General features: G+C 37.1%; 1 protein-coding gene and 1 pseudogene across 1 annotated transcript; one reads left to right on the plus strand and one right to left on the minus strand.

Moving 5' to 3' along the window:
* Positions 1 to 34,549: 34,549 nt before the first annotated feature.
* LOC140809331 (protein STRUBBELIG-RECEPTOR FAMILY 6-like) lies at positions 34,550 to 42,457 on the minus strand. The gene is made up of 15 exons (XM_073166921.1): positions 42,031 to 42,457; positions 41,117 to 41,249; positions 40,950 to 41,021; positions 40,801 to 40,866; positions 40,655 to 40,726; positions 40,487 to 40,558; positions 40,223 to 40,294; positions 40,079 to 40,144; positions 39,896 to 39,958; positions 39,206 to 39,806; positions 38,805 to 39,070; positions 38,597 to 38,732; positions 35,341 to 35,459; positions 35,064 to 35,220; positions 34,550 to 34,968 (listed from the first exon to the last, which is right to left on the minus strand). The coding sequence occupies exons 1-15, from the start codon at positions 42,131 to 42,133 to the stop codon at positions 34,837 to 34,839; spliced, it is 2,130 nt and encodes a 709-aa protein (XP_073023022.1). The 5' UTR covers positions 42,134 to 42,457; the 3' UTR covers positions 34,550 to 34,836.
* Positions 42,458 to 42,709: 252 nt separating this feature from the next.
* Positions 42,710 to 45,290, plus strand: LOC140809792 (uncharacterized; annotated as a pseudogene).
* The last annotated feature ends 26,799 nt before the right edge of the window (positions 45,291 to 72,089 follow it).

Below are 72,089 nucleotides of genomic sequence, written 5' to 3' on the forward strand. Positions count from 1 at the left end.
TTGACTGTTTTTAGCAGTCATGCTCTCAAAATTTCTATAAGCTTTTATAAACTTTATTTATAAGTTTATTGATTGATCATATCCAAATTATTTCTTATAAATTCAACTCATTGAATTTATTATTCAGCTTATTGAATTTATTATCTCAATGGGAACAAGTAAGCCAGTGCTTGTGTGACCCTCAATGGTTCAAAGATACAGCTAGCCTTGGGTTCACAACTCTTTGTGATTCATGACATAATTCTTTATTCGGGCTTACCCTAATTTGCCCAATTCTATGTATCAACTATTGATCATGAAAATGCCAGAAATCATATTTCTGATTAAACCCATCGAATCATGGTAAGAGCGTCTAGTAGCATCGCCGCATGATTCCCTAGGTTTCACTGATAGTGCCTGCAAGAACCAGTCGGTAATGATTAACGTATAATACGGTTCCTTCATCTCATATATTTCGATCGAATGTGTAATCATTAATTCATCGAGGGTTGCATAATAATTCGATAACTAACTTTGAGAATAAATGTTGGCATCGCATGTACAATTGAACAATTCTTTCTCTAACGTACATCTCATACTCAGACCAGAGATTCTATGCATTATTATTTCATCATATCACATAGGGTATCCAGACCCGTAGGCGAGCGGTGAATTCCCGACTACAATGCACTTGCTCCTACATGTGTCGCAATTGTACCCAATCTCCCCACCTGAGGACTCTGCTGGAGCCGGTAAAATAGTTAAAGCACAGCCCTAACATATAGAGTATCGGTGTTATCCCAGGTCATAAGGACTAATGGTGCACACTCATAACCACAGACTTATCCTCTCGATGAATGATAACCACTTGGAATGTCCGAGGGAAGGTTGTTCGGTATAATCATCATATGGACTACCCATCGGTATGTTTGGACATCTCTATGCCTTTACCAAGAAACGCGGTACACAACATCACAGATGCTAGTCTCGAGCTCAAGCGACCTTTATCCATGTTTTAGGCGGCTGAATCGACTAGGAACGAATTTAGATTATACAGTGTTTACAAATGAGTTTCAATATCGAATTACGATTCATTTGTCTTAAAGTATAATCAATGACTTTATCTATGCTGATTGCATGTGTATATAGATAAAGTAAAACAAGACCATAAAAAGTTAAATTATATTAAAATAAAGATTGTTTATTACACTTGAGTCAATAAATTCTCTAGCTAACTGTTGGCTTGCAAGGCATCTGCTCTAACAGTTTGACATGTTATGGGTCTTGGCAAAATGAGAAACAATAAATTCAAGCAAATGAACATACAAAGTTTGGGGCGAAACCAAAATTATGTGGTAGTAAGAATTAAAATATAAATCAAATAATTTTTACCGAATTTATCGATGTTAAGATTAATAACAAATCTTATTTCATAATATATAAAATTTCAACCTTATAAATGAAATAAATCAAACATATATGAAATATATAATATTTCATTTCAAATAGAATCAAGTATTTATTGTAATTGTGTTTTATTTTATAAAAATTCTTATCAAACTCAGTAATTGTTGATTTAACATCTATTAAATCAGCAAACTAAATAGCGTGTCAATCAAATTAATTGAGTAACTACATATTCTTGAATTTTTTAATTAGTTTTATCTTGATAATTTGTTTCATTTTGTATTTTAAATCATAAGACACTGTTACTATAACTAAATACACGAACTTTTTTTTTTAAAAAAATGTTCATAAGGAGTTAATCATTGACTCATAGGGGAAAACAATTATCAACATATTATATTGAATACATTCTAATTAATTCAGCATATATACTGAAAATTTTCTAATTAATTAAGAAAAATTCATTTAAAATAATCATATTTAATCCTTTTGGATTAACACCATTTGTTTTATAAGATATTCATCACAATTATTTATTAATATGTTAATATTTAAATCTGAATTATTATGTAAATTTTTTTTCTAAGAGTTCTTTAATATTGATTCAATACATTTATTTTACACTTTAATATTAATATTTTAAAATATATTAATTTTATATGTATATTGTATGCATATAACACTTCTAATCCTGATTATAAAAATTCTAAAATGAATTAAGTAGGACATAAAAAAATTACATAATTAAACAAAAGACATAAAATAAAAACTAAATAATTGTCTATTACATATACATTACTAATATCGACTTCTAAAGATTGAAGTTGGTGAGAGTGGATGCCATTGTTTACTAAAATATCAAAAGCTAATATTTAATGAATCACACTAGTTAACTACCATACTGCAAAGTTAGTGAAGTAAAAATGAAGGACAAAGTGAGTTGATAAAAATATAATAATTGGCTAAGCTGAATGAAAATCATATATATAAGTATATCATTTGGTATAAGTAGTTAACTCACCTTATGTTTTGTCACTTATGTAATGCCCGGAAATGTTAAAAATGTGAAGGGTACAATGTTGGAACAGATTCAGTGGCGCCCGAGCGGTAGAAAAGTCCCGCCCGAGCGCCATTGTTCAACAATGTTATGCTTTGGACAGAACCTTCCGCGCCCGAGCGGTACATTTTGACCGCTCGAGCGCCAAAGTGTCATTCGAAAAGTGTTGGACAGAGACTGTCGCGCCCGAGCGGTACATTCTTACCGCCCGAGCGCCGCCTGAAATGTGTAAAATTTTAAAGAAGACACGTATGAGATTACATGCAATATATATAATGTGTTGTCTTCACTTTCCTTCATTCAGACAACAAGAACCGAGAGCAAGCCTTGTTCCTTCAAGCTTTTTCATTTTAGATTTGAGATTGTGCAAGATTTGTTCATCTGATTTTAATTCCGAGCCCGGATTTGTGATCCTTGCAACAAGAACTAGCAAAGGATGTAAGTATTATTCATTTTCAGCATGTTTCGAAATATATGTGTTGGAGAAATTATGATTTTGTTGAAAAGATGTGTTCTTGACATGTTGAGTTTGATATATTCGTTACCGGTTTGATTTTCGGATACCGTACGTGGTTATTTCGAAATTCCAGCATGTATATTGAATTGGTTGGGAAGAATTGAGCATGTCACATTGGGTTTTGATGAGAGATTATTATTGTTTGAGTTAGCGGTATCGCGAGACTACGCCGTTATGCCGTCAAGTTATATCAAAACCGAGTATTGATTTGTATATGAGTTGCTTGAATTGTATATTGATAGAATGTATGTCTACATTGCCTTTCAGAGTTATTATTGTCAGACTCGACATTCCGATTTCAAGATCTCGACAGACATTGTGCGACGAAAGGTATAATTCATGTGGTCACGGGATTGCACAACTCGCTTCATATTTGATACGAGTTTCCCTAAATCACATACTAGATTGTTATTACATTTCATTATGTAATGCTTTGTTTATTGATTTATAGTCGAGTCCTGAGATAGGAGATATTGGCAGACTGGCCAAAACTAGACGTTTCGGTGTATAGACGCATAGGAGTAGATTTGCTCTATGTGTAGACCCTCGATACAGAGCTGACCGAAGTCTAGGAATAAGACGTACCGTCGCCCCGATTGGTTGAGTAGGTGACAGACCGTCTTATTCACACCGGGATCCCTAGATTAGAAATGTGTCGAGTCAAGATTTAAATGTTGAATACAGATTGGTATTCTTTTACATGTCTTAGATTATCATTCATGTTAATTGATATATGCTATGCTTTTGTACATGATTTATGACATTGCATGCATCCATGTTTTATACTGGGATATGTTCTCACCAGAGTTATCTGGCTGTTGTCGTGTCTGTATGTGTTCATGGCAACAGGTGGGGCAGGATCTGGGTCACGAGGAAGATGAGAGATTGTTGATAGAGTGGTGATCTCGGGCGTTGCAGCTACTATTTGTTTGTACTAGACTTGTACCGAAACTTTTAAACACTGGTGTATGGTTGTCCTAGACAGACATGTATGTACATTATGTTGTTTATTTCAGTTAAAGACATGATATGCTTTAGTTATACATTTGAATTAATATTAAAAGTAAATTTTTGACCCACATTTTCGGGCAAAGATCCAATTAAATCCCAAAAGAATTGAGTTAGAGCCCGGGTCCCCACAACAGGTGGTATCAGAGCAGTAGGTTCTGTAGACTGAGATAGAATCGAATGAGCGGGGTAGATCGAGTCATCTTACTTGCTTTTGAGATGCTAGCATGATTATTGCTTTCCCTATTATATGTTGTGTTGTATTATCTGAATTGATTTACAGCATTTCAAGCCTGAATCAGAACCGATTCTCGATCAGAGTCTATGATCAGAGGAGGGCTGAGACAGATGATATTGATTGTGTACTAATCAGTTTGATAATCAGATCTATGCCGCCTAGACGTATACCACAGCCAGAGCAGGGTAGCACATCAGGTGCACAGATGGATGTCACCGCTACACCGATGGAGACCTTATTGAAGAGATTTCAGTCTTTCCATCCGCCTACCTTGAAGGGCACAGAGAATGCAGTAGAGTGCGAGAGCTGGCTCGATGATATCGAGATGTTGTTTGAGTCTTTGGCATATACTGATGAGCGACGTGTGAAACTGATAGGGCATCAGATGCAAGAGGTTGCCAAGAGCTGGTGGTTGACTACGAAGAGAGCCTTGGAGCACCGAGGCATTGATATCACATGGAAAGTCTTTAAAGATGAGTTCTATCAGCGCTTCTTCCCCGTTTCCTACTGAAAAGATAAAGGAGCTGAATTTGCGAATTTGAAGCAGGGACAGTGGAACATCGAGGAGTATGTGGCTAAATTTTCTGCATTGTTACGATTTGCACCGCATGTGGCCGGGAACGACGAGGCAGTGGCCGATCAGTTCATCAACGGGCTGAACCCCGATGTCTTTACCTTGGTGAACACGGGCCGGCCTAGTAATTTTTCAGAGGCATTGAACCGAGCGAAGGGAGCAGAGGCTGGCTTGATCAGGCAGCGAGGGGCTTCCTACGGTGTTCAGGGGCAGAGACCGCCACAGCCTACTACCGTACAGTTTCCACCACCTGCTCCTCGTTTCGATAGTGGATCTAGTGGTAGTGGCAAGAAGGAATTTTTGAAAGCTAAGGGTAAACAGTTTAAGAAGTCCGGGAGTAGCTCATCGAGTTCGAGTGGATCTCGACAGAGAGGTCAGGGTTCAGATTACAGTGGCGTATATTGTAGCTCGTGTGGAGGACGACATGCGACGGAGCAGTGTCAAGGAGTTATGGGACGCTGCAACATCTGTAGGCAACAGGGACACTTCGCTAGAGTTTGTCCCCAGAGAGGTGCACCACGATTCCAGAGTGCAGGGTCATCAGCACCAGTGCCACAGATGGAGAGACAGGCATCCTCTGTACACTCCTTCCAGCCACCCTCCACACAGACCCAGCAGAGACCAGGAGGTAGTCAGACGGTGAGTCAGCCTCCCAGACAGCAGGCACGTGTTTTTGCCCTGACAGAGGAGCAGGCGCAGGAGGCGCCAGATGACGTCATTGCAGTAACTGTTTTCTTTGCGGTTATCCTGCCTATGTGTTGATAGACACAGGAGCATCTCATACATTCATATCTGAACATTTTGCATTAAGACATTCATTGCCTGTTGAGTCGATGTCTACGGTAGTGTCTATAGCTTCTCCGTTGGGAAGTGGTTTGATATCTTTGACTACTGTTAGACACTGTATGCTTCAGTTTGAGGGGCATGAGATCGATCTTGATTGTGTAGTACTTGGTTTAGCTGATTTTGATTGTATAGTTGGTATAGACATGTTGACCAAGTACAGGGCCACTGTAGATTGTTTCCACAAGATTGTCAGATTCAGACCCGAAATGACAGATGAGTGGAAATTCTACGGCAAGGGTTCCAGATCTCGGATTCCCTTAGTATCTGCTCTGACTATGAGTAGATTGCTTTAGAGAGGAGCAGAGGGCTTTCTTGTATATTCAGTAGACCTACTGAAGTCGAGCCCAGCATTGGCAGATCTGCCAGTGGTTTGCGAGTTTGCAGATGTTTTTCCTGATGAGATTCCAGGGTTGCCTCCGGTTCGAGAGGTAGATTTTAGCATAGATCTTGTGCCAGGCAGTGTTCCTATTTCGAGAGCTCCGTATAGGATGGCGCCTGTTGAATTGAAAGAGTTGAAAGCACAGTTGGAAGATCTTCTATCCAAGGGGTACATTAGACCGAGTGTATCACCTTGGGGTGCTCCGGTGCTATTCGTTCGAAAGAAAGATGGTTCGATGCGACTGTGTATTGATTATAGGCAGTTGAACAAGGCAACAGTGAAGAACAAGTATCATTTGCCTCGCATCGACGACTTGTTTGATCAGTTACAGGGATCGTCTGTATACTCGAAGATTGATTTGAGATCAGGGTATCATCAGCTCAGAGTTAGAGACATTGATATTCCGAAGACTGCATTCCGAACCAGGTATGGACATTACGAGTTTGTTGTTATGCCTTTCGGTTTGACAAATGCACCAGCGGTATTTATGAGTTTGATGAACCGCATTTTTCAGAGATATTTAGATGATTTTGTGATTGTGTTCATTGATGATATTTTGGTATATTCAAAGAGTTTGACTGAGCATGCAGATCATCTGAGAATTGTATTGAAGACTTTGAGAAAAGAGCAGTTGTATGCTAAACTGTCCAAGTGCGAATTTTGGCTGAGACATGTTGTCTTCTTGGGGAATATTATATCTGGAGAGGGTATTGCGGTAGATCCGAGTAAAGTTGAGGCTGTGATCAGTTGGCCGAGACCGATTTCTGTGCCGGAGATACGCAGTTTCATGGGTCTAGCCGGGTATTATCGTCGTTTTATCCGAGATTTCTCCAGTATAGCGAAGCCTATCACCCAGTTGACACAGAAGAACATGCCATTTGTGTGGTCCGAAGATTGTGAAGCCAGTTTTGTAGAGTTGAAAAAGAGGCTGACTAGTGCACCTGTCTTGACGATTCCTTCAGGTACAGGTGAGTTTGTTGTATACTGTGACGCATCTCACAGAGGGTTAGGGTGTGTTCTTATGCAGCGAGGGCACGTGATAGCGTACGCTTCTAGACAGCTGAAGCCGCACGAGACCCGTTATTCGATTCATGATCTTGAATTGGCGGCGATTGTATTTGCACTTAAGATCTGGCGTCATTATCTGTATGGCGAGAAATTTGAGATCTATTCCGATCATAAGAGCCTGAAGTACCTCTTTTCTCAGTCAGAGTTGAACATGAGGCAGCGACGATGGCTTGATCTGCTGAAAGATTTTGATTGCGAGATCAAGTACTATCCAGGGAAGTCGAATGCAGCGGCAGACGCATTGAGTCGAAAGGTATGTGCTCTTTCCTTATCGACAGTAGGTGTATCGAATTTAGTAGATGATTGTTGCTTGTCTGGGTTGACATTTGATATAGATAGTAGACCGTTGCGACTTGCTGTGATTCAGATTGAGCCAGATCTGATTTTGGGGATCAAAGAAGCGCAGATAATCGATCCGAGCGTTCAGAAATCTATTGATATGGTCAGAACTGGTCATATATCAGAGTATCAGGTTAGAGATTCTATTCTGTATGTGAATAACCGCTTAGTAGTGCCAGATGTTTCAGATTTGAGACGACAGATCATGTCAGAGGCACACTGTAGTCGGTTTAGCATTCATCCTGGTGGCAGGAAGATGTACAATGACTTGAAGACACAATTCTGGTGGAAACAGATGAAGACAGATATTGCAGAATTTGTGTCTAGATGTCTGAATTGCCAGCAGGTGAAGGCAGAAAGAAAGAAGCCCGGGGGTTTACTTCAGAGTTTGTCTATTCCTGAATGGAAATGGGATCACATTTCCATGGATTTCGTGACGAGGCTACCTCGATCTTCGAAGGGCTGTGATTCGATTTGGGTTGTCATTGACAGACTGACCAAATCTGCCTGTTTCATCCCGTACAGAATGACATATCGACATGATCAGATGGCAGAGTTATATGTCAGAGAGGTCGTCAGATTGCACGGTGTGCCGAAGTCGATCGTATCAGATCGTGATCCACGATTCACTTCTCACTTTTGGCACAGCCTGCAGCATGCTCTAGGTACGAATTTACACCTGAGCACTGCTTATCATCCTCAGACGGACGGACAGTCAGAGCGGACTATCCAGACTTTAGAGGACATGCTGAGAGCTGTAGTACTAGATTTTGGTACTAGTTGGCAAGATTCATTGCCCTTGTGTGAGTTTTCATACAACAACAGCTATCAGACTAGCATTGAGATGGCACCGTTCGAAGTTGGGATGATATCTTTGAGGTACCAGAGTTGGGGCCTGATATGATTCGTGAGATGACCGAGAAAGTGAAGATCATTCAGAAGCGAATGAAGACAGCGCAGGATAGGCAAGCGAAGTACGCCAATGTCAGACGCCGACCGTTGGTAATTGAGCAGGGAGACAGAGTATTTTTGAAGATTTCACCTTTCAGAGGCGTTGTCAGATTTGGCAAGCGAGGAAAGTTGTCTCCTAGATACGTCGGTCCGTATGAAATCCTTGAGAAGATTGGCGATCGAGCTTACAGACTTGCTCTTCCTCCTTCATTATCTGGTATTCATGATGTATTTCATGTCTCGATGTTGCGTAGATATATGCCAGATAGTTCTCAAGTCATTCAGCCTGACGAAGCCGAACTAGATCAGACTCTGAGCTATGTTGAAAGACCGATACAGATCCTTGATCGGAAAGAGAAACAACTTAGAACCAAGACCATTTCGCTTGTGAAAGTTCAATGGAGTCGGCATGGTATCGAGGAAGCAACTTGGGAGACAGAGTCTGATATGAGACAGAGATATCCTGAGTTATTCACATGATGTAAGTATTTATTCAGCTTTTGTTTACACTGCTGTTTATATACGCCCTGAGTTGATGCTTGCAAGTTCGAGGACGAACTTATATCTAAGAGGGGGAGAAATGTAATGCCCGGAAATGTTAAAAATGTGAAGGGTACAATGTTGGAACAGATTCAGTGGCGCCCGAGCGGTAGAAAAGTCCCGCCCGAGCGCCATTGTTCAACAATGTTATGCTTTGGACAGAACCTTCCGCGCCCGAGCGGTACATTTTGACCGCTCGAGCGCCAAAGTGTCATTCGAAAAGTGTTGGACAGAGACTGTCGCGCCCGAGCGGTACATTCTTACCGCCCGAGCGCCGCCTGAAATGTGTAAAATTTTAAAGAAGACACGTATGAGATTACATGCAATATATATAATGTGTTGTCTTCACTTTCCTTCATTCAGACAACAAGAACCGAGAGCAAGCCTTGTTCCTTCAAGCCTTTTCATTTTAGATTTGAGATTGTGCAAGATTTGTTCATCTGATTTTAATTCCGAGCCCGGATTTGTGATCCTTGCAACAAGAACTAGTAAAGGATGTAAGTATTATTCATTTGCAGCATGTTTCGAAATATATGTGTTGGAGAAATTATGATTGTGTTGAAAAGATGTGTTCTTGACATGTTGAGTTTGATATATTCGTTACCGGTTTGATTTTCGGATACCGTACGTGGTTATTTCGAAATTCCAGCATGTATATTGAATTGGTTGGGAAGAATTGAGCATGTCACATTGGGTTTTGATGAGAGATTATTATTGTTTGAGTTAGCGGTATCGCGAGACTACGCCGTTATGCCGTCAAGTTATATCAAAACCGAGTATTGATTTGTATATGAGTTGCTTGAATTGTATATTGATAGAATGTATGTCTACATTGCCTTTCAGAGTTATTATTGTCAGACTCGACATTCCGATTTCAAGATCTCGACAGACATTGTGCGACGAAAGGTATAATTCATGTGGTCACGGGATTGCACAACTCGATTCAGATTTGATACGAGTTTCCCTAAATCACATACTAGATTGTTATTACATTTCATTATGTAATGCTTTGTTTATTGATTTATAGTCGAGTCCTGAGATAGGAGATATTGGCAGACTGGCCAAAACTAGACGTTTCGGTGTATCGACGCATAGGAGTAGATTTGCTCTATGTGTAGACCCTCGATACAGAGCTGACCGAAGTCTAGGAATAAGACGTACCGTCGCCCCGATTGGTTGAGTAGGTGACAGACCGTCTTATTCACACCGGGATCCCTAGATTAGAAATGAGTCGAGTCAAGATTTAAATGTTGAATACAGATTGGTATTCTTTTACATGTCTTAGATTATCATTCATGTTAATTGATATGTGCTATGCTTTTGTACATGATTTATGACATTGCATGCATCCATGTTTTATACTGGGATATGTTCTCACCGGAGTTATCCGGCTGTTGTCGTGTCTGTATGTGTGCATGGCAACAGGTGGGGCAGGATCTGGGTTACGAGGAAGATGAGAGATTGTTGATAGAGTGGTGATCTCGGGCGTTGCAGCTACTATTTGTTTGTACTAGACTTGTACCGAAACTTTTAAACACTGGTGTATGGTTGTACTAGACAGACATGTATGTACATTATGTTGTTTATTTCAGTTAAAGACATGATATGCTTTAGTTATACATTTGAATTAATATTAAAAGCAAATTTTTGACCCGCATTTTCGAGCAAAGATCCAATTAAATCCCAAAAGAATTGAGTTAGAGCCCGGGTCCCCACAACTTCACAAAATGAAAGTTCATGCATTGTAATGTTCTATATTTTCTTAATTTTTCGCTTGATTTAAAATTTAATTTCATCATCTATTGGTCTTTAAATATTTCTTAGATTTTTTTAAGTACATAATCTTAAATGTGATCAATTAACCAAATAATTGTTATACTTTGTATACAACAATAAATATATTAATACATTTGAAGATAAAAAAAGTATTGTATTGACAACAATAAAGAAGAATGTTAGAATTAACACAATGACAAACAAACTGCTCACTCTCAAGCTTCTGAAGAGGCGGTAGCACCTTCTGTAGTTGCAATTCCCCAGATATCTTAGATGTGCCCCTCCCGAGGATTTTATCTATCTCTGCGTCAATACAACCTCTCGTTTTTTAGGAGGGAGCTTCTCTTGAGCAAATGGGGACTTCGAAGGTGGCGAAGCCTTCTCCAGTTCTGGAGGTTCGAGCTATTGTGTCCGCAGAGTCTACTCCCGAAAAGGAGCAACAATACCACTTTCGAATAATCACTTCCTCGTCTGTTCCATCTATATAGATCTATCTATCTTTCTAGGTTATCTAATGTCAAGATTAAATTTAACATCCTACATTCGAAATGTGTTTATTTCGATAAAGACTATGATGATAAAATAAAAATAAAAATTTATTTATCGTTATAACGTAATAATAATGTGATCAAAGTTAGAATAAAAAACTATTGTACTTCGAATTTTTCATTCAATTGTATAAACAATTCTCTCAAATTTTTAGTTGGATAAACATGTTAAATATAATAAAATTAAATAGTAGAATTTAATAATGAGAAGGAATGTATTAATTCAACTTTCAATTTGAATTTTCAGATTTTTTCAACATGCTATGTATTTTTTATTTTTTATTTAAAAATATACATTATCAAATAAATGAAAATAATTTTTTTCTCTACTACAGATGTGGAATATCATATATATATACTCTACTCAAATGTCTTATAAATTCATATGATAAAGTAAAAGGTTATTTACATAAAATTATTTGTTGGGTACAATAATTGATCATGTTGGATAAAGCAATTGAAATGTTGCGCTTGAGCTGCTGCACTATTTAAAATATTTGAGTTGCACAGTTACTATCATCTATATCTTTTGGTAAAACAGTAAACACTCGTTCCTACAATTGATATCAGAGTCAAGGTCATGAGTTTGATTTTCATTGATTAGTGAAATTATGAGGAGATTGTTGGGTATAATAATTGTTTATGCTGAGTAGGTGATTGAGCTGCCGTATGGTTTAAAAGATTTGACTTGCATAGTTACTATCAGCTATAGTAATTGGTAACGCAACAAATGCTCGGTCCTACATTATTCAATTGTAAAACTAGAAGAAACAACTTGCATCAACTTTTAGTTTTAAATTATTCCCTTAAATGTTACTCGATTTTTAAAGTTAGAACAATTCTCCAATTTTCAGATATTGTTGTAAATTGAATTATAATTTATTCTTTTCAAATTAAAGAAATATATAATAAAACTTATTAAGAAAAACAGTTAAATGAAATATTGGATTTGTCGATCATCAAATAAGAAATAAACAAATTTTATCCTTGATTGAGAAATGAGATATTTAAAGAAATTTATAATCGTCATATTAAAATAGTACACCTACATGTATTTATCACTGTATTTGCAACTAAAATGTCAAAAAAATTTCCACCTATTATTTTTATATCACATTTAAAATAATTATGAATCCAAATTTTTATTATTTTGAGTTGTTCTTTATTGTGAATAATCATTTTGAATAAATTGAAGTTGAACAAAATATATAGACAAGAAAACAATAAATAAAAATATTTTTCTAGACATGAATATTTTTTTATTTTTATAAATTTTTACGGTGAGACGAGTTAATATGAAATATTAAAATAGGTATCATAAGAGTCAGTAAAAAGATGATTTATTATCAAAAATATTATTATTATTATTATAAATTGCAAATAAATGACAACATTCACTCAATATTTCTTTATCAGTACATCAATATTTTTTTGTGATGATAAATTGTTATAATAAATTGCAGTTTATATGTTATCAAATATATGTGTCTAATAAATAAATGTTACTAGGAAAGTAGAAACACAACATTGTAAATAAAGAATAAGCAGATAATTGATTGTCCAAAAATTCTAAAAATTAAAGATTATTATTAAATATATGCATTTGTTGAGTATTAATATGACAAAGAACAAAACAAAGATATGATAAAAAATATAAAAAAAAATTTGAGTAATTTTTTAAAAATTAAACAAATATTTTTTCCAAATTAGTTTCATACACGTAATGATGCGAACATGGACGTCCCAAGGAAAGCATGGGATCCTTTGCAGTTGCCGGAGGGACCAATCACGAGGGGTCGACTAAAGAGATTAAAGGAGGCACTACAAGGAGTCATGAGCAAGCCTGAAGGGGTCGTGATGCATGGGAGTACGTTTGGAGGCCAACGGAATATCATTCAAGCATTGATGTAGCAGACCGAGTCTGGACGGACCTGCACACGGACTTGCACACGGGGTCCGTGTCCTGTACTTCATGAGATGAGTTATTCCAGTAGCTCCACGGACCTGAAGACGGACCCAGGCACGGGGTCCGTGCCCTATGTATTTGGCAAAGACAGTGCCTACACGGACCCGTACACGGAGGTGAGCACGGGGTCCGTGTCCCTTGTTTCCGATTGAAGATTATTTACAGTATGTACACGGACCCGGACACGGAGGTCTGCACGGGGTCCGTGTCTAGTGTTTTCTGCGCGATTTTATTTCCTTCTTTAGAGTTTTACTTTGTTAGGAAACTAGATTCTAGTAATCCTTTTTGATATGTAAACATCTTGGACGAAATTTTAACACACAATACACATATTATTTTGAGTTTATCAAATTTGTGAGATTTTTCTCTCAACTTTTCAAGGCTTTAGCTTTGTTAAATCAAATCAAACTTATCAAAGTTTATAACTTTGTGGCGTTTGTCGATCGTTCTTGTGCGGATTGTCGTAGGCATCGTTCTTCGAAGGTTCGTTCTAATTTTCAATTGTTAGTCCGTGTTTATTTGTTGCTAGACTTTCGTAGTTTAGAGGTGAATAACACAACAATACTTGATTCAAAAGATCGGGAAACATACGAATCTTATTATCGTAATTGAATAGAGGGTGCGATTTATTTTTAATCGTGTTTGCTATTTATTCGTGTCAAGATTCATATCATTTGGTATCAGAGCCAGGTTTATTGAATTCAAGTATCTTGTTATTAAATTTCAGATCTGTGATATTCTTTAATTCCGCTTTCAGATCTGTTTGTTCTATCGTCTTCGTAAAATTTTTCGTGAATCTGTGATTCTCGAAATTTGTTGGTGTCTTTTTTTTTGGGGATTTTCGAGTAGTACTCAGGCAAAAAAAAAAAAAAAATACAAAATTTCGAAAATTTACCTACACAATTGTTTTGGTATATTGTTCTATTCCCTTGAGAGAGTCATATTCAATTGTCTCTCACAGTCAAAAATATATCTATATATATATATATTCCCTATATTCGAATTTCTTGTCTACACAGTCCAAGTGAGTCGGTCGCATTTGTTCACAAGTTTGAACCTTGATTGTTTGATATACCCAGAATACAAAGCTTGAGCACTTCCAAGAGAGCTCTCAAAATTTGAGTGATACAATTGAGTGCGAGTGACTTTTCTTTGGAGTGAACGGTGAGTATTTGTTGTGAGCAAACAAAATTGTGAGAAAAGACGAGTGAATTTCTTTGGAGTGACCGTGAGCATTTGGGTGAGGGTTATTTTATTTCTACTAACCTTTTCTTGCAGGTACAAATTGACATTAAATGGAGAGGGAGGTAGGAGATAGTTCGAATTCGGGGTTGTCCAAGGCCCAACTAGATGCGTTGTTTGGGGATTTTAGTAGGATGATGACGACCTAAATGGAGTCGTTGCATGAGAGGTTGGGTAAACTTGAGGTTAGTGTTAGTGGGGGTAAACCTAAGCCTAGGGATTTGGGTGGAGATGGTGAGGAGTATGATCTGGGAGGAGGCGATGAGAGTCAAAATGAGAATTGGGGTAGGAATGGAAGAGATAGAGGATTTGGGAGAGGAAAAAGGGAAGCCATGCGGGGTAGATATGAGGAGACTAGGGAAGATGGTCACATGGGTAGCATTAAGATGAAGATTCCCTCGTTCCATGGGAAATTTGACCCGGAGGCATACCTAGAGTGGGAAAAGACGGTAGAGTTTGTATTTGAATGTCACCACTACTCCGAACAAAAGAAGGTGAGGTTGGCGGTGGTTGAATTCTTAGACTATGCTCTCATTTGGTGGGATCAATTAGTGACCACTAAAAGGAAGTATAATGAGAGACCCATTGAGTCTTGAGATGAGATGAAGAGGGTAATGAGGAAGAGGTTTGTGCCTAACCACTATTATAGGGAGATGTTTAAGAGGTTACAAACTTTGAGGCAAGGGTTGAAGAGTGTTGAGGACTACTATAAGGAGATGGAAGTAGTCATGATTAGGGCAAATATTGAGGAGGATAGTGAGGCAACTATGGCTCGTTTTCTTTGTGATTTGAACAGAGAGATCCAAGATCAAGTGGAGCTTCGGCACTACTTAGATCTAGACGAAATGGTGCAAATGGCCATAAAGGTGGAACAACAACTCAAAAGGCGTGGAGTTGGCCGCACCAACCAAACTGGAGGTACGGCTTCTTCTTGGCGACCAAATGTAGCAAAGCGTGATGATAGCAAAGTGGTGACCAAGCCTAAGATTGAGACAAAGCAAGAGGCACCTAGACACGGAGTGCAATGTAAAACTGAAATTCCTTCTACTCGTTCTAGAGATACTAAATGTTTTAGATGTCAAGGGTTGGGTCATATTGCTAGTGAGTGTCCTAATAAGAGGGTAATGTTTTTGAATGATTATGGTGATTATGAATCTCAAAGTGAGGGAGATGGCGAGGGTAGTGATGATGATATGCCTGCGTTGGAGGATCCCGATGAGGGATATGGAGCGGTTATAGGAGAAGCGCTAGTGACTAGGCGAATCATGAGTGCCCAAGTCAAGGATGAGGAGGCTAGCCAAAGAGAGAATTTGTTCCACACTAGTTGTTTTGTGAATGGTAGGGTTTGCAATGTAATCATAGATGGGGGAAGTTGCACTAATGTAGCTAGTGTTGAGATGGTGGAAAAATTGGGATTGCCTACAATAAAACACCCTCAACCATATAGGCTTCAATGGTTGAATGATTGTGCGGAGGTGAAAGTAAATAGGCAAGTTCTAGTGTCCTTTTCTATTGGGAAGTATGTGGATGAGGTTTTGTGTGACATGGTGCCAATGCATGCTTGCCATATTTTGTTGGGTAGGCCTTGGCAATTTGATAGGCATGTTACTCATGATGGGTTCAAAAATCGTTATTCATTTGTTTTAAAGAAAGAATCCATTGTATTGCTTCCTTTGTCCCCAAAGCAAGTATTGGAGGACCAATTGAAAAAGAAAAAGAGAGATGAGGCCGAAAAAAAGAGTGAATTAAAAAGTGAGATGGCCTTTGAAACAAAAATGAAGTGGCTGAAAAAAAGAGTGATCAAAAGAGTGAGATAGCCATAAAAACAAAAAAAAGAGGAAAGAAAACGAGGGAAAAGAAAAAGAGAGGAAAGAGGCCAAAAAGAAATCATACATGGCCCAAAAAGGTGAGTTGAAACAATTGTTGCACACACATGAACCACTTGTGTTAATTCTTTACAAGGTGATCCTCCTTAACACAAGTGATATAGCCGGATCCCTTCCGAGCGTTATTGTTTCACTATTGCAGGAATTTGACGATGTATTTCCGGAGGATCTACCTCAAGGCTTACCACCATTGAGGGGGATTGAGCACCAAATTGATTTGGTGCCCGGGAGTGCCTTGCCAAACTGGCCAGCTTATAGGAGCAATCCGGAGGAGACTAAGGAGCTGCAACGACAGGTAAGTGAGCTATTAGATAAAGGGTTTGTGCGTGAGTCCATGTCACCTTGTGCGGTGCCCGTTTTACTAGTCCCTAAGAAAGATGGCTCATGGCGTATGTGTGTGGATTGTAGGGCAATCAATAACATAACCATTAAGTATAGGCATCCCATACCTAGACTAGATGATATGTTAGATGAATTGCATGGGTCTTGCATTTTTAGTAAAATTGATTTGAGAAGTGGGTATCACCAAATTAGGATGAGAGAATGTGATGAGTGGAAAACTGCTTTTAAAACTAAATATGGGTTGTATGAATGGATGGTTATGCCTGTTGGCTTAACTAATGCACCTAGCACTTTTATGAGGTTGATGAATCATGTTTTGCGTGCACACATAGGAAAATTTGTTGTGGTCTACTTTGATGATATCCTAGTGTATAGAAAAAATCTAGAAGAGCGTGTTAACCACTTGAAACTTGTGCTAATCACATTAAGGGCTGAAAATCTATACACTAACTTGAAGAAATGTGATTTTTGTACTAGCAAACTTGTCTTCCTTGGTTTTGTGGTAAGTTCACAGGGTATACAAGTTGATGAAGACAAGGTAAGTGCTATTCGAGATTGGCCAACGCCTACTAATGTTGGTCAAGTTCGAAGTTTTCATGGTCTTGCAAGCTTCTATAGGAGGTTTGTCAAAGATTTTAGCACATTGGCGGCACCGATGACGGCAGTGATCAAGAAAAACGTTCCATTCTATTGGGGCGAGGAGTAAGAGAAGTCTTTTAATCTCATTAAGCAAAAGTTGATTAATGCTCCTTTACTTGTGTTACCTGATTTTGCTAATACATTTGAAATTGAATGTGATGCTTCAGGTGTAGGTATTGGTGGCGTGTTGATGCAAGGAGGGAGGCCGGTGGCATACTTTAGTGAGAAGCTCAATGGGGCAGCGCTGAACTATCCCACGTATGACAAGGAGTTCTATGCACTTGTGAGGGCTCTTGAGACGTGGCAGCACTACTTGAGGCCTAAAGAGTTTGTGATTAATACGGATCATGAATCTTTAAAGCACCTCAAGGGGCAACAAAAGCTGAACAAGCGGCATGCTAAGTGGGTGGTCTTCATAGAGACATTCCCCTACATGATCAAGTATAAGCAAGGTAAGGAAAACATAGTGGCCGACGCACTATCACGGAGGTATGTACTTTTCTCTACTTTGGAATCTAAAATCTTGGGGTTTGAGCTTGTTAAAGAATTGTATGTGCTAGATGAGGATTTTAAGGATGTGTTTGAAACTTGTATGCATGGTCTACATGATAAATTCTACTTGCATAAGGGTTTCTTGTTTAGAGAAAATAGATTGTGCATCCCTAGATCATCTATTCGTGAATTACTTGTTAGGGAGGCACATGGGGGTGGCTTAATGGGACATTTTGGTGTGGCAAAAACTCTGAATGCTTTGCATGAACATTTCTATTGGCCACACATGAAACGTGATGTTGAGCGTATTTGTGAGAGGTGCGTAACTTGTAGACAAGCTAAGTCTAGGACACTACCACATGGATTATATACACCACTTCCCGTCCCTAGTGAACCTTGGGTTGATATCTCTATGGACTTTGTTTTGGGGTTACCTAGGACAAAGAAGGGGAGGGACTCTATATTTGTTGTTGTGGATAGGTTTTCTAAAATGGCACACTTTATTGCTTGTCACAAGACTGATGATGCATCTAACATTGCGGACTTGTTCTTTAGAGAAGTCGTTAGGCTGCATGGCATGCCTAGGACTATTGTGTCGGACCGTGATGTTAAATTCCTAAGTTACTTTTGGAAAACACTGTGGGCTAAACTTGGCACTAAATTACTGTTTTCTACGACCTGTCATCCTCAAACTGATGGTCAAACTGAGGTAGTTAATAGGACGTTAGGAACTTTATTACGTGCTATTCTCAAGAAGAACTTAAAGAATTGGGAGAATTGCTTGCCATTTGTTGAGTTTGCTTATAATCGTTGTGTGCATTCTACTACTAGCTATTCGCCATTTGAAATTGTATACGGTTTTAATCCTTTGACTCCGTTGGATTTGATGTCTTTACCTGTGAGTGAAAGGTTAAACATGGATGGTAAAAAGAAGGCTGAATTTGTTAAGGGGTTGCATGAAACGGCCAAAGCCAATATTGAAAAGAGAAATGAGCAATATGCCAAGCAAGCTAAAAAGGGGAAAAAGAAGGTGGTATTCGAGAAGGGTGATTGGGTGTGGCTACACTTGAGGAAGGAGAGGTTTCCGGAGAAGCGACGCTCAAAGCTATTACCTAGGGGCGATGGACCATTCCAAGTTCTTATGAGGATCAATGACAACGCCTACAAACTCGACTTGCCAGGTGAATACAACGTAAGTTCTACATTTAATATTAGTGATTTGTCGTTGTTTGATGTAGGTGATGAGCAAGATTTGAGGACAAATCCTTTTCAAGAAGGGGAGGATGATGCGAACATGGACGTCCCAAGGAAAGCATGGGATCCTTTGCAGTTGCCGGAGGGACCAATCACGAGGGGTCGACTAAAGAGATTCAAGGAGGCACTACAAGGAGTCATGAGCAAGCCTGAAGGGGTCGTGATGCATGGGATTATGTTTGGAGGCCAACGGAATATCATTCAAGCATTGATGGAGCAGACCGAGTCTGGACGGACCTGCACACGGGGTCCGTGTCCTGTACTTCATGAGATGAGTTATTCCAGTAGCTCCACGGACCTGAAGACGGACCCAGGCACGGGGTCCGTGCCCTATGTATTTGGCGAAGACAGTGCCTACACGGACCCGTACACGGAGGTGAGCACGGGGTCCGTGTCCCTTGTTTCCGATTGAAGATTATTTACAGTATGTACACGGACCCGGACACGGAGGTCTGCACGGGGTCCGTGTCTAGTGTTTTCTGCGCGATTTTATTTCCTTCTTTAGAGTTTTACTTTATTAGGAAACTAGATTCTAGTAATCCTTTTTGATATGTAAACATCTTGGACGAAATTTTAACACACAATACACATATTATTTTGAGTTTATCAAATTTGTGAGATTTTTTTCTCAACTTTTCAAGGCTTTAGCTTTGTTAAATCAAATCAAACTTATCAAAGTTTATAACTTTGTGACGTTTGTCGATCGTTCTTGTGCGGATTGTCGTAGGCATCGTTCTTCGAAGGTTCGTTCTAATTTTCGATTGTTAGTCCGTGTTTATTTGTTGCTACACTTTCGTAGTTTAGAGGTGAATAACACAACAATACTTGATTCAAAAGATCGGGAAACATACGAATCTTATTATCGTAATTGAATAGAGGGTGCGATTTATTTTTAATCGTGTTTGCTATTTATTCGTGTCAAGATTCATATCACGTAATTAACAAGAATTATCAAAATTTACAATATTATTGTCATTTTCGAATTATAATTACTTCATTAAATGTTCTGTTGAGTTAAATAATTTTATTTCGAATTATAATTACTCAATTATATGTTTTGTTGAGTTAACTAATTTTATTTCGAATTTGTTAGAGTAGATGCCCTGCAAGCCAACGGTTGGCTAGGGAATTTATTGACTCAAGTGAAATAAACAATCTTTATTTTAATATAATTTAACTTTTTATGGTCTTGTTATACTTTATCTGTATACCCATGCAAACAGCATAGATAAAATCCTTGATTATGCTTTAATACAAATGAATCGTAATTCGATGTTGAAACTCATTTGTCAACACTGCATATTCTAAATTCGTTCATAGTCGATTCAGCCGCATAAAACATGGATAAAGGTCGCTTGAGCTCGAGACTAGCATATGTGGTATTGTGTACTGCGTTTCTTGGTAAGGGCATGAAGATGTCCAAACATGCAGATGGTTAGTCATATGATGATTATACCGAACAACCCTCCCTCGGACTTTCCAAATGGTTATCATTCATCGAGAGGATAAGTCTGTGGTTATGATTGTACACCATCAGTCCTTACGACCCGGGACAACACTGAGGCTCTATATGCTAGGGCTGTTCTTTGACTCGTTTACCGGCTCCAGGAGAGTCATCAGGTGGCGAGGTTGGGTACAGTTGCGACACATATAGGACCCAGTGCATTGTAGTCGGGGATTCACCGCTCACCTATGTGTGTGGATATCTTATGTGATCTGATGTAATAATAGTGCATAGAATCTCTAGCCAGAGTATGAGATGTACGTTAGAGAAGGAGTTCTCAAATAGTATACGTGATGCCACTATTATAGTTATCACATAGTTATCGAATTAATATGCAACCTTCGATGGACCAATGGTTGCAGATTCGATCGGGATATATGAGATGAAGGGACCGTACTGTACGTTAATCATAATCGACTGGTTCTTGCAGGCACTATCAGTGATACCTAGGGATCATGGGGCGATGCTACTAGACGCTCTTACCATGATCCGATGGGTGCAATCAGAAATGAGTTCTGACATTCTTAATCAAAGTGTTGATGAAAAGAATGTGGCTAACTAGGGTAAGCCCGAATAAGAATAAATATTATTCTGAATCACAAAGATTTGTGAACCCACGGCTAGCTGTATCCCTGAACTATTGAGGGTCACACAAGTACTGGATTATTTTGTCCCCGTTGAGATAATAAATTCAAGGAGTTGAATTTATAGAAAAAATTGAGAAATAAATTCAAGGAGTTGAATTTATATTATGATATAGTAAATTCAACGAGTTGAATTTATGATAATTAAATTTTGAGAAAATAAATTCAAGGTGTTGAATTTATAAGATAGTAAATTCAAGAAGTTGAATTTATGAAATTTGGAGAGAATAAATTCAAGGAGTTGAATTTATAAAATTTGAGGATTTAATTTATTAAACTCAAAAGTTGAGTTTATTAAATAATAAATTTTGGAGGTAGTAAATTCAAGAGTTGAATTTGTAATATTAAATTCAAATGTTGAATTTATAAAATATTTAATTTATTAAGCTCAAAAGTCGAGTTTATTAAATATTAAATTAAATATGATGGTAGAGTATGTTTTATGGGCTTATATGAGTACAAGTCCAGCATATTAAATAATTAAAGTTATTAATGGACTTTTATTAATTAATTAAACTAGTTGGACTAGTCCAATTAATTAATCAAGCCTATTAATGTTAATTATATAATTTAGGTCAATGATATTGTTTTTACGGAAACAAAATCAACTGAGAGCTCCAAGAGAGGGAAAGCAGCACAAGGTGAGTTCCGTGAGAACCTATCAATGCTTTGCAGAGGAGAAAAACTTTGATTCTTCCCGAAGGTCTTCCTTGCATGCTGAAGTGTAATTGACCTAGCCTCCATTATGCCAATAGTGATTCACGAGAGTTGCATCACTAATTCCTCCAAAATTTAGTTTACTTAATTAATTAGATTAATTAAGTAAATCATGATTAGAGAAATAAAAAGATTTCTTTATTCATTCCAATTGGTATAGATTTTCGAGACATTCTTTCTAAGATTCAAAAGGGTTTCGTGTGGGGACTCGGACGCTAATCATCTTCTTAATCATCATTGGGACTAATTTAATCAATTAGAATAAACAGGGTCTAATTTTTTTTTAAAATGCGGAAGGTAATGGAGTCATTTTATTATACAAACCAGTATAATAATACAAATTCTGTATAACATGCATCTATTTCAAAACTAAGGTTCAACTACTGCAATCAAGTAATAAAACTTATCTATATACAATTCCGGAATCACCACTCTAATCTCGATCTCTCTTCATTTCCTCAACCCTGCACCTGTCCCACCTGTTGTCATGTACACATACAGACAAGACAACAGCCGGATAACTCCGGTGAGAATAAATCCCAGTATAAATCAACGAAACATGCAATCATATAAACAAATATAAAGCATGTAACAGGTAACAGCAATATGTATCAAAATCTGAAACATAATCAATATCAAACTGTCGACAATACTCGTAACTCTACAATTTAGACTAGACACAATCCTAGTCTAGGGATCCCGGTTTCCAGAAGTTGACATTCCATATCAATCAACAGTAATAGAAGAAATACCGATTCTATCCACATCGATAGGGTATCGATCACCAGAAATAGAAAGAGGCTGATTCTATCCACACCGATATGGTATTGATCACCAGTGATAGAAGGAACTCTACTTCTATCCACACCGATATAATATCGATCATCAGTAATAGAAGAAGCTCCAATTCTATCCACACCGATACAATATCGATCAACAGTAATAGAAGAAACCCAAATTCTATCCACATCGATAGCCAATCCTCCGGTGACAGACTTTGGCTCTATCGCCAATAGACTATCTTGTAACATCGGGCAATGTGCCCGTGGCGATCCCGCCACTATCAGGCACTTCTGTTACAAGATTACTCGACTAATACCTGCTGTCTATATATCAAGAGAACAAGTAATCTGATATCTGCTATCTATATACCAAGAGAACAAGTATATCAATCAAATACATGCAAATATCAATGCAATAAAATAAAGTATGTGATTTAGGGAAACTCAAGTCCAAATTGACTCAAGTCGATCTCCCAATACCACATTGACTTATACCTTTCGTTTGTAGTCACGGTCTGAAGCAATCTCAGTTCTGAACTCAAGACTGTCTTTGTAAATCTGAAAGGACATACCGGGAATACTAATATCAATATTCCATTCTCAATTCAATACTGAATCTGGTTAATCTGGATTTAATTCAAAATCAACGGTATAACGGTACAATCTCAATATCCCCGTCAATACAACATCACCAGATAACAGTTACAATCCATAACCAATATCCAATATAATTTATAATCCAGTTCCAATTCAAATCTGTTCGGTATAAATCAATATACCCTAAAATTCATAACAATTCCGTAATCAGTCCGTTTCTCAATCTGACTTCGATTCTATGACGTCTAACATCTCAAGAACATCATATATGAATCCTATTCAATTCTAACAATAGCATAATTTCAAAACATGTCAAAACGTAGTAAAACTTACGTCCCGTTGTAGCCTGCGTTGATAGGAACAGAGTATCGAAGTCGAATTCAAAATCAGATGGACGGATTTCTCGTAAATCAAATTTTAAAAATCAAAACCGTACGTTGGCCTCGTTTCCCTTTTTCCTCTTCTTTCTGAAGAATTAAACGTATGTATATATATATATACATCCACGTACATGCAGCAAGGCAAATGGATCGCTCTTCGTGCAACACGTCTCGCGCATATGCGCGACATCTACCGGTGCATATGCGCGAGACTATATGTCTCGGCGCGTGATGTGCACAGTGCCTCGTGCATATGCGCGCCCTCATTCGGCGCATATGCGCGAGGTACTCAAATTTTCTTCCCAACTCTCTGCCACCCTCGCGCACATGCGCGGGTTCAGGTCGCGCATATGCGCGAGGTCCTCTGGACATTCCGCGCATATGCGCCCTACCAGACCGCGCATATGCGCGAGAGCTTCGTCCTCGCACATACATATTTTTATGCCGAATTTAAACCGTGTCCCGATTAATCCTTTTATAATCATGTCAAATTATAAATCAATAATTACAGATTATTAGGATCAAATTCTCGGGCATTACATTTTGGCTATTCCAAAAGGGTCTCTCGAAAATCTCTTCTCAAAAACCAAGAATAAATTCGGCTTATTGTGTTGAGTCGATTTCTTTTTCGTGTTCTATTTCTACGCAAAAGTTCTTCTAAATTTCTAGTGTAATTTAGAAGAGGGACAATTATTCCAGTCGTGGACCAGATTAGGAGATCCTGAAGAAAGTTCGTAGGGATTCATCAAGAGCCAGATCTGTTATACCGGACCGGTTGGTGTCCAGTGATTAATTCACCAAAGGTATAATTCCTTAACATCCTATGAATGTTTTTGTTAAAATCATACGAGCGCCCAAAGTAAAACATATTTTGATTGTCAAAATAAATAAAAAATTTAAACTTCCGCTGCGTTTGGGCGTGTAGAAAACCGGGATCCAACAGTGGTATCAGAGCCAAGGTTTTCTAAATCGTATGGTTTTATATTGAATAATTTATTTCTAACCACACAGGAAATTTTTTCAGAAAATTTAACACCACGAAAATTTAATTTTTTTTCAGATTTTCGAAAAAAAAAATTTAAATCTGCCCGGAACTGTTCTGGGCAGTCCGTGCGCGCAGGGCCGTGCACGGCAGCGCGCGGCGTGCGCGGAGGCGTCCGCGCTAGCGCAGGCGTCGGCACGCCAGGGCGCGCACAGGGCCGCTGCCGCTGCCCGAAACGTTCGTCAGCGGGCGTGCAGTGGGCGGGCTGCTGCCCGGGAGCGTCTCGGGATGCGCGCTGAATAATGGGCTTGAATTGTTTGGGCCTAGGGTGCGATTTTCTGATTTTTCAAACTTTTGGGCAAAAATTGATATTTTTGAAAATTGGTTCAATTTTTATTTTGGAAAATTAATTTTTGAAAAATTAATAATTTTCTTGTAAAATAAATAATTAGAATATGATTTTAATTATTTATGGTAAAATGAGTTTTACAACAAATCAATTATTATTGATTTAATTGGAAATTAAATAAAGGAGTTTATTTAATTTATTAAATTCTTTAATAATGGTGGTGGTTAGTAATAAAATTATTAGATATATGATTTATCAATTAATTACACTGTTTAATTAATTGATGTTAATATTTGATATTAAATGCATGAAGGATGATCGAGAGCTTTGACCAATGTGTTAGGTGTATGTTAGGATATTTTACTGTTTTATTCGTTTTTTAATATTTGATATTATTAAAGTGGGCCTGGTTTATGGCCGGTTCCCATCCCATGAGATGTATCCCTTATGTGCCATGGCTATTTAAATGTAATTATTAGAAATAGTGGGAGATCAAGACTGAAAGATGGTGGACCCGATGCTCAAGATGAAGACATGTAAAATATTGGAAGCTTTTGTAATAGTTGCATTTGCATCCCTGCATTCACCTAGGTTTTGGACCTGGATCCATGTATAGCTCACATGGATCTAATAGTGTTGGCGATCGATCATCTTTATTTATTGTTGAATGTCATATTATGATACATGTGATATATAGTAGTATGTATGTATATTATTATATAATATAGTTGCATGAATCCATCAAACATACAAACTCGTGGCACGTGATTTTTAAATTAAAATGATGAGACAATTTTAAAATTAAAATACCTCATTTTGAATAAGATTCAAAATTTATATCAAACCGAAAAAGTAAAAATTAAAAGAGTTTAATTTTTCCTTGCCTTCCATCAACCGTGGTTGCATGTTGATCGCTACCCGCGGACAGTGTCTGGCTCATATTATTGGGGAGGCCTGTACGCCGGAAAGCTGCGACTTCCACCGGACATATGATGTGAATTGAGTGGAACTCCTTTGACTTTGGCTCATATTATTGGGGGAGCTCATGGCGACCGTCTACTACAATTCAATATTGATGGGTTGGTTTGTCACGCGAAAATAAACGACGTCATACTATTCGGTCCTTATTAAAACGTGAGGCAAAACACGCGGAGGTTGCATAGGGATGCAATTGGACTCTACCTTTTAGAAATTATAATTGGCTGATATTATTCGAGATTATAATTGGCTAATTGGACTCTACGTGTCTACTAAGGAAATACGATTTCCCTTTTTCATCAAAGGGTGGTGGAAATGTCAAAATAGTAGGAGGGTTATTTATAAAAAAAATCCATATTTTATATCTTAAAATTATTTCAAAATAATCATCAACTATTATTCTGTTTTCGTATCAGTATATTTTCGATTTCGTCACATAATCCAATTTTGTTATTAACAAGCTAACCGAATCTAATTTTCAAGACTGGTTGGGAAAATTGTTCTGAATTCGGAGAAAATGGCATACACACTAATGTCAGTCCTGCTGAACTAACAAAGCATGCAAGATGGTAGGACCATAGTATACAAGCTAAAGTGTAACATGCCCGTTTCTTTGTCAAATGACTGTAGGGACATTTTGAGGAAATTTTGAATGCTGCTGACATTCGAATACACATGCAAAAGTTGCATGGTGCATGAAACTCATACAGTGATGCACACCACTTTTAAAAGATCATGACTACACGCATGCAAGATGGGGATTTGGCCCATGAGCGTGGTGAAAATATGACTGGATTTATTGAGAATGTGGTGGGCCTGAAATATGTGATTCCTAACGAGTTACTAGATAATATCAATTTGTTGTCTTTCTCTTCCTCATTTAACGGGGTTATGGTGAACTTCAATTTGAATAAGATAGATGATAGCCTTGAAGAGCTAGTCAATATGCTTATGAATTATGAGATCACCATAAAACAAGTAATTGTTGTTTTTCTAATGGGCCTCTTGTCAGACGAAAAATGGCCCATAAGGTAAGGGAAAGAAATGTTCTGCCCCTCACAAGAAAAACCCATTAAGAAGCAAACTCCGAAAGACACTTAAAGGGTCCACAAAGCCCGATAAGTCAGAACACATTTGTTTCACTGCAAGAAAAATGGACATAAGAAATTATCTGGGCCAAAATATTTTGGGAATGATAAGTGAATGTCCAAAGTAAACATGATTTCAACAAAAACCAAAAGAAAGTTAGATGATCCAAATCCCACACAAATATAGGCACGCTAGACTAGATCATATTTCCCAAAGAAGGATGCACAAGCTAGTGGGAGAAAGCATGTTTGACTTGTCAGACATAAATTCTCTACCTACTTGTAAGTCCTATCTAAAAGAAAAATTGACCAAGACTCCATTCGATGGAAACGTGGAACGTGCGCATGGTCTACTGGATTTGATCCACACAGACGTTTGTGGCCCGCTAAGTGTTAGCACAAAATATGGGCAATACCTACTTCGTTACCTTTACTGATGACCATTCGAGGTATGGGTACGTTTATTTGATGAAACACAAATCTGAAGCATTTGAAAAGTTCAAAGAATTCAGATCTGAAGTAGAAAATCAGTTAGAAAGAAGTATTAAGACACTTCGATCTGATCGAGGTGGAGAATACTTAAGTGCTGAATTTTTGGGTTATCTAAAAGAGAATGTGATTCTCTCACAGTGGACTCCACGAGCAACACCACAATTGAATGGTGTTTCTGAATATTGTAAGCGAACCTTGTTGGACATAGTTTGATCAATGATGAGATTCACTGAATTGCCTACATCGTTTTGGGGCTTTGCGCTTGAAACTGCGGTAATGTTGTTGAATAATGTTTATACTAAAGCAGTGGATAAAACACCATATGAGATATGGATGGGAAAAACTCCCAAATATTCTTACGAGAGAATATGGAGATGTCTTGCTTACGTGAAGCAGACAGTGGGAAACAAATTGGATAGTAGATCCACTTTGTGCTACTTTGTAGGATATCCAAAGAATTCTTTTGGGTATTATTTCTATCGTCCCAATGAAGCAAAAGTGTTTGTTTCAAGAAATGCTACCTTTTTGGAAAAAGAGTTCTATTAGATAGAAAAAGGCAAGATGATAGAACTTGAAAAAATTCAAGATATTCCCTCAACTATAGTAGTTGAACATAATCTCCAACAACCAGTAGTTGAAGTACAAGCTCCTAGAAGGTCTGCTAGTGTTATGAGACCACCTGCTAGATATATGCTTCTTCATGAATAAGACCATGATGAGTCTTGTGTTGGATATGATCCAATAAACTTTAAGGAAGCAATATCTGATACTGATTCAACCAAATGGCTTGAAGCCATGCAGTAAAAAATGGACTCTATGTATTCAAACCAAGTCTGGACATTGGTGGATCAACCTGAGGGAATCGTTCCTATAGGGTGCAAATGGATCTACAAAAGAAAGTTTGGGGCGAATGGGAAGGTAGTGACCTTCAAAGCAAGGCTGGTTGCAAAATATTATACTCAAAGGCAAGGAGTTGACTATGAGGAAACTTTTTCACCAGTTTCTATGTTTAAGTCCATTAGATTACTACTAGCCATAGCGTCATGGTATGACTATGAGATATGACAAATGGATGTAAAAACTGCATTCCAATGGAGACATCAAAGAGGAAATTTATATGTCTCAACCTGAGAGATACACATTAGTAGAAATTGAGCATAAAGTACGCAAACTTCAGAGATTAATATGTGGTCTCAAGCAGGGGTCAAGGAGTTGGAACCTCAGATTTGATAGCACTATCAAAGAGTTTGGTTTGCTAAGAATCCTGAGGAACCGTGCGTGTACAAGAAGGTTAGTGGGAGTTTAGTGACATTCCTAGTACTTTATGTTTATGATATCCTGCTCATTGGGAATGATGTAGGATATTGCAATCAACTAAAGTATGGTTGGTCTGTAAATTCTTCATGAAAGACATGGGTGAAGCATCCTACGTATTGGGAATGCAAATCTATAGAGATAGATCAAAGAGGATGCTCGGACTCACCCAAGCCACCTATATTGATACCATTATAAAAAGATTCTCTATGGAAGAGTCCAATAGAGGATACTTACCTATGTGTCATGGTATTACTCTATCTAAAGCTTTGTGTCCCAAAATTGATGAAGAGATAGAGATGATGACACGTATTCCATATGCGTCAACCATTGGTAGTATCATGTATGGTGTGATATAGACACGTCCTGATGTTGCTTACGCTCTGAGTGTTACAAGCAAATATCAGGCAAACCCTAGTCCAATGTATTGGAAGGCCGTGAAAGATATTCTTAAGTACTTGAGAAGGACTAAGAACTTGTTCATGGTCTATGGGGGTGGAGAATTGAAATTGGAAGGCTACACTGATTCTAGCTTCCAATGTGACGTAGATGATTCAAAATCGACCTTTGGCTTTGTATTCATGCTAAATGGTGCGGCTGTCTCTTGGAAAAGTTCCAAGTAAGACACCGTTGCGGATTCCACCACTGAAACTGAATATATTGCTGCATATGATGAAGTCAAAGAGGTAGTTTGGATGAGGAATTTTGTCCAAGAGTTGGGCAAAATTCCTAATGGAGTTGATCCAGTCCCGTTGTACTGGGACAACACTGGTGTCATTGTGCAAGCAAATGAACCAATGTCTCATCAGCGATCCAAATATGTACTGAGGAAGTTCCACATCATATCGGAGATTGTGGGAAGAGGAGACATATCAATCGAAAGAGTCTCCTCTACAGATAATGTTGCTGATCCACTTACATAGCCCATGCCAGGACCATTGTTTGAAAAGCATCGCGAAGCAATGGGATTAAGGGTAGTTGGCTCTAGGGCAAGTGAGAGATTGTTAGAGTAGATGCCCTGCAAGCTAACGGTTGGCTAGGGAATTTATTGACTCAAGTGAAATAAACAATCTTTATTTTAATATAATTTAACTTTTTATGGTCTTGTTATACTTTATCTGTATACTCATGCAAACAGCATAGATAAAGTCCTTGATTATGCTTTAATACAAATGAATCGTAATTCGATGTTGAAACTCATTTGTAAACACTGCATATTCTAAATTCATTCCTAGTCGATTCAGCCGCCTAAAACATGGATAAAGGTCGCTTGAGCTCGAGACTAGCATATGTAGTGTTGTGTACTGCGTTTCTTGGTAAGAGCATGGAGATGTCCAAACATGCAGATGGGTAGTCATATGATGATTATACCGAACAAACCTCCCTCGGACTTTCCAAGTGGTTATCATTCATCGAGAGGATAAGTCCGTGGTTATGATTGTACACCATTAGTCCTTACGATCCGGGACAACACTGAGGCTCTATATGCTAGGGCTGTGCTTTGACTCGTTTACCGGCTCCAGGAGAGTCATCAGGTGGCGAGGTTGGGTACAGTTGCGACACATATAGGAGCCAGTGCATTGTAGTCGGGGATTCACCGCTCACCTATGGGTGTGGATATCCTATGTGATCTGATGTAATAATAGTGCATAGAATCTCTGGCCAGAGTATGAGATGTACGTTAGAGAAGGAGTTCTCAAATAGTACAAGCGATGCCACGATTATAGTTATCACATAGTTATCGAATTAATATGCAACCCTCGATGCACCAATGGTTGCAGATTCGATCGGGATATATGAGATGAAGGGACCGTACTATACGTTAATCATAATCGACTGGTTCTTGCAGGCACTATCAGTGATACCTAGGGGATCATTGGGCGATGCTACTAGACGCTCTTACCATGATCCGATGAGTGCAATCAGAAATGAGTTCGGACATTCTTAATCAAAGTGTTGATGAAAAGAATGTGGCTAACTAGGGTAAGCCCGAATAAGAATAAATATTATTCTGAATCACAAAGAGTTGTGAACCCACGGCTAGCTGTATCCCTGAACCATTGAGGGTCACACACGTACTAGATATTTTGTCCCCGTTGAGATAATAAATTCAAGGAGTTGAATTTATAGAAAACATTGAGAGAATAAATTCAAGGAGTTGAATTTATATTATAATATAGTAAATTCAACGACTTGAATTTATGATAATTAAATTTTGAGAAAATAAATTCAAGGTGTTGAATTTATAAGATAGTAAATTCAAGAAGTTGAATTTATGAAATTTGGAGAGAATAAATTCAAGGAGTTGAATTTATAAAATTTGAGGATTTAATTTATTAAACTCAAAAGTTGAGTTTATTAAATATTAAATTTTGGAGGTGGTAAATTCAAGGAGTTGAATTTGTAATATTAAATTCAAATGTTGAATTTATAATATATTTAATTTATTAAGCTCAAAAGTCGAGTTTATTAAATATTAAATTAAATATGATGGGAGAGTATGTTTTATGGGCTTGTATGAGTACAAGTCCAACATATTAAATAATTAAAGTTATTATTGGACTTTGATTAATTAATTAAACTAGTTGGACTAGCCCAATTAAGTAATCAAGCTCATTAATGTTAATTATAGAATTTAGGTCAATGATATTGTTTTTAAGAAAACAAAATTGACCTAGCCTCCATTATGCCAATAGTGATTCACGAGAGTTGCAACAAAATTGACCTAGCCTCCATTATGCCAATAGTGATTCACGAGAGTTGCATCACTAATTCCTCCAGAATTTAGTTTACTTAATTAATGATATTAATTAAGTAAATCATGATTAAAGAAATAAAAAGATTTCTTTATTCATTCCAATTGGTATAGATTTTCGAGACATTCTTTCTAAGATTCAAAAGGGTTTCGGCTATTCCAAAAGGGTCTCTCGAATATCTCTTCTCAAAAACCAAGAATAATTCGGCTTATTGTGTTGAGTCGATTTCTTTTTCGTGTTCTATTTCCACGCAAAAGCTCTTCTAAATTTCTAGTGTAATTTCGAAGAGGGACAATTATTCCAGTCATGGACCGGATTAGGAGATCCTGAAGAAAGTTCGTAGGGATTCATCAAGAGCCAGATCTGTTATTCCGGACCGGTTGGTGTCCAGTGATTAATTGTGGGGACCCGGACGCTAATCATCTTCTTAATCATCTTTGGGATTTAATTATCAATTAAGATACAACAGGACCTAAAAATTTTTTCTTTTTAAAATGCAAGTGCAGGAAGGTAATGGAATCAATCTATTATACAACCAGTATAATAATACAAATCTTGTACAACATACATCTAGTTCAAACTAAGGTTCAACTGCTAAAATTCAAGTAATGAACCAAATCTATAGTAAGTCCGGAATCACCACTCTAAACTCGTCTTCTCTCATCTTCTTCTAGACCCCGATCTTGTGCCACATGTTGTCATGTACACGTACAAAACAAGACAACAGCCGGATAACTCCGGTGAGAATAAATCCCAGTATAAACAATGTATACATGAAATTAACTGAATTAACATAAAAGCATGAATTATATCTTATCACAGATAGCATAATCAAACAACATGTACCAATATCAATCTGTAAATAACATCTAAATCGTAATCTACGAAACATAAATTAATACAAGTCTGTAAATCAAGTTCTAGTATCTATATCTAAGACTCGACTCATCTCTCATTCTAATCTAGTGATCCCAGTGAATAAGAACGTAACAAGTCTCCCACCTACTACCACCAGTCGCAGTGGCAGTACGTTCTTATTTCTGGACTTTGATCTAGCTGTATCGAATAATCTACAATAAGAACAATATCTGTATCTTAAGCATATCGATACACCAAACATCCAGTGCCTTGGCATATCTACCAAGACTAAGCCTAGTCTGACAATGTGCAATGGGATCAGTGACTATACTATCAAAATCTAACCCCTCTGTCAGTGACTCTCACTCAATAGCTCTCTGCTTTCTACTTCTAATTCAATAGAATAACATAATCATTAAAACACAAAGGTATAAAACAATACCATACAAGTATGTGGTTTAGGGAAACTCGAGAATCTAACTCAAGTCGATCTCCCAGATAACATCGATTTATACCTTTATCTTCCCGGTCTGATGAAGACGAAGTCTCGTATCCCAATCTGTCCATATCCAAATATGATAATGACAATCATATAAATACAATATCAGTACATAATCCGATTCAAAACCTGTTCTGATCAATACTCAAATCGAAATATACTCTGATCAACTCATAATCTGACCCATATCGGAATAATGTACAATCTAATTATATCCACGATATCACGGTACAATCGAAATCAGTACTGAATCTGATCAATCTAAATCAACTGATGTTTCAACGGCATAACGATACAGTCTCGATAACCATGTCAATCAACATCACAGATATAATACCAGTACAGCTCATAATCTGAATAATAACACACCTCTGATATCAAATCTCGATTAATTCAACTCTGAAAATCATAACAATTGTATAAACAGTCTATTCTTTAATCTGACTTCAATTATACAATGTCTACTGTAGCAGAAACATCATATCTGATTCGTATTCAATTCTGACAATATCATAATTTCAAATCATGTCTAAACGTAACAAAACTTACGTCCAGTTGTAGCCTGTGTTGGTAGGAACTCGGAACTGAAGTCAGATTCAAATTCTAATGGGCGGATTCCTCGAAATCACGAATTCTATGCTTGAAGAATTCTTTCCAACATTCTGTCTCTTTCTGATTTTCTTTTGCTGAGGGGGAATCGATTGTTACATTTATATATATATCTCGTGCATGCAAATCATACGTGGCTTCTCCAAAATTTGCCACAAAACCACTCGCGCATATGCACGCTTCATCTCGCGCATATGCGCCAAAGATTCTGGAGATGTCGCGCATATGCGCACCTTATCTCGCGCATATGCGCGAGGGCTTCTGGACCCCTCGCGCATATACGCGTGTTTCTTCGCGCATGTGCGCCGGCCGTTTGAGATGTTCGGTTGAACATCTTGGCTTATAATGTAACGATGCCCGGCTTCTTCATTCAAGTTCGTATAACCTCAATCATGTTAATTAATCAACGTCTGATTAGAGTAATTAAGTCTCGGGCATTACATTAATTCACCAAAAGTATAATTCCTTAACATCCTATGAATATTTTTGTTAAAATCATACGAAAACCCAAAGCAAAACATATTTTGATTGTCAAAATAAATAAAAAATTTAAACTCCCGCTGCGTTTGAGCGTGTAGAAAACCGGAATCCAACAGAATTATAATTACTCCATTATATGTTTCTCACGTGCGACGTTCCGCAACGTTCCGTGCATTATTTATAGCGAGAACGAAATATTTCAGTTTGTTCAGCCAGACAAGTGTTCTCTAGGCTTGTGCTTTCTATTACAGAAATGTAAGATGACATTCAGCAGAGAAAGTAAACAACGTTGACAAATTTCTTGAATCCTGCTTGCTCATCCAACGGCAAAGCATGTATTCGTACAAAATAGTACAAGCACGGGAAATCGATAAACAAAATCACACGAACGAAGCAAGTGGATGGCAGCGATAGAGACAACTACGGATATAGCATATTCAGTTTACATAAGAGAAATTCAACAGATTGTGAATGAATCGGTTGTAAATAGTTCAAGTTTTCCTAAAAAAAGTTGCCACCGCAAGAATAAGAGTACAACAGTCACTTGAATATTGAGATTTTTCCAACTTTTTTGAGTTTGAGCTTAAGTAGCGTGTGAAAGAGCTACAGAGTTTGACGTTGACTTTAACGAGGGACATTCTAGGTTGGTTTTAGCAGTGCCGTAAAATTTGGGAATGAACAATATAATACAAAACAATGTAGGAGGATATACGCGTATAAAGTGGAAGGCCGTCGTGAAAAATAATGATCACAGATCAATCAACTGTCTTCAGTTTCACCTCGAGGGGTCCCTTCGTTTCCAAAAGTTCTCTTGCTCATGCTTGATCGTTGTACTAGCCGAACCAACGCTTCAACCACTTCAGACATCGGAGGTCTGAACTCGGGCTCAGGCTGCTCACAACAGCAACGAACACATTAGAATAATAGGGAAAAGACTCAAGTGATCATGGAAACATTCGAGTGGATGTATAACATCAATTCAGTACCTGGACACACAGAGCAATTGCGTCTGCAAAACGTGAGAGAGATTTGACAGGGAAAAATCCTTTCAAAGCCGGGTCAACCATCTTGGAGAGAGCATCGATATCATGGAGCAGGGGTGTTGCCCATCGAGCTAATGATTGCTCAGATCTCGGCCTTGATCTGCATCGGAAAAAAACACAATGCTGATGGAAAATATATTGACATATTTGTAGAAACACTGCCTGCATCAAGGCACACGTTACCATTCTCTTGTTAAGTTTCTTGAGAGATTTGACATACCTATCAAAGGGTTTGCGTCCCGTAACAAGTTCTAACATCACGACCCCAAAACAATATACATCGCTTTTTATGGTATATTGACCAGATAAGAAAACCTCAGGGGCAAGGTAACCAGATGCCTGTAAAAAACAAGCATCTTTTTATAGTAAGAGTAATGCGAAATTTTCTGTTATCAGGTGTTTAATAATACTAGCATGAAGCACGTGCGATGCACGTAAATAACAATTATATGATAAAAATAAAAAATTTGATTTTCTAAAAAAATAATTTGAATCATTTTGTTATTTATTTGAGTTTAATCTCTTGTTATATTAGCTTATATAATTTACTTTCGAATTTTTTGCCAAATTAAAATTTAAATTGTTAATTTTATGATATATAATAAATTATAATTAGTATAATATATAGAACCAAATGAACTGAAAGAAATTTTTTTACAAAAATATATCCTAATATATATACACATATATAGTAATTATGTCAGTTCACAATTGGAAAACTTTTCAAGTAGCCACACTTTTATAGGTATATAGATTTGAAGTTTTTTTTAAAATCTATATACTTTATAATGATTCATTTCATTATTAATATAACTCAACTTTATTTCTCTCACGCTCATATACAATTGGAAAAATCCACACATTTATATGTATATAGAATGAAATATTTTTTTTTAAAATGAAATATAATGAAATATGACATAGTTATATATTATAACGAAAAAAGATAAGGGTAGAAAGTAAAAAACACAAAACCATAACCATAAAATGTGGTTAATTAGTATTAATTATTAATTAATAGACTAAGTATGAAATTACCACATATGTTACTTGATAATGAAAATAAGAAAACATGTGAAAGGTAATTATGTCAGTTCACAATTAGAAAACTTTTCAAGTATCCACATTTTTATAGGTATATATATAGATATATAGATATATGAATGAAATATTGTTTTTTTTAAAATGAAATAGAATGAAATATGACATAACTAATATTATGATGAAAAAATGATAAAGGTAGAAAGTCGAAAACACAAAACCATAACCATAAAATGTGGTTAATTAGTATTAATTATTAGTTAATAGACTAAGTATGAAATTACCACATATATTACTTGATAATGAAAATAAGAAAAAATATGAAGGGTAATTATGTCAGTTCATTAGTATTAATTACTAACTACTAGACTAAGTGTGAATTTACCACATATGTTACTTGATAATGAAAATAAAAAAAAACATGAAGGGTAATTATGTCAGTTCACAATTAGAAAACTTTTCAAGTATCCACACTTTTATATATATATATATATATATATATATATATATATATATATATATAGAGTAATTATGTCAGTTCACAATTGGAAAACTTTTCAAGTAGCCACACTTTATAGTTATATAGATTTGAATTTTTTTTTAAAATCTATATTACTTTATAATGATTCATTTCATTATTAATATAACTCAACTTTATTTCTCTCACGCTCATATACAATTGGAAAAATCCACACATCTATATGTATATAGAATGAAATATTTTTTTAAAATGAAATATAATGAAATATGACATAGTTATATATTATAACGAAAAAAGATAAGGGTAGAAAGTAAAAAACACAAAACCATAACCATAAAATGTGGTTAATTAGTATTAATTATTAATTAATAGACTAAGTATGAAATTACCACATATGTTACTTGATAATGAAAATAAGAAAACATGTGAAAGGTAATTATGTCAGTTCACAATTAGAAAACTTTTCAAGTATCCACATTTTTATAGGTATATATAGATATAGATATATGAATGAAATATTGTTTTTTAAAATGAAATAGAATGAAATATGACATAACTAATATTATGACATAACTAATATTATGATGAAAAATGATAAAGGTAGAAAGTCGAAACACAAAACCATAACCATAAAATGTGGTTAATTAGTATTAATTATTAATTAATAGACTAAGTATGAAATTACCACATATATACTTGATAATAAAAATAAGAAAACATATGAAGGGTAATTATGTCAGTTCATTAGTATTAATTACTAACTACTAGACTAATTGTGAAATTACCATATATGTTACTTGATAATGAAAATAAAAAAAACATGAAGGGTAATTATGTCAGTTCACAATGAAAAACTTTTCAAGTATCCACACTTTTATATAGATATAGAATAGAGTAATTATGTCAGTTCACAATTGAAAAACTTTTCAAGTAGCCACACTTTATAGTTATATAGATTTGAAGTTTTTTTTAAATCTATATACTTTATAATGATTCATTTCATTATTAATATAACTCAACTTTATTTCTCTCCACGCTCATATACAATTGGAAAAATCCACACATTTATATGTATATAGAATGAAATATTTTTTTTTAAAATGAAATATAATGAAATATGACATAGTTATATATTATAACGAAAAAAGATAAGGGTAGAAAGTAAAAACATAAACCATAACCATAAAATGTGGTTAATTAGTATTAATTATTAATTAATAGACTAAGTGTGAAATTACCACATATGTTACTTTATAATGAAAATAAAAAAACATGTGAAGGGTAATTATATCAGTTCACAATGAGAAAACTTTCAAGTATCCACATTTTTATAGGTATATATATATATATATATATATAGATATATAGATATATGAATGAAATATTGTTTTTTTAAATGAAATAGAATGAAATATGACATAACTAATATTATGATGAAAAAATGATAAAGGTAGAAAGTCGAAAACACAAAACCATAACTATAAAATGTGGTTAATTAGTATTAATTATTAATTAATAGACTAAGTATGAAATTACCTACATATATTACTTGATAATGAAAATAAGAAAACATATGAAGGGTAATTATGTCAGTTCATAATTGGAAAACTTTTCAAGTATCCAGACTTTTATAGGTATATATATAAATATAAATATGTCTAAACTGTGAAGCAGTTTCCAAGACAATGAACAATTAGGACCAATATTACACTTAACTGTGTAAACAAGTCAAATTCATGAAATCGAATAGGCTCATTCATTAATTTATGTACATAAATACGTAATATATATATATATATATATATATATATATAATTCTATATTAATATTTTAATAGGTTATACATAATAAGCTATTGGGCAAGTTTTTGAACTAAAATAGAGTTCGAGTAGAGCTGGATAGACAGTCAAATAGCACCATAGATGAGTGTTGTCAAAGCCTAAATTAAACATACCTGATCTGATTCATAGATAAGGTTTTCTGCTAATCCACAATCTGAAAGGTGAGGATTGAGCTCCGCATCAAGTAATATGTTCGATGATTTGAAATTTTTATGAACGACCGATGGTGAGCAAACTTCATGTAGGTACCTGCAGAGGACCGCTAGGTTATTGACATGATAAAACACTCGTTAATATTATAAAACTGATAATTGAACTTACTCTAGTGCTCTTGCAGTCCCTAACGCAATCTTGACACGATTGTTCCATGATAGTGGCTTAACATATTCATCAGAGAGATGCAAAAATTCATGTAGAGAACCATTCTTATGAAACTCGTAAATGAGGAGGTGTTGTCCATGTTCATTGCAATACCCCACCAATTCAGTTATATTAGGATGATGCAACCTCGAAATATCTGACACAATTTCCAGAAAATCTTTCGAATTGGGCAAAGCAGATGAATTAATTTTTTTCACAGCAGCTACCTGCTTATAACCATGTGCATAATACTTTCGTATCAACTCTATAGTACCGTGTGAATATCTTCAAAGTACTCGTGAAATGAAAAAAGAAATTCAACATAGTAGGTCTAAGCTAAAAAGTGAAAGATTGTGGTGCACCTTTCCATCATCCAGTTGAGCTTGATAAACACGTCCAACTGATCCCTCACCGATAAGATTTTCCACGCTGAAACTGCCAGTAGCTATTTGCAAGTCAGCTACTGAATACAATTTAGCATTTATTGAAGCTGTAGTGACTTTCTTCATTGGAACAATGGGTTTTGCCGTGGCATCAGATTCGTCGAATGATTTAGCACGATCAGCAGGAGGAGGTCTGAGGTTTATCACTACAGGAGTCTCAAAAATTTTCATGCTGTCTGCGGATGAAGTTTGAACAGGCTTCATCTCCGCAGACTGGAAGGTAACTTGAGCTTCCTGTGACACAAGAGGACTGAAAGCCCGATTATTATCAAGTTTCTCAATGTCCATGGCTGACCTTCTGGACCTTCTTCTTATGATGAAGAATGCTACAATTGCTCCAACAATCAAAACCGATACAACAATTCCAGCAATGGCACCAGCACCTATACCAGATTTGCTACCAGCACTAGTTGACCCACTGGTGCCTCCAGAATTGTTGTTTCTGTTGGGCCTGCTGGCAGGAGGAGTACCAGGTGGAGGAGGAGGTGCAGGCCCAGAGTTCCAAGAATTACCCTTTGAACTGTTATGTGAAGCACAAAGTGAACATATTACAGCATCTTCTCACGAACATAATTGCATATCAAAGCATAGACATTATGGGATGCTTACTGCAAGTTTATGCCTTTCAACTCCTCTGGTATCCATCCACTAAAATGATTATTTTCAACATTCCTAAGCAGATAAAAATAAATAAACTTGATATAGAATCTCTTGTTTTTATGGTTCACTAAAAGACTCCATGATTCGAGTAGATTTGTGGGTATACAAATGGCGAACTCCAATGGAACTCACAAGTTCTCAAGTGGAAGATTCGAAAGGACGTCAATGGTTCCGGTAAGCTGATTGTCTTGCAAATACCTGCAATATTAAGTTGGTCGACAATGATTCATATTGAAAAAAAACAGAGAATTATATGACAAAGCGCATCGTACACACATATCAGTGATGCTTGACAGTGCTCGGAAACTTTGAGGAAGATCGCCTGTAAAGGCATTAGAAGAAAGATCCCTGAAGCATAAACATTAACTATAAGCTAGAATTCAACCAACAGAACAAAAAAAATAAGGAAAAACGACAACCCTTGTATCCTATTGCACAGACAGAGACGACAGATAAAACGCAGATAACTTGGCAAATATCAAAGTATGACAAAAATTGGGGGAAAATAAACAATTCTTGGCATGAGGTGATTGGTCTTACAACGTAGAGAGAGCAGAAAGCTTGCTGAAGTCTGTGCTCAGTTGGCCCTGGAGTTGATTGTGACTTACATCACTGCAATTGCACAGAACCTTCATAATCAATCGGAATGCAAAAAGTTGAGACATTTCAAATTTTCTGGGAGAATCTTGAAATCTAAGCATGACTAACATGGATTTCAGCGAAGCCATCTCCGAGATATAATAGGAAAGTCTACCATTTAAGCCGCAGCCTGCAAGGTTTCTGCGTTATAAGACAACAAGATGAGATTGAAACACAACACTGAGAACTATAAATAACATTGGAACGACTCATACAATTGTTCCGCATTTGCAGGAAGAAAATAAGGAAAGCTGCTTCCGAGATTATTGTTACTGACATCACTACAAAATGCCATCAGAACTTGATGTCAAGAAAGTTAAATTAATAATATAACTTGACAAACTCAAGAAATTCTCGGCCTTACAAAGTAGTAACTGATGTCAAACTTGCTAACTGGTATCCCAGTTCCCCAGATAGCCCAAGGCCCGATAACTTTCTGATGAAAAGCATAGACCAAAAACAGGCACCTAGAAATGGTAAGTATTTAAAGGAAAAAAATCTTCAAAAAATTAGAGGGTAATATAAAATCACATTTCGGTGACTCTTGTTCCGGAACATTTAATCCCCTTCCAGGAATCTCCACATGGATCTCCTCCACTCAAGTTCCATTTCGTGAGTTGCTGCGGTGAATGCAAACCACCATACATGGTATTGAGAGCAGAGACTGTATGTATACATATATAGTCAATTCGTGAAATCATAACAAGTTTATGCACTAGACTCTGAATTACTTGTGCTGAGATTTTTTTCACATCAAGTCTAAAAATATTCAATAGTTTAAATTAACTGTTGCACAGACAATATAGTGCAGTGTTATTGCTCTTGCCATTGCCTAAATAAATGTAATAACAGAAACAGTTATCAAATACCACAACGTATGGGAATGGCTTTAAGACGTCAAAAAATTATACGAATCAGTATGTTAATGAGAATGATCAGATATTAACTTCTCGAATTATTATGTAAATGTAAATTAAGGCCACCAACAGCCATTCATCGCAGGACATCATCGTAAGCCTGTTTCATAGATTGTCCATACATACACACAGTTATACATTGACCCAAATAGAATCAAGTTGTGAACAACACATAATTGCATAAAAAGAAATTGACCTTAATTGACATTGATTAATAAACTACTACATCAATAACCAAATCTTGAACAGCCTGAAAAGCAAAATAGCAACAACACTTGGCTTATTTAATTATTAAATCAAACTAAGCAATACTTAATCATAACAAATATATGCAAGGAGAAAAACCAGTAAGTAGAACTTATCAAGCATGAACAAAAGAGACGTTCTAAGGTATCTAGAAAATCATCAACATCCTCCAGATTTGCACACTCAGAAAGTGAAAACATATGATTTGATTCATGTATATCAAAACAATTATGCAAACCTATACACCATATTCAAACTGAAAAGTTTCAAAAAAGTGCTGACCATCGGATGGATCTGTAGACGCATTGGAGGAGCTCAGCCCAAAAACTAGAATGCCAATGAACAGCACCGTCGTTGCCATGGCCCCCTCCACCTCTCTTCTCATCGCTCTCTTTTCTCGATTCTTGGTTCCCTGCACACCTCAAGAAAGGAAACCCAAAAGCCAGTTCCAGTTTCGGAACAAAAAGATTTCAACTTTATCAGTCCTCACACACAGACCATTCGCAGCTTTACTAATATTATTATTAATATTTTCTATGGAGGAGGCGGAATTTATTTATGATGAAGTATACCACATACATATAAAGATATGCGTGTCCACATGGAGATGATTATCAATTATTGCATCGGTAAGTATGATGATAGATAAACTAAATATAAAAACATGTGTGTTTCACAATATATTTTTCCAGAATCAATTCTAATACCCATATTAGAATTTCATAACGCTACTTTTGGTACTTGGGATTAATGTAGGATAACACTGTTAGTCAAATGTTTGGTTCATTTTTTAGACCAATTGGTATAACCATGGGCCCGAGATTGAGGAACTGTACAAACGTGAAGTTCAATCCCAAAGTCAAGAAGGTATTCTTAATCCACATTTGTACAGTAGATCAGGAAGCTTCTCTCTTTTCAAGATTACCTTTCGCCCTACATTATCAACGTGGATTCCCATCTCTCACTTATTTCTTCTCACCGACTAAAAATGGCGGCCTTCCTTCTTCATTGTGGTTTACTACATATCATCGTCAACTGAAATCCAGTTCGGCCTACCAAGTAGTTTGTCAACGACCTACTGTCAGCAGGTAAATAATCTACTTCAAGAAAAATTTGTTAAATTTGTCAGCGACTGATTTGTTTTACAAAATAATCAGTTCTTCTTCGTTTTCGGATGTAAGTATTGAATTCAGTAGCCGAAATTTAAGTGCAGTCCAACATTTGAGGCTTCAATCGCGCATTCATAAGTCTTCTGTGATAATACATTACTTTTCGAAAATGAATATTTTCGTTATATTTTATTGTAATAAAATGCACACGATTTCTCATATCCCACAAAGTGCGAACTTGCAAACACGATTCGCTTTAGTGACTGTGTTTTTTTGTTAAAAATTTCATTCGTATTATGTTTTTGTGCGGCTGAATATTTACGTCTTCTCGTGTGTTGAGTGTTGTGGTAAGATGGACATGAAACGAAGAAACATTCTACTGGTTCTACTGGTACAACAACTGTTCTTTACAAATTTATTGATGTTGTGTCTTCTAATCCGACCACGTACGAGAATGGTTGCCCATCGACGTCGTGTCACTCGTACAAGACCTGTTTCGTACAGCATGTCACAAAGAATCAATGCTCAATTTAGCCATTTGAATATGATTATTGATGCGGGGGATGTTCAATGCCTGTTGAACTTGAGAATGAGCCGAAACGCATTCGGAAGGTTGTGCTATATTTTAATGTATTTAGGAGGACTAACAGATTCTCGATATGTCCGCATCCAAGAGAAGGTTGCCATGTTTTTGTCTATATTGGCACACCACAAGAAAAATCGGGTAACCAGGTCATGATTACATGCGTAGTGGACAGACAGTCAGCGCACATTTTCATGAAGTTATGTGTGCGTTGCTGAAGTTGCATACGTTACTTCTTGTGAAGCCTACCCCTGTGGATGCGAATTGTGATATCGAACCTTGGAAATGGTTTGAGGTATTATTCTGTTACCATATTGGTTTTGTTTTTTAGTTGTCGATCAACTTTTTTTAAATTAAATTCAGTATTGTCTAAGAATTATTTACCTCGTGTCATTGTTGTCAAAGGGTTGTCTTGGTGCGTTGGATGGAACTCATATCGGAGTACATGTTCGTGCCACAGACAAAGCCAAATATAGAACAACAAAATGAAATATTGCGGTTAATGTGTTGGGGGTCTGTGATAGAAATATGAACTTCATTTACGCTCTTACTGGATGGGAGGGATCTGCCGCTGATGCCAGGGTTTTAAGAGATGCATTAACTCGGGATGATGCATTCAAGGTCCCTAGAGGTTATGTGTGAATACGTTTGTTGTCTATTTATGTCTACTTTTTTAGTTCTACGAACATTTACCATGAAATGTTGTCCCAGCTAATTATTATGCGATATTTAACCTTTGTGCAGGTTGTTATTATCTTTGTGACAACGGTTACGCTAATGTCGAGGGTTTTTTGACTCCATACAGACGAGTTAGATACCATAGGGATGCTTGGGGAAATCGTGCATTCGCCCCACAAGATCATAAGGAGTTATTCAATTGGAGGCATTCACAAGCAAGAAACATTATTGAAAGAGCATTTGGTTTGTTGAAAAAGAGATGGGCTATTCTTCGAAGTCCTTCGTTCTACCCCTTGCATGTTCAAAACCAAATAATTCTTGCTTGCATTCTATTACATAATTTCATCCGTAATCAAATGCCCGATGATCCTTTAGAGGAAAACGAAGAAGAAGTCGGCAGTCCCATTCATGATACACAGAATGAGTATATAAACAGTTTTGAGGCGTCGAACGAGTGGGTTAATTGGCGAGATCAGTGCGCAATGTCCATGTGGAACACCTACAATTAGCTATTCTTTCTTATAATATGTCATTGTCTGGGGTTGCACATCTTTTTTATGTTTTTCTAAATCTGATGTTGAAGTTGTTCGCAAAGCAATGAGTGTAATTGACGGAACTTTCACTCAATGACATTGTATATGCAGCTTAAAGTCTTTTAATGTTACATTTCGGCCTTTTTTTGGTTTTTATCATCTGTAGTTTCTCAATCACTACTCTAACTTATGATGTTCGTTTCATGACATAAATACTCCACACAGCTTCCTTGTACTGATGGACAGTGTAACAACTTGTGGAAGCCGCAGTGCGATGTACAAGAAACCGGACAAGACACGGCGAAGTTGGAGTGGCCGTGAAGAAGATTGTCTTAATACAGTCGCTCAAGGAAGTAATGACCAAGGGTTGGAAAAGTGAGAATGGTTTTAAAGCGGGTTACTTGACGTTGTTGGAGAATGCAATGCAGACAGCAATTCCAGGAAACAAATATACGTGGGAATCCTCACATAAATTCTAAAAATCCATGTATGGAAGAAAACATATAGTACTTTGGTGACATTGTTATCCAAGAGTGGTGTCGGTTGGAATGATACTGATAACACGATCGATGCTATAGACGAGACTTGGGAATCAATTGTGAAGGTATGTCTTGTACAGTACTTTGACCTTCGGACAAAAATCTGTATGGATCGTGGAAAAAATGGTGAAATTAAGGAAAAGAAATATATAAATTTTTTGTTCCAAGTAACAGGTATTTGTAATATCGAAACTTTAGAAAGTCTATTGAGTACTCCTTCACTTAATGATTGATGCAGCATGACCCAAGTTTTAGAGTAATGCGACATAAGCAGTATGTATTCATATCATTAACTTGGAGACACAATCTTCCTTCCGACGAACACGACGTAGGTTTTGGTCTGCATTTAACACAACATATTTTACAATTTTATAACTAAACATTGACCTAGGAAAAAAATTATCAATTTTACACGGTAAATGGAGTACAACAATTGAAAAATGTATCTTACATTGCACAAAAATAGTATGTATTCATATCATTAACTTGGAGACAGAAACAAATTATTCAAAGAAAAATAAAATCACCATCTTATATACTTTCACACCGACTGCACCGTTTCGTCCTTAGAATTTTCCTTGAAACCAACCTTGCACGTTGTACTTCTGTAAATCAACGCTACACAGACCTGCAGATTTTACTTCTCAAACAAAAGAATACATCAAAATTAACGAAAAAGAACGAAGGGTTAAATACTTTCGTTCTTCTTGCGATTTTGAAATATTCCGAGATAAAATAAATATGGAGGAACATTTTGCAACAAATCACCTGGATTTCCTTTACATATCTTCTTCGGCTCTAGATCGGATTTGTAATATACGAAAGGCGGAATAGGAACATTGCGTGAGAGAGTAGTTGGGTAGATCTGGCCTTCGAGTCAAAGAGAAAGGAAGCGTGATATGTACTTGTTTTAGGGGTAAATATGGAAAACTAAATATTGTACTAGTATTTATCCGGACTAAATAAATACAACCAAACATAAACTGACTTTAAACCCTTGTACTAAATATCCATGTAATAAACGTTCTTATCTCTTCTGCTATCTTGTAATTATTGATCACATCCTAGTAACCAAACGTGGCATTAGTGTATTATTTAATTATTATATCCTAAATTTACTTAATAAATAATTATGAATTCGTCATAACATCGATCGAAGATCAGATAACGTCGATGTAATGAGGGTAAAAATTTCGTTAATATAATGAAAAATAACAACTTCGAATGACAAAATTTTCCATTAATCCATTTATTGCAGCCGCCAGTTTTGTGATTTCCTTCACAAAAACAAGCAGTTTCTGTAGAACCCGTAAATCAGTCTACGTATAAGCCATGCATAATTCTAGGATTTTAAATTTAATTGACTTCATTGCATGAGTATTTAAGTGTTTTCCTTGAAGTTAATTATTTTATCCAGTAGTTTAGATTTTATTCTTTTCAGTCAATTCGGTGAGGACCGGACCGGAGTTGGAGTAAAGAGATAAAATTTACTAGTAAGAAAACATTTCTAAAATTTATTTAAGATAAATAATGAGTAAATTTATTGTAAAAGAAGATTTAAGGAATTATTTGAATAAGTGGAGATGAGTAGTAAATAGAGTTCAATAATTAAATCCTTAAATCTTTTAAATATTTAATGAGTAGATAAAACACTAAAGAGTTGAAATACAATATTCAAGAAATATTTTCCCTCCCCTTTTATTGTAATTTTCGGCCCCTCTTATTTAAATTAAAAAGATTTGTTAACAACTCAATTCCTTGATCTCCTTCCTTATCTACATTTTAGGAGATAAATCCCCCACCTTTCTAATTCCCCAATAATTATTGACTAAGCATTATTCCACCACATTTTACTAAGCTAAAAATCGGCCCGCTTTTTATTTGAAAGATTTTATTAGTTGGCAATCCATTTCTTAATTATCCTTCCCTTAAAAGTTTCTAGGTAAATATTCTCCTAACTTTTAAATCCCTATCAAATAATTAATTAAGCACCATTCCCCCCCTTGTACCTAGACACCATGATCGACCCTATGCACCCCAATATCCCCTCAAAATATTTGATATCATTCTTGTTTCCTATCTAGCAAATAAACTAGGATAGAAAGATTATTCTCCTCCCATTATCTTGCAATCTTCCCATATATTTCCCTAGCCTTCCTCCCCATCAACCACCGAAAATTTGAGAGAATTGAGAGCATTTCAGAGAGGGAAAACAGTGAGAAAAGTAGAGAAAACAAGAGGGAGAAATCGAAGGAAAGCTAGGTAGAAAAGTGCACTCCGTCTCCTCCGTGCCGAGTGGTCGTACTCTCTCGTTTTTCATTCAAACGAAAATCAAGGCATGTTTATATTCTTCCTTGCTCTTCAATCAAGTCTTAGTAACAATTTTAAACATCTATTGATCATCAAATTTTTGGCAAAACCGAATTACATAAAGAATTTCAGAAAATGCATTATACAGATTTTTCGGCTTCCCCATTTCATGCTTCACGGGTTTCTCTTGTTTTGATGGTTTCAGGTATGGGATCGACTCCAGGCTCCCAAGGCGACTCCTAGACATGTACTATAAGGGTTTAGGACCATGTTGGTTCATTATTTTGGCCCCCATGCTGCTGGATATCGAAATGACAGCAAGCTCCCCATAAGTGCAGAAGTTTGGTTCGAAAATTCTGTTTTGATGTCAAGGGAAAGGATCTGATATTGGCTGCCCCCAAGGGCCTATAGCCATGGTTAGATACCTTCCCTAGCATGTCTAAGACGAGACGAAGTCGCCCTTTTGGTGGCTTGGTCCATGGTTGCTCGGTTTTAAATTAAATACAAGAACATCCCCTCCCCTCTCGGCCCTTCGATTTTTGACAGCATATGTGGTTCGCGTTTTGTGTATGGGTGTGGATCTTAGTTGGCCTATGGCCCTTAGCCACGGTTCATACCATGCACCTAGATGTCTTAATCGTGTCTTGGTCAATCAAATGACCACTAGAACGATCCGGGACAGCAAAACAAGAACAAGATCCCGACGTGCAGAATTTTCCCTCGTGTAGGAACTTTCGGTTGGTTGCTGGAATGAGGCGAATTGTGGCTGGCCTAGGGCCCTTAGCCATGGTTCAAATCATTCCTTGGGATGTTGGTAAGAGTCTCTGGTCGGTGGTTCAAGCCCCAAAGGCCAGCAGGCTCGAAAACGACACAAGAAGAACACATGTACAGCTGCTGTATTTTGGACAGCAAGTTGCTGTGTCAGTTTGGAGGCTCGTTCGAGTTCTTGGTTGGCTTTTAGCCTATGGCCTTGGACTGGACAGTGCCCCATCGAGTTAGGAAGGTCACGTTTTTGACTGTTTGTGATTCGGATCATTTTTGTGGTCATACGAGAATTTACGGTGCGATGTGCCAAATTGACTCTCGAAAGAGCATTTCTTGTTTTGGCCTCCATTTCACCTAGATTTCGACCCTCATCATTTTAGGAGCATTAGTTCATAATTTTAAGCGTATTTTAATCATGACTATACGTCGGTTCAGTGTTGCTTCGGGTTGGTACGGAGTCATGATTAAATACGAAGTCGTTAGACTTAATTGTCGCATTTTCAAACTTAATTGAATAGTTTGGTCAAGAAACATCTAGTGCATATTTTCATGGCGTATTTAGGTTGCAGCGAGCCTGGGGACGATCCAATCCAGTTGGTAAAATAATACAGGATTTTTCATTATGTCATTTAATTATACTACATGCATAAAAGTTAGAAAATGCTTATTTTTTATATTTATGCGATATTGCTGGTGGTCGATTCACTATCATGGGAGTATTATTTTACACGGTCGCCAGTGACCGATCAGTTCAGTTTGGTACCACGGTCACCAGTGACCGATCAGTTCAGTTTGGTACCCCGGTCGCCAGTGATCGGATAGTTCAGTTCAGTTCAGTTCAGTTCAGTGCAGAGACCACATGCGTAGACCATAATCTCAACAGAAAATTATTACATTTTTAATTCAGTGCAGGGCTCCAAGGAGCAAACATTTTTACTGTGATTTTCAGTTCAGTTATGCACGTATTATATTTGCTCAGTACAAGTTATTTTCAGTATGCCTCATGACATTATATTTAACCATGCATATTATATTTTACTTGTTACCTACGATATATGCATGCTGAGTTTTTAGGCTCACTAGACTTGATTGTTGTAGGTACCGATGAGGTCAGGGCCGAGGGCGGGGACCAGTGAGCCAGCTTGGGTCGGCAGTAGTGGCACCCGAGGACCTCATTTGCAGCATGTTACCATTTTATGCAAACATTTTTATCAATTGTTGAATATTCTTAAATTGTTGTTTTTGGCAAACTTTATGTTCTTCCGCTGCTATATTTTTAAACATTGAACTTGATTTATCAGTTGATTTTATGAATGAGGCACTCCATTTATTTTTTTAAAAAAAGAAAATTTTTAATTTTCCGCAAATTTTCAAAGTAAGAATTTTAGGGCCTTTATAGTTTCACTCTCCTTACTGAATTGACAGTCAAGCTAAATTCTACAAGTTTTATTACATGAAATCAATTTATAAACTCTTTTATAAGCAATATGTTGGATCTCCATCAAACTAAAGTCATTAAATTCAACTCCTTGAATATGACTATCACAATAGGAACAAAAAACTCAATATTTGTGTGGCATCAACAGTTCAAAGATACAGCTAGCCATGAGTTCACAACTTCATGTAATTCATAATAACATTTATTCTTATTCGGATTTATCCTAATCAGCCTCATTATTTTCATGAACCCCTTGATCAAGAATATAATAATTCAAATCTGATTGTATACATCAGATCATGGTTAGAGCATCTAGTAGCACTATGGTCTTATATGTACCACTAATGGTACCTACAAGAACCTTAAGTTATGATTAGCGTATATTACAGTCCCTTTAAGTCGTACATCCCGATCAAATTTGCAAATACTGGTATATCAATAGTTGCATTTTAATTCAATAACGATGTGATTTGAGTAATAATAGTGACATAAAATGTGTAACTAGGAAAACATATTTTCCTAAAACACATTTCTTGCTCTGACCAGCTTCTTGTACTATTAACTCATCAGATTATATAGTATATCTTTACTCATAGGCAAGCGGTGAATCCCTCACTACAATGCATTGGCTCATATGTAGCATTGTTCAGTGCATCGGCATAATCACCATCTATATGAATAGACATCTACATACCTTTACCAATGAAATATGATATTTACATCACAAATACTAGTTTCAAGCTCAAAAGACCTATATCCTTATTTTTAGCGGCTGAATTGACTATGAACCTATTTAAAATATACGGAACACTTTCTAGAGAGTTTCATAATTTTACATTGTGAAGCAATTCTCATGGTACTTATATTATATTCAAGGACTTTATATAGACAACTTTTATGGATATACATATAAATTAAATGTCACAATTGGATAAAAATGTAAGATATTATTAAAATAAAGATTGTTTTTGATGCGAACACAGATGATCGAGCTCCAAGGAAAGCATGGGATCCTTTAGAATTGCCGGAGGGACCAATCACGAGGGGAGGACTGAAGAGGTTCAAAGAAGCACTGCATGGGCTTATGAGCAAGGGAGAAGGACTTACAAGTGAGGTGCAGAATGCGGAAGGCTTCGTGATGCATTGGAGTACGTGTGGGGGCCAAAGAACATTATTCGAGCATATTTTGAACGACCGAGGCTACACGGACCCGAGCACGGACCTTTACACAAGGTCTGTGTCCAGTACAATCAAGGTTGAGAAATCCAGTGCCTACACGGACCCGAGCACGGACCTGTACACGGGGTCCGTGTCCTATGTTTTTCCGCGAAGACAGTGTCTACACGGACCCCCTTCCGGACCTCTACACGGGGTCCGTGTACTAGGCGGCTTGGCGAGAAAATTTCTTTCATTAGTGTTTTTAATATTTTAGCAACTAGATTCTGGGTATATTTGATTATGTAAAACATAATGGACGAAAATTAACATACAATTCAGATTAATATTGATAGTTTATCAAACTTTTTCAAAGCTTCGCTTTGTGTTCATCAAAAAAATCAAATTTATCAAGGTTCATACTTTGTGGCGTTTGTCAGTTGATTTTATACGGATTGTCAAGGAATAGTTCTTTGAAGGTTTGTCTGATAATTCAATTGTTTTACTCGTGATTATTTGTTGCTAAGTTTTATAATTTAGAGGTGAATATCACAAACCCATACTTGATTCAAAAGATCGGGACAACACGAATTTTTTGTTCGTTATTAAATTGAGGGCGCGATTTGTAAGGCCCGAGAAATTAATCCGGGTAATCTGGAAAGATTTGAAAATGACTATTGTAATCATGGATGATAATTGATATGATTATAAGCGGAACAGATCAGTTCGGGAGAGCCGGAAAAGAATTTACATTTTGTGGGAAGAATAGGATTGGCTAACGGCGATGATCTACGTTTCACACGGCGCACGAGCGCGAGAATTACAGAAACATCGGTGCACATGCGCGAATTGAATGCGCGCACATGCGCGGAACGTCCAGTAGCATTGGCGCATATGCGCGACAGAAATTGTGCACATGCGCGGGAGGTCCGGTAGGTTCGGCGCATATGCGCGAGAAGAGTGGCGCATATGCGCGAGAAGATGAAGTGCTAGTTTGAATAACTGGCGCATATGCGCGACATTGTTCGCGCATATGCGCGAAACGTGCAGAACATGCACAACGCCACTTGCCCTTGTATTATGCAATGCATGTATATATATATATATATATATATATATATAAGCAAGCGAATAACCTTTAGAATTCAAAACAAAAATCGAGACTTGGGGAGGAATTTTAGCTCGTGATCTTAGAAACTAATTTGCGAGAAATCCGTCCATCTGATCGTGAATCTGAGTATGACACCGAGTTCCTATCGACGCAGGCTTTATCTGGACGTAACTTTTGTTACGTTTAGACAAGATTTGAATTTATGATATTGTCAGAATTGAATAGGATTCAGATATGGTGTTTCTGCTACCGTAGACATTATAGAATTGAACTCAGATTAAAGAACAGATTGTTTCTGTAATTGTTATGATTTTTGAAAGATATTGACTGAGATTCTATATCAGAATTGTGTTAGTATTCAGAGTATGAATTATATTGACACAGATTATGAAGTCCAGTATTATATTTGTGATGTTCAGATTGACGGGGTTATTCAGATTGTATTAACATGCCGTCGAAACATCAGTTGATTTAGATTAATCAGATTTCGATATGATTCAGATTGTATTGTGATAGCGATGACATGAATTGAATTGTATCTTGTTCAGATATTGATCAGATTATGTACTGAGTTGAGTATTGATCAGAACATGTGGTGTATTGAGTTATTCACTGATACAGTGTATTCGATATTGTCATTTCAGATTTGATATGGACAGAGTTGAATACAGGTCATCGTCTTCGTCAGACCGGGACGACAAAGGTATAATTCATGTGATATTCGGGAAGACACAACTCAAATAGATCTCATTTGAGTTTCCCAACAAAATCACATACTAGATTACTGTTATATTCTGATATGACTATGCATTGTTTATATGCTGATATGCTCCTGCTATGTTTATAGATTTATATGCATTGCATTTAAGATAGGAGAGTCTGACAGAAACAGTCAAACTTCTAGACGTTCGGTGATATCACAGCTTAGGGGAAGATTCACTCTCCTATTGTAGATGTGGATGTAGATCAGACCGAAGTCTAGGAATAAGACGTACCGTCACCCCGATTGGAGAGTAGGTGATAGATCGTCTTATTCACAACGGGATCCCTAGAGTTATAGATGAGTCGAGTCTAGACATGAATTGACTAGAACTGCATGCGTTTATGAATGTGGTTTCATAGACTATGAAACCCATTTTTATTGCTTTCAGTCATGATCGCATGTTTTTATGATGTGATTGGAATAGCATGTTTAGAGATTTGAGTTGCATGCTTATTTTGCTTTAATTTCATAGACTATGAAATCTATTGTTTTAATTTCATTCGTGATAGAATATTTCATGATTTGATTATGTATATGCATGTTACCATGTTTTATACTGGGATTTATTCTCACCGGAGTTATCCGGCTGTTGTCTTGTTTTGTAAGTGTCCATGACAACAGGTGGGGCTGGATCAGGGTCAAGAAGACAATAAGAGAAGACGAGTTAGCGTGGTGATTCCGGACTTACTGTAGACTTGTTTTATTACTTGAACTTAGTAACTAAACTTTAGACTTAGGTTGTACAGTATTGTATTTTCTACTGAATTGTATTTGCTATACAGAGATGTATATTATTTAGATTCCATTACCTTCCGCAGTTACATTTAAAAAAAAAAAGAAAAAAATTTTAGACCCTGTTTATCAGAACTGATAATTAAATCCCAACAATGATTAAGAAGATGATTAGCGTCGGGTCCCCACAACAGGTGGTATCAGAGCCGATAGTTCCTTTAGACTTAGATTATCAGAGCGATAGATCCTTTAGGCTGAGATAGTCAGAGTTGATAGATCCTTTAGACTGAGATAGAAGAGAATGAGCGGGGTAGATTGAATTTTTCTTTCCTTGCATGTGATTGCTAGCATGAGAATTATTTCAATGTTGACTTACATTGTGTGTGCTAGCATGATTTATGTTTTTCCTTATTACATGTTGCTGTTATCTGAGTTGACTACAGCATGTAATTACCAAGACTGAATCAGAGACGAGTCTGGATCAGAGGTATATGATCAGAGGAGGGCTGAGACAGTTTATATAGATTGTATATTGATTTGTTTGATATTCAGATATACTGCCTCGGAGAATTCCAGAAAGGGGTAGTACTGCTTCTGAACAGATAGATGCATCAGAAACTCGGATGGAAGTAAAGTTGGCCGAACTTCAGTTATTACAGCCGCCGATTCTGAGTGGTACCGAGACATCTGAAGATTGCCAGAATTGGGTTGATGACATAGAAATACTATTTGATCTACTGGATTGTACAGATGAACAGAGAGTTAAATTGGTATTTCATCAGCTATGAGAGGCTGCCAGAAATTGGTGGATTACAATCAAAGGAGTATTAGCACAACGTGGTACTGTGATCACCTGGGAAGTCTTCAAGACTGAATTCTATCAAATATTTTTCTCAGTTTCATACCGAGAGGACAAAAGAACAGAATTTGAGAATTTGAGTCAAGGGCAGTTGAATATTGATGAATATATTGCTAGATTCTCTACTCTAATGCGTTTTGCTCCTCCTTTAGCTGGAAATGATGAAGCTGTAGTGAATCAGTTCATCAGAGGGTTGAATTCGGAGGTACTTGCATTTATGAATCTGCAGCGACCTTACCATTTTGCGGATATCTTGAGTAGAGTGAAGAGAGCTGAGGCAAGTCTGATTAGACAATTGACACGGCTGTGTGTGAAGCAACTCCAGACACAATAATCCCCTCTTCGATATGAGCGCGGCAGTACGAGTAGGAAGCAAGATCTGCTGAAAACTCGTAAAAAGCCATTCAAGAAGTTGGGGAGTGGTTCCTCTAGCTCAAGTGGTTCCAGTCCAAGCCATACTGATGTCTATTGTAGGACTTGCGGAGGGAGACATTCTTCATAGCAATGCCAAGGAGTGCTTGGTAGATGCAATATCTGTAAACAGCTAGGGCATTTTGCTAAAGTTTGTCCCCAGAGATGGTCCCGAAGATCTTAGGGAACAGCGTTTAATTGAGAAACAGACCCAGAATCCACAACAGGTACTATTCTTTATGATTAGATTGCATATGTATTGATATATACTAATGCATTCACTACGATTATCTTAGACTGAATTGCATTGATATATGATGTATCTGTGGGGTTTGTTTGTACTGTAGTATTGATCTCCTAATTGTTAGGAAAGAAAGAGTGATATCAGAGATTTCTGTGACATAATGCATACTACAGTAAGATGTGACTGAAATGGAGTTAAATTTTGACGTACTTGTGTTTTCTGATTTGATCGCATTATTGATGTTAATATGCTAAACAAGTACAGAACTATTATAGATTCCAGTCAGAAAAGTATAAGATTCAGACCAGATATGGTTGATGATTAGAGATGTCACAGTAATTATTCTAGATTTAGAATTCCTGTGATATTTAGATTGTCTATGACTCGATTTTTACAGAAAGAAACAGATGGTATCCTTATGTATTTAGTAGATTTACTGAAATCGAGCATAGCATTGGCAGATTTGTCAATGATAGATGAATTGACTGATATTGCCCAGATAAGATTTTAGAATTGTTTTATACCAGAAAGATAGATTTCGGAATTGAAATCAGATTAGATACGAATGGTTGTTTTAGAATTCAGTACAGAATGATATTGAATGTACAGAATGATACAGAATGAATTGAAAGATCAGTAGAAGAGTACCGACCAGGAGTTACATTTGATTTAGTGTTTCTCTTCGGCATGTTTCAGTATATTCAGAGATGTTCTGATGATTTTATGCTCATTGTATCTATAAGAGTTTGATATAATTGCAGCATCTGATTGATGGAATAGAATATCTGAATATTGTATTGAATATTCTGAGAACTGTGATGATTGTATACCAAAATTATTCAGATAAGAATATTGCTTGAAATAGATTTTATGCAGAATGTGTGATATCTGAAGTTGGTATATAGATTGATTTTGTTACAGTTGAGATTGTGATCAGTGACTGATAAGATACCGATATCAGAAAGACCAGAAAGTTCAGAAATGTCAGAAATGTATTTTGTCTAAATGGGGCAGATTATTTTATTCAACTGTTGCTTTATATCTGCTGAATATTATTAGTGTTCTAAATCAGTATTTGAGACATCTTATATTGTTTTGGGGAGCATATTTTATTTGCAGATGGGATATAACAATTGATTAGAATGACATGAAGATATTTATCAGAAATCCTTGTTTTATGAGTTCACTGAACTCACTAGATCTGTATAGGATATTGATAGATTGTTTCTAATTTGATATTACTATGTTTTGAATCCGTATATGCTACAGATTATTGTGAACTAGTGAGAGTATATACAGTTTCAACCGAATCAGAACTGAATTCAAGAGTTACAGTAATTCAGGAATGTGATCAGAATGTTCAGAACTAGATTTCAGTAATCAGAGTCGAGTAACAGATATGTGATTTTGCGTTTTGTATGAGACTGATTATCTTGTGATGTCAGATGTGTCAGAATTGTACAGCAAAGCTTGATATCGATAGTCAGAGCCGAATACCAGGTAGGTATATTTTCTTTCATTTATGTTATTAACTGATTAGTTTATATCGAATAGTTCAAGTTGAAATCACAGATAGGGTCAGAAATGTACCGTAGTGGATTCAGTTTTCAGTTTGATGATTGAGAATGTATGATATTCGAACAGATAGTTGTGATATAGACAGATGAGATCAGTTATGACAGGAATTGTATTGAAATATTGGCAGAATTTATGTTGAAATGTTGGCAGAAATTGTATTGATATGACTGAATCGCTAACAGAAGAGACAGAAAGATAGAAATCAGAAGATTTATTACAGAATTGTATAGTTCTAAATAGAAGTGGGAGTACATTTCTATGGCTTTCGTAATGAAATTACCGCCATTTTCTCCAGATCATGATAGAATATTATTGTGATTGATAGATTATTCATTCTATATTCTATTAGTTTGTACATGATGATGTACAAACATGACCAGATGACACAGATCGGTGTCAGAGAAGTGATCAGAAAGATCAGAATGCCACAGTAGATTATATCAGATTGTGATTTGATTGATTTTGTATGTGTGACAGAGTATATCACGAGCTCTCTCTTAAATAGTTTTACAGATTGACAGACCGTCAGAATGTATTAGCCAGATATTAGAAGATTTTGATACAGCTTTAGTGCTGGATGTTAGCACTATAGAGCTTTAGTGCTGGATGTTAGCACTAGTTGTTATGACTTATTGTCACTGTATGAATTACTGTATGACAATAGCTATTAAGACAGTGCAGAATAGACAGACTTAAGAAACCAACGTCGGATGATGACGATTGGTATTTGAAGTTGAAGACTGTATATGTCCTTGATTTGGGATAAACAGATTGGATAACAATTACTGGTATTGATTTGTTATGAACTGTGATTGGTTTATACGGATGTTGTATAACCAACATGGCAAGATTGATTCTATCAGAAGGATTGGAGAAGTATTATGATATTATACTTAGTGAATTCTTATTTCAGACTGGAATCAGATACTTGAATTTTGATTTAACCTTTATTATACATTTATTTTAGTATAGCTGAATTAATTACTTATGAGTTCGAGGACGAACTCAGATCTAAGAGGGGGAGAAATGTAAGGCCCGAGAAATTAATTCGGGTAATCTGGAAAGATTTGAAAATGACTATTGTAATCATGGATGATAATTGATATGATTATAAGCGGAACGGATCAGTTCGGGAGAGCCGGAAAAGAATTCACATTTTGTGGGAAGAATAGGATTGGCGCACATGCGCGACATGTATCGGCGCACATGCGCGAGAATTACAGAAACATCGGCGCACATGCGCGAATTGAATGCGCGCACATGCGCGGAACGTCCAGTAGCATTGGCGCATTTGCGCGACAGAAATGGCGCACATGCGCGGGAGGTCCAGTAGGTTCGGCGCATATGCGCGAGAAGAGTGGCGCATATGCGCGAGAAGATGAAGTGCTAGTTTGAATAACTGGCGCATATGCGCGACATTGTTCGGGCATATGCGCGAAACGTGCAGAACATGCACAACGCCACTTGCCCTTGTATTATGCAATGCATGTATATATATATATAAGCAAGCGAATAACTTTTAGAATTCAGAACAAAAATCGAGACTTGGGGAGGAATTTTAGCTCGTGATCTTAGAAACTAATTTGCGAGAAATCCGTCCGTCTGATCGTGAATCTGAGTACGACACCGAGGTCCTATCGACGCAGGCTTTATCTGGATGTAAGTTTTGTTACGTTTAGACAAGATTTGAATTTATGATATTGTCAGAATTGAATAGGATTCAGATATGGTGTTTCTGCTACCGTAGACATTATAGAATTGAAGTCAGATTAAAGAACAGATTGTTTCTGTAATTGTTATGATTTTTGAAAGATATTGACTGAGATTCTATATCAGAATTGTGTTAGTATTCAGAGTATGAATTATATTGACACAGATTATGAAGTCCAGTATTATATTTGTGATGTTCAGATTGACGGGGTTATTCAGATTGTATTAGCATGCCGTCGAAACATCAGTTGATTTAGATTAATCAGATTTCGATATGATTCAGATTGTATTGTGATAGCGATGACATGAATTGAATTGTATCTTGTTCAGATATTGATCAGATTATGTACTGAGTTGAGTATTGATCAGAACATGTGGTGTATTGAGTTATTCACTGATACAGTGTATTCGATATTGTCATTTCAGATTTGATATGGACAGAGTTGAATACAGGTCATCGTCTTCGTCAGACCGGGACGACAAAGGTATAATTCATGAGATATTCGGGAAGACACAACTCAAATAGATCTCATTTGAGTTTCCCAACAAAATCACATACTAGATTACTGTTATATTCTGATATGACTATGCATTGTTTATATGCTGATATGCTCCTGCTATGTTTATAGATTTATATGCATTGCATTTAAGATAGGAGAGTCTGACCGAAACAGTCAAACTTCTAGACGTTCGGTGATATCACAGCTTAGGGGAAGATTCACTCTCCTATTGTAGATGTGGATGTAGATCAGACCGAAGTCTAGGAATAAGACGTACCGTCACCCCGATTGGAGAATAGGTGATAGATCGTCTTATTCACAACGGGATCCCTAGAGTTATAGATGAGTCGAGTCTAGACATGAATTGACTAGAACTGCATGCGTTTATGAATGTGGTTTCATAGACTATGAAACCCATTTTTATTGCTTTCAGTCATGATAGCATGTTTTTATGATGTGATTGGAATAGCATGTTTAGAGGATTTGAGTTGCATGCTTATTTTGCTTTAATTTCATAGACTATGAAATCTATTGTTTTAATTTCATTCGTGATAGAATATTTCATGATTTGATTATGTATATGCATGTTACCATGTTTTATACTGGGATTTATTCTCACCGGAGTTATCCGGCTGTTGTCTTGTTTTGTATGTGTGCATGACAACAGGTGGGGCTGGATCAGGGTCAAGAAGACAATAAGAGAAGACGAGTTAGCGTGGTGATTTCGGACTTACTGTAGACTTGTTTTATTACTTGAACTTAGTAACTAAACTTTAGACTTAGGTTGTACAGTATTGTACTTTTCTATTGAATTGTAGTTGCTATACAGAGATGTATATTATTTAGATTCCATTACCTTCCGCAGTTACATTTAAAAAAAAAAAGAAAAAAATTTTAGACCTTTTTTATCAGAACTGATAATTAAATCCCAACGATGATTAAGAAGATGATTAGCGTCCGGGTCTCCACACGATTCTTCTTTAATCGTGTTTGCTATTCGTTCGTACAATGATTCATATCATTTGGTATCAGAGCTTAGGTTCATTGAATTTAAGTAAGTATCTTGTTCTTCAATTTTCAGAACTTTTTATTTCTTCGCTCGTTTCCAGATCTATTTTGGTTTATCGTTCTTCGTGTTTTTTTCGTGAATATGTGATTCTCGAAAATTCTGAATTTTTTTTTCTTGGTGATTTTCGAGTAGCACTCAGTAAAAAAAAAGAGTACAAAAATTCCAAAAATTCACCATTATTTTTCTTTGGTATTTTGTTTTATTCCTTTTTGTGAGTTATATACAAGTGTCTCATACAGTCAAAAAAAATTTAAATCTTCAATTTCTTGTCTACGCAGTCCAAGTGAGTCGATCACATTTGTTCACGAGTTGAAACTTGATCATTTGATATACTCAAATACAAAACTTGAGCACCTTGAGAGAACTATCGAATTTGAGTGACATTACTTGAGTGCGAGTGAATTTTCTTTGGAGTGAACGGTGAGTATTTGTTGTGAGCAAAAAAATAAGAGAGGAGAGACGAGCGAACTTTATTTGGAGTGACCGTGAGCATTTGGGTGAGGAATATATTGTGTTTTCTATTAATATTTTCTTGCAGGTAAAAATATAAAATTTAAATGGAGAGGGAGGTAGGAGATAATTCGAACCAAGGGTTGTCTAAGTTTAAATAGAGGCATTATTCGGTCATTTTAGTAAGATGATGAGAAACGAATTGGAGCCCTTACATGAGAGGTTGGATAAGCTTGAAGTTAGTGCTAGTGGGAGTAAATCTAAGCCTAAAGATGTGGGTAGAGGAGAAGATGAGGAATATGATTTGGGAGGAGATGAGGAGAGCCAAAATGAAAATGGGGTAGGAATGGAAGAGGTAGAGGAATTGGTAGAGGAAGAAGAGAAGCCGTACGGGGTACATATGATAGGATTAGGGAAGATGGTAACATGAGTAGTATTAAGATGAAAATTCAATCGTTCCATGGGAAGTCTGACCCGGAAGCGTATTTAGAGTGGGAAAAGAGGGTAGAGTTTGTATTTGAATGTCACCACTACTCCGAACAAAAGAAGATTAGGTTGGCGGTAGTTGAATTTCTAGACTGTGCTCTCATTTGGTGGGATCAATTAGTGACCACTAGGAGAAGGTATAATGAGAGACACATTGAATACTGGGATGAGATGAAGAGTGTCATGATGAAGAGGTTTGTGCCCAATCACTATTATAGGGAGATGTTTAAGAGGCTACAAACTTTGAGACAATGGTTAAAGAGTTTTGAGGACTACTATAAGGAGATGGAAGTAGTCATAATTAGAGCAAATATCCAGGAGGATAGTGAGGCGACCATGACACATTTTCTTTGTGGTTTGAATACAGGATCAAGTGGAGCTTAGTCACTACTTGGATCTAGACGAGATGGTGCAAATAGCCATAAAAGTGGAGCAACAACTCAAGAGGCGTGGAGTTGGCCGCACCAATCAAAGTGGGAGTTCTTCATCTTCTTGGCGACCAAATGGGGCAAAACGTGATGAAAGTAAAGTGGTGACCAAAACCAAGATGGAGACCAAACAAGAGGCGCCTAAACAAGGAGTACAACGTAAATCTGAAACTCCTCTTACTCGATCTAGAGATACTAAATGTTTTAGGTGTCAAGGGTTGGGTCATATTGCTAGTGAATGTCCTAATAAATGGGTAATGATTTTAAATGACTATGGTGAGTATGAGTCTCAAAGTGAGGAGGATGATGAGATGCCTGCGTTAGAGGATCCTGATGAGGGTTATGGGGCGGTTGTAGGTGAAGCATTAGTGACTAGGCGTATCATGAGTGCCCAATTCAAGGAAGAGGAGACTAACCAAAGGGAGAACTTGTTCCATACTAGAAGTTTTGTGAATAGCAAGGTTTGCGATCTTATCATAGATGGGGGAAGTTGTACTAATGTGGCTAGTAGTGAGATGGTCGAAAAATTGGGTTTACCTACAGTAAAGCATACTCAACCATATAGGCTTCAATGGTTGAATGATTGTGCGGAGGTGAAGATGAACAAACAAGTGTTGGTGTCTTTTTCTATTGGGAAATATGTGGATGAGGTCTTGTGTGATGTGGTGCTCATGCATGCTTGTCATATCTTGTTGGGTAGGCCGTGGCAATATGATAGGCGGGTGACACATGATGGGTTCAAGAATAGGTATTCATTTGTATTGAAAAGGGAGTCTATTGTATTACTTCCTTTGTCCCCAAAGCAACTGTTGGAGGACCATTTGAAAAAAAAAAGAAGAGAGATGGGGCCGAAAAAAAGAGTGAACTAAAGATTGAGATGACCTTTGAAAATAAAAATGAAATGGCTGAAAAAAAGAGTTATCAAAAGAGTGAGACGACCATACAAAAGAAAAAAGAGAGGAAAGAAAATGAGAGAAAGAAAATGAGGGGAAAGAGGCCAAAAAGAAAACTTATATGGCCCAAAAGAGTGAGTTGAGGCAATTGATGCACACACATGAACCACTTGTGTTAATTGTTTATAAGGAGATCCTCCTTAACGCAAGTGATATAGCCGGGTCCCTTCCGAGCTTTGTGTTTCACTTTTGCAGGAATTTGAAGATGTATTTCCGGAGGAGTTGCCTCAAGGCTTACCACCATTGAGGAGAATCGAGCACCAAATCGATTTTGTGCCTGGGAGTGCATTGCCAAATCGTCCAGCCTACAGAAGCAATCCGGAGGAGACTAAGGAGCTTCAACGATAGGTAAGTGAGTTGTTAGATAGAGGTTTTGTGCGTGAGTCCACGTCACCTTGTGTTGTACCTATTTACTAGTTCCTAAGAAAGATGGCTCATGGCGTATGTGTGTAGATTGTAGGGCACTAGATGATATGTTAGATGACTTGCATGTTGCTTGTGTCATTAGTAAAATTGACTTGAAGAGTGGTTATCACCAAATTAGGATGAGAAAATGTGATGAGTGGAAAACGGCGTTTAAAACCAAATACGGGTTATATGAGCGGATGGTCATGCATTTTAGCTTAACTAACGCTTCTAGCACCTTTATGAGGTTAATGGATCATGTTTTGCGTGTACACATAGGAAAGTTTGTTGTGGTTTATTTTGATGATATCCTAGTGTATAGAAAAAACTTGGATGAGCATGTTAATCACTTGAAACTTGTGCTAATCACACTAAAGGCTGAAAGTTTGTATGCTAACTTAAAAAAATGTGATTTTTGTACAAGAAAACTTGTCTTTCTTGGTTTTGTAGTAAGCTCACAGGGTATACACGTGGACGAAGACAAGGTGCCATTCGAAATTGGCCAACGTCTATTACTGTTCGTCAAGTTCGAAGCTTTCATGGTCTTGCAAGCTTCTGTAGGAGGTTTGTAAAGGATTTTAGCATGCTGGCGGCACCTATGACGGCGGTGATAAAGAAGAATGTCTCATTCCATTGGGGCGAGGAGCAAGAGAAGTCTTTTAATATGATTAAGCAAAAATTAATTAATGCTCCTTTACTTGTGTTGCCTGACTTTGCTAATACTTTTGAAACTGAATGTGATGCTTCAGGTGTAGGTTTTGGCGGAGTGTTGATGCAAGGAGTACGGCCGGTAGCGTACTTTAGTGAGAAACTCAATGGAGCTGCTCTGAATTATCCCACGTATGACAAGGTGTTCTACGTGCTCGTTAGGGCTCTAGAGACGTGGCAGCACTACTTGAGGCCTAAGGAACTTGTGATTCATACGGATCATGAGTCTCTAAAGCACTTTAAGGGGCAACAAAAGCTGAACAAGTGGCATGCCAAGTGGGTGGCATTCATAGCGACATTCCCCTAAATAATCAAGTACAAACAAGGTAAGGAGAATGTAGTGACCGACGTACTATCACGGAGGTATGTACTAATCTCTACCTTGGATTCTAAAATTTTGGGGTTTGAGCATGTGAAAGAGTTGTATGTGCTAGATGAGGATTTTAAGAGTGTGTTTGAAACTTGTATGCATGGCCCACATGAGAAATTCTATTTGCATGACGGTTTCTTGTTTAGAGAAGATAGGTTGTGCATCCTTAAATCATCCATTCGTGAATTACTTGTTAGGGAAGCACATGGGGGTGGTTTGATGGGGCATTTTGGTGTGGCTAAAACTTTAAGTGCATTGCATGAACATTTTTATTGGCCACATATGTAACGTGATGTTGAGCGTGTGTGTGATAAATTCATAACTTGTAGACGAGCTAAGTCTAGGACACAACCACATGGATTTTATACACCACTTCCTGTCCCTAGTGAACCTTGGATTGACATATCTATAGACTTTGTTTTGGGGTTGCCTAGGACTAAGAAGGGGAGGGATGCGATATTTGTTGTTGTTGATAGATTTTCTAAGATGGCACATTTTATTGCTTGTCACAAAATTGATGATGCATCTAACATTGTAGATCTGTTCTTTAGAGAAGTCGTTAGGTTGCATGGCATGCCAACAACTATTGTTTCTGATCGTGATGTTAAGTTTCTGAGTTACTTCTGGAAAACTTTATGGGCTAAACTTGTCACAAAATTGTTGTTCTCTACTACTTGTCATCCTCAAACGGATGGACAAACTGAAGTTGTTAATAGGACATTAGGAACACTTTTGCGTGCTATACTTAAGAAGAACTTAAAGAATTGGGAAGACTGTTTTCCATTTGCTGAGTTTGCTTATAACCGTTGCATGCATTCTACTACTAGTTATTCGCCATTCGAGATTGTGTATGGTTTTAATCCTTTAACTCCGTTGGATTTGATGTCTTTATCTGTGAGTGAAAGGATAAATATGTATGGCAAGAAGAAAGCTGAATTTGTTAGGAGTTTGAATGAAAAGTTCAAGGATAATATTGAGAAGAAGAACGCACAATACACAAAGCAAGCCAACAAGGGGAAGAAGAAGGTGGTCTTTGAGAAGGGTGATTGGGTGTGGATACACTTGAGGAAGGAAAGGTTTCCTGAGAAGCGAAAGGTTTCCGAGGGGTGTGGATACACTTGAGGAAGGAAATGTTTCCGAGGGGTGATGGACCATTTCAAGTCCTCGAAAAGATCAATCACAACGCCTAAAAACTTGATCTGCCAGGTGAGTATAACGTCATTTCTACTTTTAATGTTAGTGATCTTTATTTGTTTGATGTAGGTGATGAGCAAGATTTGAGGACAAATCTTTTTCAAGAAGGGGAGGATGATGCGAACTCGGATGGTCAAGCTCCAAGGAAAGCATGGGATCTTTTAGAATTGCCGGAGGAACCAATCACGAGGGGACGACTGAAGAGGTTCAAGGAAGCACTGCATGGGCTTATGAGCAAGGGAGAAGGACTTACAAGTGAGGTTCAGAATGCGGAAGGCTTCGTGATGCATTGGAGTACGTGTGAGGGCCAAAAGAACATTATTCGAGCATCCTTTGAACGACCGAGGCTACACGGACCTGTACACGGGGTCCGTGTCAAGTACAATCAAGGTTGAGAAATCCAGTTCCTACACGGACCCGAGCACGGACCTGTACACGGGGTCCGTGTACATCACATCCGAGAGTGAGCAAATCTAGAGTCTACACGGACCCGAGCACGGACCTGTACACAGGGTCCGTGTCCTATTTTTTTCCGCGAAGACAGTGTCTACACGGACCACCTTCCGGACCTCTACTTGGGGTCCGTGTACTAGGCGGCTTAGCGAGAAAATTTCTTTCATTAGTGTTTTTAATATTTTGGCAACTAGATTTTGGGTATCTTTGATTATGTAAAACATAATGGATGAAAATTAACATACAAAGTTTATCAAACTTTTGAGATTTTCTCTCAAACTTTTTCAAAGCTTCGCTTTGTGTTCATAAAAAAATCAAACTTATCAAGGTTCATACTTGTTGGCGTTTGTCTGTTGATTTCATACGGATTGTCAAGGACTAGTTCTTTAAAGGTTTGTCTGATAATTCAATTGTTTTACTCGTGATTATTTGTTGCTAAGTTTTATGATTTAGAGGTGAATATCACAAACCCATACTTGATTCAAAAGAGCGGGACAACACGAATTCTTCGTTCGTTATTGAATTGAGGGCGCGATTCTTCTTTAATCGTGTTTGCTATTCGTTCGTACAAAGATTCATATAAGTTTTTCTTCACAATGCTTATGACACAATGGTCCTGGCAGGGGCTTCGTCAGTAGATCAACAACTCTATCTGCAGAGACGAGTCGCTCTACTGATATTTCTCATATTCTCACAATCTCTCGGATTATGTGAAATTTTCTCAGTATATATTTGGATCGATTATAAACCTCGGTTCCTTTGTTTTCATTATGGCACCAATGTTATCGTAGTAGACTGGGACTGGATCAACTCCTTGAGGAATGACACCCAACTGTTGAACGAAATTTCTCATCCAAACAGCCTCCTTTGCTGCAACTGATGTAGCTATGTATTCGGCCTTATTGGTTAAATATGTTGTGGTGTCTTTGATAGGAGATCAGTTATGGGTTCCCTAATGCGCAATGGAAGTTTCAAAAAAATATTTTCAAGTAACAAAACCGAGCACCTCACTAGATATGTAGCAAATAACAAAAACAAAAAAACACAAAATCATACATAGCGTGTTTAGAATTTTTACTTATCAATCACAAGGATTGATTATTGGCTCCAACTAAGTAGTAAACAACTTAGCTCTTGAAGAGTTGACCTAATCTACAAGCTTCCAAGAGGACACCTTGCTCAAGATGATTCTTTCCTTCAAATTAGGTCCACTACTAGCTTCAAAGATCCACTATACTCTTGCACTAGAAAAAACAGAGCATTTTTCTTTGAAAAGTTTATGCTCTCATCAACTAAAATGAAGAAGCAAAAATTCTAAGAAAAATGGGAAGGGGTTTCGGCCAAAGAGGGAAGAAAATTGGAATAGAGAAGACTTTTCTTGGTGCTTGAAAAAGTTAAAGTACATGTGCATGACATGCCTTGTTTTATTGAAAAAGTTGTCTTTGAACTCTTCACCTCCCTTGCATGCAATTTATTTAGGATTGTAACATTTACAAAGCCCATAGACTTTTATTCAAATATCTCAAACACATTTGATATCAATTAAATCTTACTTGAATTTACTCAAGCCCACTAGTTGAATAATTATTTTTAATTGGGCTCTACAAGACCCAATGTTATTTAATTAATTCAACACTTGAATTAATTTAATTTAGTCCATAAAAATGTTTATGAAAATCACAATTTCCAATAAATTATTTATTTGAGCCAACTTTTAATTTAGGAACACTTCCACAAATTAAAAATTACATCCCCATAATCCTCTTATTGGAGTCATACTTCTATATTTCTTTGCGCTTATAAACTCTTTTATAAGCCGTTCAACACATTGAACTATTTTACTTTTCAGTGAGATCTAGAAAGCTAGTATTTGTGTGGCCCTCAATGATTTATTGATACAACTAGCAGTGTGTTATATCTCAATAGGATTAAACATGTCCTTATATGAGTATACCCCAGTTGCTTCATTCTTACTTATCAACTCCTCGATAAAAAGAACGTCAAAACTCAACTCTGATAGGGCCCAACCAATCATGATAAACACCTAGCAATATCGCTTTCATGATTCCCTGTATCAAATGATAGTGCCTGCAAGAACCATTTCATTATGGTTAGCGTACAGTATGGTATCTTCATCTCATATATCCAGACCGATTCGACAACTATTGGTATATCAAGAGTTGCCAAAGAATCGATACTACATTTCATGTCGTAGTTGCATCAATGGTGTAATATATGGAACCACTTTCATAATTACCATCAACACTCTAATCAGAGATTTCAAACAACATACACATGAGATCACATAGGATATCTATACCCGAAGGTAAGCGGTGAATCCCCGACTACAATGCATCGACTCCTATATGTTTCGACAAAACACCAAACCTTGCCACCTGATGACCACATATGAGTCGGTAAATAAGTCAAAGTGCAATGCTGGCATATAGAGTCACAATGTTGTCCCTGGTCATAATGACTAATGGTGTACAACCATAAACTAGGATGTTTCCACTCGATAAGTAAGAACCACTTGGAAAGTCTTTTATGGAGGGTCGTTCAGTGCACTCTACAAAGAACACCTATCTACATGCTCGGACACCACAATGTCTCCTACCAATGAAACATGGTACTCAATTCGCTTATACTAGTTTCAAACTTGAGCGACCTTTATCCTTCTTAGCGGCGGCTGAATCGACTATGAACTGTTTAGAATATACAGTATTCCAAATATGAGTTTCATGATACTCATCATATGAGCATCTCATATTCTTTCTACTATTTATATATTCAAGGACTTTATCTATGCAACTAGCATGGGTATACAGATAAAGATATGCCAAAACAATAATTCCAAACATTATTAAAATAAAGATTATTTATACATAGAGTTTCAATGTGAACCTTCGGCCACCACTTGGCTCGACGGACACCTACTTTAACAATCTCCACTTGAACTAGAGCCAACTACCCATATGCTTCAAACCCATCAATTCGCGATACTTCTCGAATAATGGTCCAGGTAAAGGCTTGGTTAGTTGATCAACAACATTATCTGTGGAGCCGACTTTGTCAATTGGCACTTCTTCCTCTTCCCACAATCTCTCGGAGGATGTGGTACTTTCTCAATACATGTTTGGATTTCTGATGAGACCTTGGCTCCTTCAATTGAGAAATGACTCATATGTTGTCCCAAAATACCGGGACATGAGAAACTCCATTAAGAATGATGCCCCAACTCTTGGACGAAATTCCTTAACCAAACTGCCTCCTTTGCTGCAGCTGATGCATCATTATTTTCGACCTCACCGGTGGAATCCGCAGTATTGTATTTCTTGGAACTCTTCCAAGAGACAGCATCACCATTGAGCATGAATATGAACCCATAGGTTGACTTTGAGTCATTGATATCGCTTTGGAAGCTAGAGTCGTATAGCCTTCCAATTTCAGTTCACCTCCATAGACCAAGAACAACTTATTGGTCCTTCTCAAATACTTAAAGATGTCTTTCACAGCTTTCCAGTGTGTAAGACTAGGATTCGATTGATATCTACTCACTAGACTTAGTGCAAAAGCCCCGTTAGGACATGTAGATATCATCTCATACATGATACTACCAATTGCAGATGTATAAGGAATGCTTGTCATCGCCGCTATCTCTGCATCAGTCTTGGGAGACATAGACTTGGATAGGAACAAACATGACACATTGGTAGATGTCTTCTCTTGGACTCATCCATCGAGAACCGCTTAACGATGGTATCAATGTGTAGACTGGGTGAGACCAAGAAATCTCCTTGATCTATCTCAGATCTGTATCCCCAATACAAAAGATGATTCACCCAAGTCATGCATCGATAAATTACTCGCTAACCATATTTTAGTTGATTGCAACATCCCTTCATCATTCTCAATTAGTAGAATGTCATCAACATAAAGTATCAGGAATGTCAGAACACTCCCCCGACCTTCTTATACACAAATGGTTTCTCAAGATTCTTAGTAAAACCAAACACTTTGATTGTACCATCGAATCTGGGGTTCCAACTCCTAGATTTCTGCTTTAGACCATAAATAGATCTTTGAAGTTTGCATACCATATGCTCACTTCCGATAAATGTAAACCCTTCAGGTTGAGACATGTAAATCTCTTCCTTAATATCCCCATTAAGAAAGGTTGTTTTACATCCATTTGTCATATCTCATAGTCATACCATGCAGCTATGGCTAGCAATATCCTTATAGACTTGAACATTGTAGCTGGAAAAAAGGTTTCCTCAAAGTCAACTCATTGTCTTTGAGTATAGCCTTTTGCTATCAATCGCGCCTTGAAGGTCAATACCTTCCCATCTGTCCCAAGTTTCCTCTTATAAATCCATTTACACCCTATGGGAACAGTTCCCTCAGGTGGATCCACAAGATTCCACACTTGGTTCGAACACATAGAATTCATTTCCATTGCTTCAAGCCACTTGGATGAATAGACATCAAATAACGCTTTCTTGAAGGTTATTGGATTACATCTATGGTTAGGCTCATCATGGCCCTCTTCAAGAAGTAGACCATACCTCATAGGTTGTCTCGAGACTCTCTCGGATCTTCTAGGAGCTTGTATCTCCTCTCTTGGCTCCTCGGGTGTGGGTTCTACAATTGTCGTGTCACTCGAACCTCTCGGAGTTCTATCATCTCCCTTTTTCTATCCAATATATATTAATTTTCCGAAAATGTTGCATTCCTAGAAACAAACACCTTTGTTTCTTGGGGTTGATAGAAATAATATCCAATTGATTTTTTTGGATATTCCACAAAATAACATCAAATGGATCGACTATCCAATTTATCTCCCACTACCTACTTTACATAAGCAGAGCATCCCCATATTGTAAGAAGTATATTTGGGAGGATTACCCATCTATATCTCATATGGTGTCTTATAAACTGCTTCTGAATTTTTCAACACTAGTGCCGCCGCCTCAAGCGCATGTCCCCAAAAGGATGGCGGCAACTCCATGAACCCCATCATAGACCGAACCATGTCCATCAAAGTCCGGTTACGACGCTCTGAAACACCATTCAACTGCAGTGTAGCAGACAGAGTCCACTGCGAGAGAATCTCTTTCTCCCTAAGATACTCTTGGAACTCAGGGACTCAAGTACTCACCACCTCGATCCGATCGAAGTGACTTGATGCTTCATCTCAACTGTTTCTAATATTTGTATTTCATCAAATACACATACCCATACCTTCAAAAATCATCGGTAAAGGTGATGAAGTAGGCATGTCCATGCTTAGTGGTGATGCTAAGTGAACCCCGCACATCGGTATGGATCAAATCCCATAATCCTTTGGCTCGCTCAACGTGGCCCTTAAAGGGAAATTTGTTCATCTTTCCTTTTAGACATGATTCAAAAGTCGTGAGAGAAATAATATCAGACATATCAAACATGACTACTCCCACTAGCTTGTTCATTTTTCTTAGGGAAATATGTCCTTATCGAGCATGCCATAATTGTGCCGAATTTAGAGTATCTTGTTTTCGCTTGTTGTTATTGTTATTGCTTGGACATTGTTTAGTGGAATATCTTTCAATTTTAATTTATAGAGATCGTTTTCAAGTTATCCCGTACCAATCAAACATTCGTTCTTGTAAATGTGGCAAACACCTTTGCCAAATAAACAAGAATATCCATCTTTATCAAGCATAGAAATGGAAACAATGTTATTCACCAAATCAAATACAAACAAAACGTTTCTTAAAATCAACTTAAAATCATTGTTTAACAATAAGTAAACATCTCCTACAGCCTTGGCAGCAACTCTTGCTACATTTCCCATCCTCAAGAAGGTCTCACCTTCCCTAAGTTTTCTACTTCTTCTCATCATCTGCAAATCATTACAGACATGTGAGCCACAACCGGTATCTAATACCTTAGAAGTAGAGTTAATTGAAATGTTTACTTCAATGTAGAACATACCATTTCCAGAACATTTCTTGGCAAGATATTCTCTGCATTTACGCCTCCAATGTCCAGGCTTCCTGCAGTGATGACATATATCAATAGTCTTGTCATCCTTAACTGGTATGGCTGCCATAGTGGGACTCGGAGCTTGCTTCTTCAAGGGCACATTCTTCTTGGGATGTTGGAAAAACGATTTTTCCCTTCCCATGTGGACCAATATTCGTACCAGATGAAGAACCCACATAAAGAACCGACTTCTCTTTCTTGATGGTGGACTCAAAGGTTACAAGCATATCACCAACTCCTCAAGGGTAGGCACTAGCTTGTTCATGTTGAAAAATTCACCACAAAATGATCAAATGAGCTCGGTAGTGACAAGAGTAACACGTCAGTGGTCAACTCCGATGGCAACGTAAGATCCATGCCAACGAGCTTGTCCACAAGCCCAATCATCTTTCGGCCATGTTCATACCGAAGCCCCATCTCGCATACGTAAAGTGATTAGCTCCTTGAAGGTAGCATGCCTAAGAGGTCGTCTTTGCTCACCAAATAGCTCTTTGAGATGCATATGAATGTCAGCAGAATTATTTGCATCCTCAAAACGCCTCTGCAGCTCATCATTCATAGAAGCCTGCATATAGTACTTGGCTTTCAAGTCATGGTCACACCAATCCTTGTAAGTCTATAATTCCTCAGGAATACAACTAGTCAGAGCCTCAACAGAGGGCTATCCTTTTCGAATTCAAGACAATTTTCAGGTTTCTTAGCCAATTGAGGTAATTAGGTCTGGTTAAAATATGTTTGTCGCGTATTGCAGATGCCAGATAATAGGTTGCGAATGGAAGA

The sequence above is a fragment of the Primulina eburnea genome, chromosome 13 (genome assembly GCF_022965805.1).
Source record: "Primulina eburnea isolate SZY01 chromosome 13, ASM2296580v1, whole genome shotgun sequence".
NCBI lineage: Eukaryota > Viridiplantae > Streptophyta > Magnoliopsida > Lamiales > Gesneriaceae > Primulina > Primulina eburnea.

Coding starts and splice junctions, on each gene's coding strand:
- LOC140809331 (XM_073166921.1), bottom strand. CDS start 42,133: ATGAGAAGAGAGGTGGAGGGGGCCATGGCAACGACGGTGCTGTTCATT. Junction 41,022..41,116: donor GGAACAAGAGTCACCGAAAT/GTGATTTTATAT, acceptor GCTTTTCATCAG/AAAGTTATCGGGCCTTGGGC. Junction 40,867..40,949: donor TTGACATCAGTTACTACTTT/GTAAGGCCGAGA, acceptor GGCATTTTGTAG/TGATGTCAGTAACAATAATC.